This window comes from Rosa chinensis, chromosome 5, assembly GCF_002994745.2.
Source record: "Rosa chinensis cultivar Old Blush chromosome 5, RchiOBHm-V2, whole genome shotgun sequence".
NCBI classification, from domain to species: Eukaryota; Viridiplantae; Streptophyta; class Magnoliopsida; order Rosales; family Rosaceae; genus Rosa; species Rosa chinensis.
The window spans coordinates 84,568,712-84,637,707 of NC_037092.1; the positions used below are offsets into that span (position 1 = coordinate 84,568,712).

A 68,996-nucleotide genomic window follows, 5' to 3' on the forward strand; every position below is an offset into this window, starting at 1 on the left:
TCGAAGCTTTCTCCTCTACCGATGGTGGACGTAGCTTCACTGCCCCGGGCAACCAGAACACCCGCTTCAGTCGGTTGACGGTAGCCGCTGTCATTCTACCTCCCGCCTCGTCAACGGGAGTGCCGTCCTCGAACACCCAGGCAGACTCGGTATCCTCCCCCGTGTTACCTCCCCCGCCAGCGGAACCGCTGGCGGTACTATTACTTTCTAGCCGCTCCTTATGCAAGGTATGCGCAGCGGCAGCCTCCCCCGGCCTAGAACTTTTCGGACGCGACGCACGACCCATATTTACGTCCCACGGAATGGTCTGTAGCGGCTCGACTTCTAGCGGTTCTGGCAGTGAGGTTCCTGCACGGGCAGACGGATGCAACGAGTCAATAAAATTTCTATCCGCCGTGCTGAACGACACTTCAGATCCGGAATCCTCAATGCTCGAGATCTCTATGACGTCAGCCATCCCAAAAAACCCTAAAACCCAAATCAGTTAGCTCACACAGGATCTAACCTATCCCTATAACAGTTAGTGCCCAAGAACATCAATAACACCCAACCCAGAAAATGCCAAAACAAGAACGAACGCAGACTAAAACCCAGATTCGACCATCTAGAAAAGCCCTAACAACCCCAATTGTCAATCACAACCACCCTTCCCCAAAACCACTCACACCCTCACAGTACGTCGACAGGGCATATCACGGAAAAACACAGAAATCCAACAACGCAGACACCCAATCAAACAGGAAAAAGGCCAGATCACCAACCTTGACAGTGGAGCCTCTGACAGCAGTGTGCACACTACACTTCGCAGCCGGAGATCATCTGTTCGTCCACGCGCAAGAACTCGCCGATATCGCCTCGCCTTTCTCCTCCGATTTCAAACACAGAACACTTGAAGATGATGACGGCACAGTTCGAAGTTTAGAGCAGTGCCAAATATGCGACCTTCCCCCCCTTTTATGTCAACGTCAAACAATCCCACACCGTCCGTTTAAAAAAACGACATCTACTGCCAGCCGTACACGTGTCCAACAGCTGCAGTTACTCTCCGGATTAACCGAGGCGTCGCCTCGGTTACGAAATCCATCATTACTCGACATTAATGGTGAGGAGACGACTCGACGAAGGAGACACGCCTCCGCACGCTAACCCTTTGGGGGCTTGCCACGTGTCCACCACCATCAGACGAAGCGTTCGACCGAAGCCACAACTTTTGGTTAGAAGGCTCCAAGTATCGAAGTCCGCTGAGCGAAACCCCACTAGCAGAACTTCTCACTTGTCATCTTCCAAGTATCGAAGTCCGCTGAGCAAAACCCCGCTAGCGGAACTTCTCACTTGTCATCTTCCAAGTATCGAAGTCCGCTGAGCGAAACCCTGCTAGCGGAACTTCTCACTTGTCATCTTCCAAGTATCGAGGTCCGCTGAGTGAAACCCCGCCAGCGGAACTTCTCACTTAACAATTGGCAAGGGGCAGCCTAGGCTATACATGGCACCGCCGGAAGGGCCCTCTCCAATTTGCAAACCCCGTGTATTGCTGAGCGCAGTTCTGCTCAGTAACCACGGCCGAACACGTCTACCCGACGCTGTTTTCCTGCTGCATCCAGCGGGGGGGGGGGGTACCCGCCAACGGCGGATCCTCAGGCTATGCCTCCTTTCTACCAACGACCGCCACGCTGCGTTGCGGTCAGACCGTCCCTACGGGACACGGGGACTTGTTAACAGTCTACGACGACCCTGATCAGGTACGTTGACCCCCGCCACTCGGGTACTAAGATTGGGCTCGCTACCCAACACCTTCTGCTCTTCGCAGCTTCCCCTCATCAAACAATTTGCCGACCATCCGGAGGTCCGTCTTGGCTAGGGAGTGGGGGACTCCCTGGCGGGCCTGGCAGGGGCCCACTCGAAAGGGTATAAAGCGTTTGCTCAGTAAACTCATGGTTGACGACGCACTGACGCTAATTATGCCGTTGCAAGTCTACCGGAAGTAACGCTTCACACCGCCGATCAACTCCCCAACCAAGATTGCCCTCCTTGACTGGGGACTTGGGGGACTTGTACCTACATATGCTAGAACGAGCATAATTAGCTATAATGATCCACGCTCATTGTACCGCCGGAGGTACCGAATCTCACCAAGGGGATGACCTGCGAAGTCACGGCCAGGAGGGCTACCGCTCGAGCCCCGGTCCGCCCCCAGATCACCTCTGACGCGCCGCCACGCGCCGCGTCAAGATAGCATCAGAAGCCCCTGACGCTGGGAATCGAAGCACAGCAGTCCCACATCAGAAACAAGAAGAAGATCAACCCCTCCCTAGGCTATAAAAGGTCCTCACCTCTCTCCTCATTAATTACGCAATTACTACTCATTTATTGTTATGCTGTGCATACAGTGACTGACTTAGGCATCGGAGAAGTGAAGACCGCCCAACGCGGTCTCCCTCTGACACCTTGTCTATCATGTTGCAGTAACAGGAATCACCTAATCCTAGGAGTAGCGGTCCGCCCACCGGACCCGCGTTAAGCAAGGAATCGGCTACTGCCGGACTTGAGCATTAACAATATCAATACCCAATGATATGCAATAGTCATCGAAAATTGTTGATGTAAACTCTCTAGCATTATCAAGTCAAATTTACTGAATGGGATGATCTGGGTAGTGAGCCCGTAGTCATATGTTATGTGCTAGGAGTGTAGTATAAGCAGCATTACGAGTGGATAATGGCACAACACGTGACCAGCGTGTTTGCGTATCAACCAACACCATAAAACATCTATATGGTCCGCAAGTTGGTTGATCAAATCCATAGAATTCCCTTAGATTCTTTGTAAGAATGAAATTATTTCCTCAATCTCCTTTTCATAGGATGGTCTCAATCCTAAATAACAGGCTTTACAGAACGAAACTTGGGCTTTATAATCAACCAATGAAGGTTTTGGTTAAGCCATAATGTCATAATAGACTTGAGAAGTAGAGAGAGGAGTTTATGGCGTCAATGCCATGTATTTGCCGCAGGGGGTAGGCGGTGCCGGCCATGTATAGCCGGTCTTTGCATAATCATGGCGCCATGAGGCGCATGTGCAGCTCCTCGAACCAATTCTTGGTTCTTACTTTTCTTCGTTTTGAAAATGGATGTCCGTGTAAAGTCTTTAATACACGGATCATTATGTCAAAGCCTATATGTGTCAGAATCCTATAAGGCATCTCTCATGACATGGTTGGATTCAATAACTTAAATAGTGGTTGCATACAACCCACTAGAGCGACACATAAGTTTCTCTAATACTCGTTTATGTCCGTAGTCATTAGAGGTGATGCAAAGGAACTATGTCCATTCTCATAATGTGTTTCCACATGAAAACCATTGGCTCTTATATAATAAAGTTCGAATTAAGGTATGTCCAAGACATTAAGTAAAAGAATTGACACTTTATTAATAGCCAATGATTACATCAAAGTTTCAAAAATCTAATCCAAAATAAAATCAAAGTTAGACACATTGCAGTCACTCTATCCTTTTGGTAACTCCAATCAAATATGACCAGGAAAGTAGAGAGGGACATTGGTGGAGCGAGGGTTTCTTAAGTACCAATAATCTCAATGACTTTCCTAGACATCACATTTTATTGGGTTCGCCACATAAGAAAGAGTTAATACAATTGTCATTTATTGACTAAGGAAAATTGCCATTACAAAAGTTCTTGGAACATAAAAGGACTAATCTAATCAAAGTCTGATGCATCCTTGTGCACTTCATCTTCAGCTTTGAAGTCCTCTATGGTGAGATTGACATCTCCACCATCTTCTTCTTCTTCTGTAAGGTACACTTCTTGCTATCTCAGGTCCCTATATGCCTTGTATCTTGAAGCTAGTTCCTCACTTGCCTTGCATTGCTTGAACCAATGCTCAATTGATCCACATCGATGACACTCATCATTGTGGTTGCCTCCCTTTAATTGAGGTGCATATTGTGCACGTTGCGGGCGTTCCCTAGGAGGGTTGGTGCCACCACCACGACCCATTGAGCCACCATTACGGCTAGGGATACCACAACCCCCTCTCCCACGTGTGGCATTACCACCACGTGTATCCACACCAAACTTGCGGTTTCCTTCCTGGTTAGGGCGGTTATATGGGCCCATACGTCCCTCATGTCCCCCATTATTAGGGTACCACTCCTTGAGCCCTCCTTTGGGTGCATTATAATTCGCCTCATGAACGCTCTTAGTTCCAATGGGCTTGAATTATAATTCCTCACGAGTATGTTATCATGTTTCTCAACTACAGATATAACATTGATAAGCTGATGAAACCTTGTGATCCGTCCAGCATTGACTTCAGTACGGTGTTGCTTTGATACCACAATGGCTGAAACGGGGAAGGTGGAGAGAGTTTTCTCAATTAGCTCTTGCTCTGTGACAGGTTGTCCACAAAACCTCAACATGGACTGTATGCGAAGAGCTTCTGAATTATATTCAGCAATAGACTTGAAATCAACAAAGCGCAGGTTTTTCCATTGAACCTTCAAGTCAGGGAGGAGGGAATCTTGGACATTGCCAAAGCGCTCTTCTAGCACTACCCATAGCTCTCTTGCATTCTTGATCGACATATACTCCAACCTGAGTGCCTTGTCCATATGGCGTCGCATCAAGATAACTGCTTAAGCATGCTTTGTAGGTGTTTGCACGAACACAAGATTCGGGTTAGGTGCCTGGATTATGGGTAATATTCCCTTTGAAGTGAGATGGTTCTCAACATCGGTTACCCAACTGTGGTAATCCGAGCCTGTTGAGTCAAGCATGGGAAAGTCGATTCTAGGTTCATTCGACATCCTGAAAATAAGAAGAGAAGATATATTAGTTTCAGAGTTAAACTTCCACGAAAACTAAAAACAATAAGATTTCCGAGCTATGCTACCAAGAAATCAATTTCCAAGAATCTCTTTTGGATTAGACCAAACAATGATGTTTTAATATGGTCACAATTTGATGCTTACGGACGCTCTTAGTCCAAGCATTGTGAACGCTCTTAGTTCACACGAACACTCTTAGTTCGTTTAATTATGAACACTCTTAGTTCGTTAAGCGTGAATCCCCACAATTCCGCTCTGTTAAATATCAAAATCATTTGGCAACATATATTCCAATATTTGCAGAAAATAAAAGGAATTTAAATACAAGAAAGCAGCAACCTTAATTATAAAAACTTACGTGATTGTTCTTAGCTTGAAGACACGCACGTGTTGATGCAGGCATGTAGCTAAATTAAGATCGCCAGAATCTGGTTGGAAATTGGCAGTTGGTGGGCTGCCCTTCTTCCTTCCCTTTTTTTTTTTCTCTCTCTTTCCGGGCCCAGCCCTTCCCCCCTTTTTTTATTCTTCTTTTTTTTCTTCTTCTTCCCGGGCCCAGCTCTTCTATTTTTTTCTTCTTTCTTTCTTTCCTTCGGTCTTCTTCTTCTTTCTTTCTTTCCTTCGGTCTTCTCCCTCTTTCTTTCTCCTGGTTCTTCTCCCTCTTTCTTTCTTTTGGTTCTTCTCCCTGCATCGATCAACTGTTGAGCAGGTGGGGGGAGGCTGCTAGGATCGGAGGTGTTGCGGTGTGCAGAGGGGGCTGGTGAGCGGGCTATGCCGAGGGAGGCTGATCGGAGGTGTTGCAGATCGGAGGCTGGTGCTGCTGCAGTTCGACGTGCTGGTGCAGAGGGGGCTGGTGCGTATTGGTGCTGCTGCAGATCGCGGCCTGGGCTGCTGGCAGCTTAGGCTGTTCGCGGCTTGGGCTGCTAGGGGCATGACACAGGGAGCGGCATAAGGGCTGCAGGGAGGCTGCTGCTGCTGCTGCTGCAGGTGCTTGGGCTCGGGCAGTTGTGCAGCAGGGAGGTGCGGTTGGGTGGCAGGAAACAGCGGGGGCTGCTGTGCAGTGCGGGTTCGCAGGCAAGGGAGGCCGGTGTGCAGAGCAAGGGAGGCCGGTGTTCTGCGGCAGAGAGAAAAGTTTTTTTTTTTTTAAAAGCTAGGGTTTTTTTTTTTTTTCTTTTCTTTTAGGCTAGGGTTAGGGCTCGTGCTGATAACGTGTTGTAGGAGAATAGAATTGCGTGTTTATTATTAATAATAGGAGCCCTTATATAGGGAGTTACAACGTACACAAAAGGTAATAGAATCCGAATACATTGAATACCTAGAACCTTCTCCTATTACAAATCTAAACCCTAGTTTGTAGAGACACACATTATGTCGATATCCTTCAACACATTTTGCATAGTATAGGAAGTTGAGTTTTATTTATTTATTTATTTATTTTTTTGAAGGGGTTTGGAACCCAGCAACGCCGGAAGGCATCCCCAAGCCTGACTTATTAATTAATAATAGAAATATGCATAGAGGGGGACATATAACCTTGACCTCTAGCAATAGTACAAGAATCTTCGTAGAGTACATCCTAAATAATAGTAGGAGACTTATCTAACCATACATCGTCAAGATAATCGAAGAAATTTTAAGAAAGTTTTATGACTGAGATAATTAGACCTCCATGTTTTACTTTGGTTTTATATTAGAAAGATTTCTATCATAACTCTTCTTATCTTTTGAAAGTGCGATAGACTTATGATCGAAGCATGAGCTGTTGATGAATTAGCCATTGGATCAAACAGTTCCAAAAGCTCCGAGACTTTCATGGTGACTTATCCTTGATCTGATGTTCTACAGTTCCGATAGCCAAATGGGGAGAGTGACCAGCTGGACTTCACCTATTTCAGTGACCATGAGCACCAATATATCAAAAGCAATTACTTAATTTCATAAATTTCTAGTTAGTCTTGTTGCTACAGGAACTTGGCATGATAAAAAAAGTCCTAGCCACTAGGTGGTATTATAAACCATCATCTGGTGTATATCTGTATTTACATATGCTCATCAAGTATCAACATATTTTCTTTCGAAAAATGAATCAATAACTTTCAGCTTAGCCATGAACCTAGAAGTTTCCTACTAAACAGCGCCCCATAGTTCCGTACCAATGACTAAATTTGATAAAAGAAATTACTATAGAACTAAATGTAGTTTGACAAGGCACACTAAAAATCAACATTTTTCAACAGTTGCTAGCTTTTCGTTTATAAGAAATGTAGGCATTTATATTCGCAATCACATAGTAATAAACCAAAATGAGCCAAAAGTAAATCTAAAATAAACCAAAACTATTGAATTACAAATATTACTTGGGATTAATTACAAAAAAAAACCCCGAATTATCAATTATGAGGTCATTTTCATTTTCATACCCAACTATCAAATTTTGGCATTTGCATACTACATACTTTAAGTTTCATTCCGTTAGAATTTTGATACTTTAATTAATAACAAAGTTAAATTCAATGGTACTTTTCTCACTTCAATTAATTTTGTCGTTACCTTCATTGTGCCCGTTGTGGCTCGAACCATGAAAATAGGTGGATGACCAAGGCCGTATCTATAGCTAGCAAAGGCTGCTTAAGCTGCAGGCTGCAGCCTAACCCATATATAGCCCAAAATATCTTCAAGTAGGGATATATGTTTAATAGCCTAGTCAAAAAAAAAAAAAAATTAATACAAAATTTAGCTTGGTGACTTGCCACCTGTGCGTACCTTTTTCCTTTTCATTGCAGAGGCACAAGTGATTTATGGTACAAGTTAATTAGGGAGGTAAAATGAAATTTATCCAAAGGTAAATGTGTCAATTGTTATTCTATAGCTAGTGGTTGAGTATGAAATTATCATATATGCAATGTAAGGCTGAATGAATATTGCTCAACTCTGTTGGTCTTATTCTAATAATTACATATGGGTATGAAAATTCATGATGAGTCTTGTATATACAAAGCATATGCATGTGGTCTTAGTTCATTGATAGACACATCGAACCACTATACATGGTACATATATGTTATCACGTACATGATTTGAAAGACTAGGATGTAACATGGAAGATGTTGAATATATGTCCTACCAAATTACATTATATTCATGCTTAATCTTTGTAGTGAACATTGAACAATGACCGGTGAATACAAAAGTGAGATTTGTGCTTTACATTGTTTGTCTCTGAGAGCTATATCACCTAGTCTCTGATTTATTTAAAAAAAAAAAAAAGTCACTGTGTTGTAAAATAGAAAAAATTTTGAGAGAGAGAGAGTTTGGACACAGAGAATCAGATTGTATCCATTCATCTCACCATGAGGGAGTTTATATAGGAGTACATGATGTATACAAATAAGCAACATTTAAAAGCAACGTCAATTACTCCTATTCACAATCCTATCAATCACTAATCTATAGTGAAAGGCATATATATATTAGCCATAATTATTTACAACACTCCCCCTTAGATATTTCATGTCAATAGTGTTGCCTAGGCTGAGCGCTTCTAAGTTGCCTCGTCAAAAACCTTACCAAGTAATAAAAACCGTGTGGGAGAAAAACAACCTTGGTCGAAGGAGAAAAAGAGCACAACGTGCGTGAATGTGGAGTAGTCGTATCACAATAGAGATAGGTGAAGTGTTCTTATCAGCAATATAAGTAGATAGTATGTCTACGAGAGGGATGCATTAGAGTTGCTACACCAAAACCTTGCCCGGTAAACCCAGTGGGAGAAACCCGTGGTCGAAGGGAAAAGATGAGCAAATGCATATATGTCAAATCAAAGCATCTTCAGGATGTACTATAATTGGGGTGACCATGCTAAAAATGTGCCTCGTTAAAACCTTGCCAGGTAACAAAACCCAGTGAGACAAAATAACCCTAGACGAAGGACAAAAAGAGTACACGTGGTCAAGTGGGTATGCTTCAGGATACTCCCCCTGATTTCGACTCCCCTTGAAAATTACAAGTTAGGTAATTCAAATAGTTTGCGTAGACCAATATCTTGAACATGCTTCTGGAATGTATATTTTGGTAGTGACTTGCTGAAGAGGTCTGCATGATTGTCTTTAGATCAAATCTGCTTAACTTCAATCTTCTGATGCTCTTGTTGTTGCTGATTGAAGGAGAACTTCGGTACAATATGTTTGGTGTTGACTCCTTTGATGAAACTCGTCTTTATCTTCTCTATGTAAGTAGTATTATCCTCGTAGATAATGGTTGGTTCATCAGTGGTGGAATGCAGTCCACATGTGCTTCGAACATGCTTTGTAACGACTCTTAGCCCTGTACATTCACATATTGCTTCTTGAAGAGCTAGTATCTCAGCATGATTCGAAGAGGTAGCAACAAGTGTCTATTTCATAGACCTTCAAGAAATTGCAGTATTCCCAATGGTAAAGACATAACCAGTTTAGGAACGTGCCTTGTGCGGGTCTGATAGATAATCTATATCAGCATATCCAACAAGGCGAGCATTATTCTGAGGATCAAGGGGGTTTGATCAATTCCTTGATGCATAGGGATAGAATAAACCCATATCCTCCATACCTCAAGGATAGCGAAAAATGTCTTTTATGCCATTCCAGTGGCAGCGTGTTGGCGCAGAGCTATATCTAGCTAACAAGTTCACATCGAATGAGATGTCCTGTCTAGGGCATTAAGCCAAGTACAATAATGCGCTTATTGCACTTAGATATGGGACTTCTGGCACCAATATCTCTTCGTTATTATCTGCAAGATGATACGGTTCTTTCTAGACTTTAGACGACCATAGGTGTCTTGCTTTTATCCTCATTAAAGCGTCTTAACATCTTCTGGATTGTAATTTGGTTGATGGACCAAATTTTTCATCTGCACTGTGCTCGAGCTCCAAGTCGAGACAATAATCTATTCTCCCAAGGCCTTTCATCTCAAATTCCGACTTCAGGTGCTTTGTGGTTTCCTTGATCTCTTTAGGAATATCAATCAAATTCATGTCTTTGACATAGACCGCTATAATTGCAAACCCAGAACTTGTTTCCGTAATAAACACGCATGGGTATAGTTTATTATTCACACATCCCATCCTGATCAAATATTCACTTAGACGGTTATACCACCTCCGTCTAGATTGTTTCAATCCATAAAATGAACGCCTCAAAACTAATGGAGAGCGTGTTCCGTGGTCTAGAACTATTTGCCTTGGGTATCATAAGTCCTTCAAGAACTTTCATGTATATCTCTGTATCGTGATCACCATAGAGATAAGTTACGACTACATTCATAAGCTGCATATTCAGTTTTTCGAAAACTACCAAACTGGAAAGGTAGTAGAACGTTATGACGTCCATTACGAGAGAATACGTCTCCTCATAATCAATCACAGGGCATTTGAGAAAATCCTTGCGCCACTAGACGAGCCTTGTGTATCACAAACTCGTTTTTCTCATTACGCTTCCTTACACATACCCATTTAAATTCTACGGGTTTAACATGGGGAGGTGTGGGAACAACAGGTCCAAACACCTTTCTCTTTGTCAAGGAATCTAATTCTACTTGGATTGCTTATTTCCCTTTTTAGCCAGTCGTCTCTTCATTGATATTGATCAACAAAGCAAGGTTCAATTTCATTGCTTGTTATAGTTTCGGTGGCCACCGCAAATACAAACACATCATCGATGATGATCTCATTCCAATTCCAAATCTCACTAAATTTACCGAGATTTCTCTATTCTCAGGAGTGGGTTCAAATGTTGGAGTGGGTTCAAATGTTGGAGTGTCCCCCAACATGGTCTCTTCTAGGACATACCCATAATCCGGATTTATCTCGTGAGATGAATCAGTTTGAGATTGCGATGTCAAGAGGATTCGTTTGTGCCAAGTTTACCCTCTTCTAGGGATAAGAATCCTTCGAACCTAATGGTCTACCTCACTTCAGGGCAGGGACATATGACTGGTTAGCCGCCATGGTCGTACCTCATCCATCTGGGACGACACATCCTACAAGGACGTCTATCCTTGCAGGCACATTTGCAGTAGGTATATATGATCTCGTCACTTTAGCTAGATCAGAGAAAGCGTCTGGCATATTTTGGGCTACACTCTGTAGATCTAGAATTCTCCGCACTTCATTATCACATTGTGTGGTTCGGGGATTAAGATGAGACATAGTGGGGACATTCCACATCAATTCATGTCGTTCATCAAGAACGGTAATGTTCTTATCTCCCACTAACGGCGGGAAGACTGTCTCATCAAAGTGACAATCCGCAAATCTAGCGGTAAAGAAATCGCCTGTCAAGGGCTCGGAAGAGCACATAATAGATGGGATTCATAATCGACATGTATGCCCATACTTTGTTGAGGACCTAATTTTGTACGTTGTGACGGCACAATTGGCACGAGGACTGCATACCCAAATGCGCGTAAGTGCGAAACATCAGGTTTGTACCCAGTCACCAGCTGTAACACGGAGTAAGGTTGGTAGCAGTGAGCCTCAACGGGACCAACATACCTGCATGCAAGATTGCATAGCTCCATGCAGAAATTAAAAGCTTGGTGCGCATTACCAAGATTTTATCTGTGAGACCATCTTAGGTGTGAACATAAGGAACTAAATGTTCAGCATCAATCCCAAAGGATATGCAATAATCATCGAAAGACTTCGATGTAAACTCTTTCTGTATTATCAAGTCTTATGGACTTTATGGGATAATCCGAGTGGTGAGCCCTCAATTTCATGATCTGGGCGAGAGTTTAGCAAAAGCAGTATTTTCTTATGGACACTAGTGTAACATGTGATCACTTTGTCTATACATCAACCAAAACCATTAATATTTAACTGGTCCACATGATGGTTGGATATGTCCACAAATTTCCCTTGCATTCTGTGCAGAAAAATGGTGGTGTATGTACTAGTCTTTGCATATGATGGTCTAGTATTAAATATTCTTAACGAGTATGGCATAGCGTGTCATTATATACAAGACCCTTATTCAGAAGGGGATGCACCTGCGATGAATTGAGGATACAATGCATCATACTTTGACCTGGGTGTCCCAAACGGTCATGCCATAGCAAGTAGTTGCTTGAATTAGTTAGCTTCTAGCTAACAGATTTCAATTTCTCCAATGTACGCTTCTGGCCGCACACTCGGAGGTTATGCAAAGATATTCCACGCATTTTTCTCAGTGGTTTCAACGTGGTAACTGTTGGTTCGAATATCCTTAATACTCAATAACGTTCTTCTGGAATGTGGAGAATATAAGGCCTCATTAATGGTGAGTTTAGTACCATTGGACAACATAAAGTAGGCTTTACCATAACCCTCATCAGGTTGGAATGCCCTGATACGATTGTCACAGAGGTATGAATAGACAATAAGTTTGAAAAATATCTCTGATCTGGGAGTATGGTGTGTGTAATAGCACTTTTAACCAGACAACAAACTTCCCCACATAATATGTTTATTCATTTATTTAATTCAATGGATCACATGTATAAACAAGTTTATTGAATTAAATACATTCGAACATAACCACATTTTCATAATCCAAAATGATTGAAAACATAAATCACCAAAATCCAAAGATGTTTCATTCATTAAGATGAAATAGATATGGCACAAGGGGCCAATTATACTCATGTCTTCGAGTTCTAATCCTCGGTATGTTTAGTAACTAGCTGAAAATCCATGATCTCTAGTGTGGAATCGATAGAAAATGACCCTTTAATAAAGTTTGCATTTCGAGTTCCGCGACCGGCGTAATACTCATCTACTGCTTAGGCTATCGCACAACAGGTGCGGGACCAGCAGTCAATTCCTCCACATCGATAATAAAGATCATGCTAATTCTGGTGGCCGCGGGCCGGACTAGTGTTCCTTTCAACTCGGGCTTGCTGAGTTATGGCATCATGGTTCCTACCACGTGGGCCTTGGCCACGTGGAGCCTGATTACATGGCCTAGCCTCTTGGGCTTTGGCCAAGTGGCAGACGGTCATATGGGCTAATTTCGTACTGCCAATCATGTCTTGCTTCAAGCAAGAAAATGGTCATCTGATGGTGAAAGTGCTCTTCCAGAGCAACCCAAAGAGTCTGTATATCCTATTCATCAGATACTCAACTTGGAGTGTTTACACCATATGTTTCCTTTTTGAAAATTTTGGCACTCATATTAAAAGCCTTAATGACGACATTAGCATTGACTGTTGATCTCATTTTCTTTGCAGTCAGATGAATTCTCACACCTTGATTTCACTTTCGATAGTTTCTTCTGGAGACCTCCAAAGAAACAAAGTCAAACATGTTGAGATTTGACATTTCTTACAGGAAATGAACAAATAATATTAGTGCTTTGGGTAATATCATCCATAAGCAAGTAATGAGAACTTCAGGTTCTATAACATGGTATGAAAAATCGGATTAGACATGTAAAATCTACTGGTTTTATCATGTGTGGTGAATTTATGAAGGAAACTTCAAGTTTTTTAAATGGCATTATCGAAACTAAAAGTTCAATTTATGTATGAACTAATGGTTCATCAGATACCTGCATTTTCTACACATATATTCTAATGCGAAAATTTGGCAAGTAACAAAATGATATTGAATAGAGCAAATTGTAATAATATCTCACAAATTGGCTAAATGGAGATCACAAATCAATTGAGATATTAATTGCATGCTAGTAATATAACAGATTAATTATCACACAATTATGTGAATAAATGCTTCACACAATTAATTACACATATTAAATATGGTGAATCTATTTACAATATCAAATCATTTTTTTATATTTGATTATGATGGACCAAAGGAGTGGGCTTGATAGTGAAGCCTATCAGGCTTAGTCTGCGGGCTCGTGACCTAGGCTTTCATGCGCTAGTCAAAGAGTATGTGAGGCCTGCTGGGTTGCTAGGTCCTGCGCAGGGAGAGTGGGCCTGCTGGGCTCAAACTGGTCTGCCAAGGAAAAAGTTATTACTCAACCCTTTTGGTAATTCCAATTAAATACGACCAGGTAAGAGTATGAAGTTTGGGTGGAGCGAGACTCACTTAAGTACACAGCCTCATTGTCTCTAGCCTAGACATCGCATCGAATTGGGTACGCCTACTTGGAAAGATTCATAACCTTCCAATGTTATCGAAACTATGGGTTCGATACGTGTGAATTTCTGGTTCAATATTTATGTGTGAACTTCTAGTCCATTAAGTACTTGCATTGTATTCATATATATTCTAGTGCAAGGAATTTTTTTAAGCCACTAAAATATTCATATAATTAATATGAGCAAATAGATAAGCAAGTAACACCACAAAATCATTATAGTAATAAACGCAAAATACGTTATTAAAATGAAATAATAAAGAATAAATTATTAAATGATTGTGGTAATGAGCATAAATTACTATGGTAATTGCTTTGGATAAAGATCAATCAAAATCAAAACAAGAATTTAATCAATTGATCAATCACCAATTAAATGGAGCTGAATCTGTTTCCAGCAGTATTAATATTAAATGGTGGTGATAATTACCAATTGGCCATGTGGACAACATGCTGGGATGGTACACACTATGGCTGGGTTTGAATCCCAGAAAAAGTAGACTTTATTTTTGCATGATTGATTGATGCTCTCTAGTTGTGAATTGGTGCTACCGGACCAAGTGCTAGAAATAGCTAGCAAACAATCCAAAACATGAACAGGTATATATATATATATATATATATATATATATATAATATAATATAACAATAAGAATTTAGGGTTCATGCATCATGGAGGATTTTTCATGTTCATTCAATAGGCTCAATAAACATGAATATAAAATTGGATTTTGGAAAACATTACTTGATGAAGAGCGGATGTGTTGAATCTTCAGTTTATATGTGCAGAACTGATAAGGTTGTCTTCTCATCAAATCCAAGAGCAATTCGCCTCTTTTGGTAGGAAATCCCGAATCTCAAAGAATTCGATCCAAATCTTAGAGCTAGTCGTGAACACGGAGCAGATTCTCTTCTGAACAGCTCTCACTTCGAATGGTGTACAGGTCTCAAAACGACTCCAATAGGGCTGAAATTTGGAGGTCAGATAGAAGAGGCAGAAACGAACAACTTTGATGAAGGAAAGATTTTGATCTGAGGTCTCGATCAAGAGGTTTCGAGGCGTGCAATAGGCTGCAGCTTGGGTTAGAGCTTCGTGCTGATAATGTGTTGTAAAACAGAAATTTTTTTGAGAGAGAGTGTTTGGACACAGTGAATCAGATTGTATCCATTCATCTCACCATGAGGGGGTTTATATAGGAGTACATGATGTATACAAATAGGCAACGTTTAATAGCAACGTCAATTACTCCTATTCACAATCCTATCAATCACTAATCTACAGTGAAAGACATATATGACTCTCTATCTATTTACATAATATTAGCCATAATTATTTACAACACACTGGTGAATATTTAAAATTTTACGTACCCATCTGTAAAGTTGAGAAAACAGATGGTAATGGTATAATAGGGTGAAATTATACAATATATAAAAGATGACTTCACTGTTCATTCCGCGTTACTGTTCATTCGGAGGAGAAAAGACTATTATGCCCTCAGTTGGATTTTTTTTACGCCTCTGCCACTGGCCTATTTTTTGCTCTCTCTTCCTCGAATTTTACGTATATCTACTTGATCCCAAAAATTAAAAATCCTACTGTTGCATCCCACTTTCGGCCTATAGCATTATGCAATGTGCTTTACCGAATTAGTTCCAAGGGCATTGCTAACAGGTTGAAAAAATGGCTTCCGGACATCATTTCTCCCCTCCAGAGTGCTTATGTTCTTGGCAGACTCACATCTCCGATAATACTCTGGTTGCAACTGAGGTAGCACATTTCATGCATAAACTTACATCACAAGAGGAAGGTTTCTTCTCACTCAAACTGGACATCAGTAAGGCCTATGATAGATTGGAATGGCCTTTTCTACATGCCATGTTAGTGAAACTGGGTTTTTTAGCTCAATGGATATCTATGGTAATGAGTTGTGTCACTTCAGTCAGTTATGCCATTCTTGTACAGGGTGAGCCATCTAACACTATACACCCTACCCGAGGTATCCGGCAAGGTGATCCCTTATCTCCCTACTTATTTACCCTATGTGCTGAGGGTTTATCAGCACTCATATCTCAGGCAGTTGACTCTGGGGAAATCAAGGGCCTTAAAATGTGTCCTCAGGCTCCAATATTGCATCATTTATTCTTTGCGGATGATAGTCTCTTATTTGGAGCAGCTACCTTGGAAGAATGTCACACTTTTCGACATATTTTAAACACATATGAAAGAGCTTTTGGACAGAAAATAAATTTCCAGAAAAGCAGTGTGGTTTTCAGTAGGAATGTTCATGCTGATATTCAAGCACAAGTTTCTGCTATTTTGGAGGTCAAGTGCATAACAGAACATGACAGATATCTGGGCCTCCCATTGCGAGTGGGTAAATCAGAACATGACAGATATCTGGGCCTCCCATTGCTAGTGGGTAAATCTAAAACTCAAATTTTTCAGTATATCAAGGATAAAGTGTCAAAGAAGCTGGAGAATTGGAAAGCTAAAATCCTCAGTTGTGCTGGCAAGGAGATTTTGATTAAGGCTGTTGCTCAAACTATGCCTTTATATGCTATGAACTGTTACTTATTGTCGAAGGGATTGTGTGATGATGTTCACAAGTTATGTGCCTCTTTCTTTTGGGGTGATACAGAGGACAAAAAGAAGATTCATTGGAGAAGTTGGGAACGTTTGTGTCTTACAAAACAAGAGGGATGTATGGGTTTCAAAAATTTATATACGTATAACCTTGCCATGTTAGCCAAACAAGGCTGGAGAATTGTCACAAACCTTTCATCGCTTATTGCCAAGTTGTACAAGGCTAGGTATTTTCCAAACTGTGATTTTTGGCAAGCAGAGTTAGGTGATGCACCTTCTTTTTTGTGGAGAAGTATTCTTGCAGGTAGACCTGTGCTCAAGGCTGGTACTAGATGGCGCATCGGGGATGGTACACAGATTAATATATGGAATGAGTCTTGGATACTAAACTGCTCACCGTGCCTTGTTCAGAGACCAACTCACTCTCCGGTTGAGATGGTGTCTGATCTTATTGATGCGTCTACTAAACAATGGATTCCTCCCATTATTCACGGGATTTTTCAACCTTCAGTGGCAGCCAAAATTCTTAGTATTCCTCTAGCACATTGGAACGGAATTGATAAGCACTATTGGTATCCGATCGTCGGGGTTGGTACACAATCAAGAGTGCTTACTGGCTTGCTCGGCAATAGGTTCTTGGCAATGCCCTAGCCTCATCATCTAATGGAGATCCATTCAAGGAGCTATGGAGAAAACTTTAGAAGGCACGGGTGCCTGGGAAAGTGTAGATTTGTGCATGGAGGGCTTGCTGCAATTTACTTCCTACTCATGAACGACTTACAACTAAAGGGTATGAGGGTGATCTACACTGTCTTCTGTGCCATTATGATGTTGAAGACTCTTCTCATCTCTTTTGTACATGTCCTACGGCTACCATGCTGCTATCCCAAGCTCCCTTCCATCTGCAAAACTCATTGTTGCCTAATATCAACTTTAAAGAATGGTTGTTGGAAAGGGCGATGCGTCTCAAGATGGAGGTGTTTGAGAAGCTTTTGATGCTTATATGGGGTTTGTGGACAAATCGAAACTCAAAATTATGGGAAAATAAGGCCAGTTCGGCCTCTGACATCTTTCTCAGGTGTATGACTTGGTTGGATGAGTTTCACCAAGCTAGAAAGTCTGATGCTGCACCCCAAGTGCCGGTCAGTAAAAGGTGGTATCCGACAAGCACAGCTACGCTTACTTTGAATGTGGATGGGGCATTTCTTCCTCTGTTCACAAAAGGTGGGCTAGGTGGTGTTCTGCGAAATGCTAGAGGAGAGGTTCAGGCTGCTTTTCAAGCTGCAGTTCCGTTTGTCAGCTCTCCAATACATGTTTAACTTCTTGTAATTCAGTCGGGTTTGCAACTTGTCATATTGCATAAATTCCAATCAGTTTGCATTGTGTCGGACTGCTTATTGGCTGTGCAGGACATCAACGGTAGGTCTCCTATTCTATCGGAGTATGGACCATTAATTGAGGACATCCAACTCATGATCGATACAGCAGCTACATCCCATTTAGGTTTCTTATGCACCTCGTGCTTGTAATAGATTAGCTCACAGACTGTCTAATTTAGCATATGAGTCAGAGCAAAGTGTTTGCTGGTTACATACAACCCCAGATTGTATCAGGGACATTGTACGAGAGGAGCTTCCTCCTCCCACTTAACTCAATGAAATCCTAGTCTATTTTACCTCAAAAAAAAAAAAAAAAAAAACAGAGGACATAATTGTAATAAACAAAATAGCATAAAAAAATTCAATTTATTTTCCCTGAAACCTCTCTCTATAACTTCCCACTTCCTCAGCAAAGGAGGAAAAAAAATAAAAAAAACAACCTTCCAAACTCCTGACATTTTCTCCAATGATTATTTTGTTTTTATTCTTTAAAATTAAACCCACACACAGAGTGTGTGTTTTGGGCCTAGTGTTTTGTAATAGCAAGATAGGAATAACCCATGGTGGACTATAAGTTTTTCACTCTCTCCTTCATAGTAACAGTTACGAGTTTGTTATCAACAATGACCTCTATGAGCTAAGTGGGCCTAACCCCTAATCAATCTAATCACCCATTTCCTCAGGCAACACATAACGATATCAATCCTGAGAGTCAAGATAAATTCTCACCACAAACACCAGGAGCAACCATGTCATCCTCTTAAATAAAAAGATTAATTTTTTTTTAGAATGAAAAAAAAAAGATTAATTTATCTCCGACTCAATTGCGAGATAATTTTCTTCCCATCCAAAAAATAATAATAATTACTTGTGCGGTCCACTTTAATGAACTATATGTCTATATCTCACCTTGTGTCGCATTTGATTTGTGACAAAATCACATCATAATGAAATGATCTGATAACTTGAATATTGTGTTACATGAGATGAGATGTCATATAAAGATGGGATTTAAGTGTTTCACCTAATATTACTTATTAAATTTTAGATTCTCGTCAAAACCGTGCATTCTCTATATTTGATATGAGTCGATTTATTACAATAACGTCTCATTGACTTATGTGGTAACTAGAATGACTAAATTTTCTCCTAGTTATAAAGAAAAAAAGCTCTCGAGAACTCTAAGGCTTGCGGCGGCGAAGGCATCTCCAACCCTCGTCCGGTGGCTCTCCGGCGTCTCTCTGACGTCGTGGGGATGCTGCCGGACGGGCGACACATGGTCTAAGCCCTATGGGATCTTTGCTTGTGGTTTTGATGGTGGTAGTTGTACCTATTAGGATCGAGGCAGCTTGGGGCTGGAGGCTCATGACGAGGAGGCGGCTGGGTTTCTCTCCTGACAGTGATGGCAATGGCTTGGTTTTTGCTCCAGACAACGGCAATTGTGTGGCCTGTGTCGAGTTCGGGCGGATTCGAACGGTGGTGCAGATCGTACCTCTTTTCTGGGCTGGACGTGTGAACAGAGGTGATGGCGTCAGGCGACGATGGCGAGGAAGTCAGGCGATTTTTCACTTTGGGCGGCGTGGGCGTTGTGGAGCTCGAAGGCTCTGCGCTGTGGAGAGATGATAGGTTGGGTTTCACTGTTGGGCCGTGGCTGCATATCCCTCTTGGGCTTTCAGGCATTCTATTTTGGACTGGGGTGTTTTGCCCTAGGCCCATCCCTATGTTTTTAGTTTATCTATTTACAATAATTTCCTTGTATTAGGAAGCTAAGCATTTATGTGCACCAATGTCTCTCTAGCGTCTCTGGAGTAGTACCGAAGGAGGATATTCACTAGTTCTACGTATTGAATGTATAATGAGTAGGACTATATGTACGTACCACTTGTGGGTACTACCACTAGCTTCTTGTCTGTCTATGTCCTTAAATGACAGAGGAAGGGTATGTAACGGCCTATTTTGGCTTGTGATGAATATATTATTTCGCCCCCGTGGCATTATTAAAAAAAAAGACTTACGTGGTAACTGAATAGCGAAACAAAATAGCTAAATATTTCTCTTCGATTTAGGTCGAAAGACCCCTCTTTGATTTGGAAGGAAAGTACCATAACCTCAATTCTCCACCTTTTCAAACCTAGTGCTGCAACTGCATTGAAACTCCGCCCCGGTCCCAAGAGAGGGAGATTGGGGCGACGGCAAAACAGTGAAAACCAAAAGAAGATGTCACACTTGGACAGAAAAGGCAGATTTAAAAGACATGCATTACTAACTTTGTTAATGCCATTTCTCTGTTTTACACAACATGAAACCCTTCGTTTATTATAGGGAGCTGAGGCTAATGAAAACTTGCGGCTATGCGTTTTCTAAACACACCGTAATGACCTTATTATTCCTAATGAAATCATAATGATCTCTTATGAAAGTACACATTACACAAGCATGAAAAGGAAAAACAAGATAATCAAACACAACAAGCTAGCTCGAGTTGGCTGCAAATCTTTGACTGCTACACAAGGCAAACAGGTTTCAGCTTGTTCTTGATGAATATGGGGATGGACATGGTGGAACATGTACTTCCACTACTCCTTCAAGCATCTGCACAACCTTTCTCATCGTGGGTCGAAGAAATGGGTCTTCTTGGATACACCAAAGAGCAATCATCACAGTCTTTTCCAGCTCTGTCTTGTCATCCAAGGCATTGACTTGGTGATTTAGAACCACATCTAAAAGTCCGTCTTGGTAACAATTATAAACCCAGTCGGTTAAAATTGCTTTCTCTTCGCTGGTATTATCCATATCAACACTTTTCCTGCAGCAAATGATCTCCAGCAGCACAACACCAAAGCTATAGACATCAACTTTGGTAGTGATAGCCATGTTCCTAAACCACTCGGGTGCAACATACCCTTTAGTTCCTCTAATGGCAGTATATGTCTGGCTCTGATTCATCATCAGAAGTTTCGACAAGCCAAAATCAGAGATCCGAGCATTGTAATGATCATCCAGAAGTATGTTCTGAGGCTTTATATCACAGTGGATGATTTGGGTGGTACACTCTTCATGCAAATACAGAAGCCCTTTCGCAACACCATAAGCAATTTCCATACGTACGTTGCCTCCAACTGGGTTTCTCATCACCAAACAGGAAGCTTGCTAATGTGCCATTGCTCAAGAATTCATACACTAGTAATCGCTCTTGTCCCTCATCACAATATCCAACCAGGTGAACTAGATTCTTGTGATGTGTCTGTCCAATAATTTTCAGTTCTGTCTTGAATTCTTTCTCACCTTCTTGTATCACAGAGTCTTGCATCACACTGTTGAGCTTCTTAACTGCGACTTGGACATCTGAACCAATTTTTATTATCCCTTTGTAAACAACTCCAAAAGCACCCTTTCCTAGTTCTTCATGGAATCCATTTGTAGCTTCTTCAAGCTCCTTCTGACTAAAGAAACGCAATTTTGTGTCCAAATCATTTTGCGCAAACGACCTTACATGTTTCTTCCGGAAAGTGAAAAAAATTCCCAGAAAAATAACTGCAGCAGCTAATATAAAATTACCAAAGACAGAGGTGCTCAGAAGAACTGACAACAAACGTACCCTAGTGGTCTGGCTCTTCTTCTTATCATCCGGAACTTGTAGAGCTGAAGTATCATTCCTGAATTTGATGAAGGTCTTTGCATTAAGGGTGGTGTCTTCTCTTCCATATGAGAGTGGAAACTTCTTTTTCCAACAGGTTTCATTGCCGTAAACAGCAACAGCACACAAACAATCTTCCAAGCAAGATTGACTGTGTACATACCTCCAACAATATGGAGTATTTACTACATCACCAAGCATAAGTAACACCTACTTTGGGACATCCACAAGACATGGCAAGGCCCAACCGAGACATGCATCGTGTAGCCCTATGTTCAGGCTACGCGGCGGTATCCGGAAGTCGCAAATCCGCCACCGGGAAGCCACCTTTCCGCCCTTGCCAAGATGCCCCCATAACATAGCTTTCTACATGTTAAATAGACTAGAATAGTAACTTTGCTTGTCCCACATCGAAGAACAAGTAAATGAGAAGCATTCCTTCATCTATAAAAGGAATGCCTCCTCCCACAACTCAATTGATTCATTACATCTCTTGTAATCTTGTTAGGCCGCAAGGCTCGACACACTAGTATAGCTTTCAAGTGGACGTAGTCTCCCGCTCATGCGGAGGCGAACCACTATACATCTTGTGTCAATCTCTCTCTCTCTCTCTATCTCTTACTTATCGTTAATTAGATCCCCACGGATCCAAACGTTAACAGACTGCATGTGTCAGCAGTAGAAGCATTTAACTGCACATAACTGGAGGTAAGAGCCAATCAGTATTTGCTCGCACCTTGACATCATATAGATCTTTTGTATAACTAAGCTCATCTTCACAGCCTTGTTTGGAATCTGGATAACAGTTCCCGTATGCATCTGCTGGATCAAGTAAAGAGTATCCTGTTAGGCATTCACAGGATGGCCTCTTATCTTTGAGAGTGCAGATACTGTTGTAACCACAAATACCAGGACCCGAATTCATCTTAATTTTTTGGCAAATATTAGGCGGCTCTGACCAAAGAGCAGCCCAGCTTTCATTGCCAATGGAAGTCTTTGGGAGGAAATATTGAGCCAAAACCCCATCAAAGCTGAGAGTTGTACGGAGATAGTAGTCCCTTGCTGAACGTTCCTCCCCTGAGAAAGTGAAAAGTCCATGATTTACTCGCAGAATATAGAACTTGCCCGACTCATTGAAAACCAGTTGTAGACCTTCACTACCTGGAACAGTCCCAGTGGTAGTTGCAGTTGAATGAAAAGGTTTCTTAGCAGTGAACACAAGATTCCCATCTGGTTGAAAATCTAGCTGGAAGCGCCCTCCGGAATAGTCAGTCTCTGAATTTCGAGAAGACAGTTTCCCTCCTCTTTCCATTATTTGCCCGGGCAACATTGTATCACTAGGATTCTTGAACGTCTCCCATAACTTTGCTGACTTCGCATTTTCCAGAACAAAGTTACCGGCATCATTCATGACCCCATGAGCAACGACACCAGCAATAATGTTAGTGTCATTGGATGTCCATAGCTTCTCACCTTGAGGACTTGTAAGGACTAATCCACTGTTGGCAGTCAAGTTCACTGTTGATCCCTTAGGTGCAGGCGTATCCCCATTTGCGTACCAAACTATAGTTTTGTCTGGTATCTTGGCAAACCATATGGAAAGCAAGAAAAGTCCATTGTTTTCAAGTTGCCGAAATCCAAAAGCAAAGTCACCAGATGGAGAAATCCATGAGGAGTTACCTGCTGCAGAGAGAGAAGCACCGACTGCTACGCTACCATTAGTTTGTGCAAGCACATAAATTGGTAGCAGAAGCATAAGCAGCCATAGAGTAAAAAGCATTGCCATTTGCCAGAACCAATGTGGTTGAGCAATATAGTTTAAAGTTTAAACAAGAAACAAAATTAGAATGCTGAAATTAAACTTGGGTTACTTACAGATACCTGGAACCTTTTATGGAAGTGGATATGCGTTCTCTAGGCAGAAGAATTGACTTGTCTTCCGAGTCTTCACATATATATACTTTGTCGGCTCTATTTCTAAACCATATATATACTTTGTCGGCTCCAACTAAATTTACTGCATGCATTAATCCAGCAATTCTTACCCTGCATCAATCAAGGTAATTCTTTGTTCAGCAATTCTTCCAACACCTACAACTTAAAAGGCTCAAAACATGAAAATATCTCTTTTCGGCAATGCTTACTGTTGAAGAAAAATTTAGAAAACTTCATGGTCGAGGTTGCATTTTTCTTAAAAATGATGGGGATAGAAGAAAAGGTTATTGGGGTCAATTGACATCATCAATGGGTACGCCCTTAAAAAAACAAAATATGGTAGAAATCATATGTCTACTTCAGATAGAAGGTAAAAAATATATTTGACCAGTTTCCATTTTAATTTCAAAACATTCATTGCTGATCTGATTTAGGATACAAGGTAGGTCAATCTTTCTCTTTTATTGCTCCTCCTTCGAAGTACTGCATAGGTTCCTAGCCCGAAGGTGAACAGAACCAATGTTGTTAATCAGTTACAGTTTTAACAAGAAACAGATTCAAAATGGTGGAAAACTCAGAGTCCTAACAGATTGATTAAGTAATGAGATTATATGAACAAGATGATAAATCGGCCTTAAAATATTGTCCAACTGGTAACTTGGGAGTGGTTTGCAAGTGAACTTGATCTGGTCACTCATTATTAGCAACTAATAAAAGTAGAGAGTTTCTATTGGGACCTCCAAATCTGTTCACTTGACCTCACTCTATTATGAATTATTAAATGACATATATAACCTATTATAAAATGACTATTAAGGACAATTATTATACCAAAAAAATATTATATTTATTTTATGGAGACTTTCCAATTCAATAATATTAGATTGTATTCCATATTATTTTCCTTATCTATTTTCATTTTCCAATTTCACTACATACTCATTAAAGCATTCATATATATTTTTAAAGCATTCATGTATATTTAATAAGAATTAAAAATATGATTAAGATCATATGACATAAAAATGTATGATATATATGTTGAATGCATATTGGTGAGGGAAAACAAAATAAAAATAAATCCTTTTATGATTTATGACCTAAATCTAAGTCAATCCATTATATTTGCAAAAAAAAAAAAAAAAATCTAAAAATATTTAAATAATTAATCATGTAGTACAAAAAATACAGAAAAAAAAATTAAAAAACGAAATTTTTTTTAAAGAATAAAAACAATTGATTTCTTCATTTTTTTTTTGCACAGCTAAAATAGAAAAAAAAATTTTAAAAAACATAATAGTTCATGACATTTTCTTATTGATTAGACATTAATTTTTGAAACTCAAATTCGATTAAGAAATGTATATTTAGTTAAGATTTATAGAGTGATTAAATCATTGAAATGACTACATTTTTTATTTTTAAAATAATAATTTGTTTGCAAATTATATGAGTGAGATTATTTGAGGAAGTTTAGTGAGGTTTAGTGAGTAAATTTAGTATTTAAAAATTTGATAAGAGGTGTGAAAAACATAGAGGTCAAGTGAGTAAATTTGGAGGTTCAAATAGAAAAACTCTAAAAGTAAGATACCAAGCAAACCGAGTCCTGATGATATTGACAAAAGTGGACAATCTTACCTTCGAAAACTTGTATCGTCCACAAAAGAAACTCCAAGATAAGATGAGATGAAATATGAATGTTGCTGGACAATCCAAGACTAGGAGCTAAATAAGGTATCCCACAAACAAGGCCTATTTGACAGGCTGGTCCCAAATTTAAATAAATCCAATAGAGACCAGCAATTTAGGTATCAGAGAATTGACAAGCCAAACTTAATCTGTACATTTTTCGACCAAAACAAAGAAAAGGAAATACATAATCCGTAGATCAAAATTATTAATATAAAAGTACAGTTTTTGTAGCAGCAATCTCTAAAGACCTGAAATTAGGTACATAAAGAGCCTGAAAATGGGAAATACTACTTTTAATCTTATGAACAGAAATAAGTACCGGTAGAACCAATACTGGACATGTTGAAAGTGGGAAATATAAAAATATTAGTACGTTTTACATTTTGAAATTTGAACCAATCCTCCGAAGGACCTGCTTTTATAGTTCAACAATTTAAATGCCAAAACTGATAGAGCCTTTTAATCTTATGAACAGAAACAAGAACTGGTCCAAGAATCTTTTCGACTAACTGATCGAGCACGCAAGATACATTTACAGACAGAATACGTGGAAATTTAGAGTCAATTTAGAAAAACAGGACATTGCAATAATATTAACAGCAATGAACGTAATTTTTTTTTTTTTTGGGTGGGGGTCACATCTTCACTCGTGGAGTGTAGTTCCCTAGTCCTTAGTCCTCTTCACTTTAGGTCAAAATACCAAAGGACCATAAACGTCAATAGCTGGATGATCGGTTTGGTGACTTGAATGAGTTGTGTCCATATTCGACAAACAGGACATTGCAATAATATCAACAGCAATGAACCATAATTGCTGGGACACGCCAATAGCTGGATGACAAACTGATGTGGACAGTATAGTTTCTGGGAAAATAATAAATGGTATCCCTAGCTGGAAGTTTCACAAAATTGAAAGGTCATGACTAGCATTTTTCTATCACATTTTCACAGACGAGACCAAGAGGCTGGTCCCAACTCCAGAAGCATTGTCCGACTTTCTACATCTCTATTTCATAATACTGATAATAAAAAAGTTTCAATTGTTGAAGAATGTCGATATAATATGTGTCTCTACAAATTAGGGTTTAGAGTTGTAATAGGAATGTGTTCTAGGTATTCAATTGTAATCGGATTCTATTATATTTTTGGTACCTTGTAACTCCCTATTTAAAGGGCTCCTATTATTAATAATATAATTCTATTATCCTACAACACGTTATCAGCACGAGCCCTAACCCTAGCCTAAAAGAAAAGAAAAACCAAAAACCCTAGCTTTGAAAAAAAAAACTTATCTCTCACAAAATCTGCCCTGCATGCTTCCCTCCCCCACCCCCCCCCCCCCCCGCGCATCCTGCAGCCTCCAGCCACCTCCCTGCAGCCCGCGCTGCACACCAGCCCACTGCCCTACACGCTTCCTCCAGCCACCTCCGCACCAGCCCACATTGCACATCGCTCCTGCACACATCCTGCAGCCCTACGCACCAGCTCGCCTGCAGCCTTGCGCTCTAGCCCGTAGACTAGAGTCCCTGCCTGCTGCGCCACTGCACCAGCGTTCCCCCCCCCCCCCCCCCGAAGCTGCTGCCTGCCTTTCTGCCCCGCCACCTGCAGATTAGGAGGAGGAAGAACAGAGGAAAGAAAGAAGAAGAAGACCAAAGGAAAAGAAAGAAGAAAAAAAAAAGAGAAGGGACCCGGCCCAAGAAAAAACCCGGCCGGCCCAGAAAAAAAAAAAAAAAAAAAAAAAAAAAAAAAAAAAAGAGAGGAAAGCCCAAAGAATAACAGCCTAGAGAACAAAAAAAAAAAAACACGCTTGCTCCAACTCGCGCGTGTCCTCAAGCCAAGAACAATCACGTAAGTTTTTATAATTAAGGTTACTGCTTTCTTGTATTTAAATTCCTTTTATTTTCTGCAAATATTGGAATATATGTTGCCAAATGATTTTGATATTTAACAAAGCGGAATTGTGGGGATTCACGCTTAACGAACTAAGAGTGTTCGTGTGAACTAAGAGCGTTCACAATACTTGGACTAAGAGCGTCCGTAAGCATCAAATTGTGACCATATTAAAATATTATTGTTTGGTCTAATCCAAAAGAGATTCTTGGAAATTGATTTCTTGGTAGCATAGCTCGGAAATCTTAGGGCTTGTCCGGTCTATTTGTCGTTTTCCTGTTTTACGAGTAAAATAAAAAATTATTTTCAAAAATTATTTTCTGCATTTTTTGAAAACAGACCAACGAACGTATTTTCAAGCCATTTTCATTTTATAAAATGAAAAAGATGACTTGAAAACGTTACCGAACGCCACCTTATTGTTTTAGTTTTTGTGGAAGTTTAACTCCGAAACTAATATATCTTCTCTTCTTATTTTCAGGATGTTGAATGAACCTAGACTCGACTTTCCCATGCTTGACTCAACAGGTTCTGATTACCACAGTTGGGTAACCGATGTTGAGAACCATCTCACTTCAAAGGGAATATTAACCATAATCCAGGCACCTAACCCGAATCTTGTGTTCATGCGAACACCTACAAAGCATGCTCAAGCAGTTATCTTGATGCGACGCCATATGGACAAGGCACTCAGATTGGAGTATATGTCGATCAAGGATGCAAGAGAGCTATGGGTAGCGCTAGAAGAGCGTTTTGGCAATGTCCAAGATTCCCTCCTCCCTGACTTGAAGGTTAAATGGAACAATCTGCGCTTTGCTGATTTCAAGTCTGTTGTTGAATATAATTCAGAGGCTCTTCGCTTACAATCCATGTTGAGATTTTGTGGATAACCTGTCACAGAGCAAGAGCTAATTAAGAAAACTCTCTCCACCTTCCCCGTTTCAGCCATGTGGTATCAAAAAAATACCGTACTGAAGTCAATGCTGGACGGATCACGAGGTTTCATCAGCTTATTAATGTTATATCTGTAGCTGAGAAACATGATAACATACTAGTGAGGAATTATAATTCAAGGCCCATTGGAACTAAAAGCGTTTATGAGGCGAATTATAATGAACCCAAAGAAGGGCGCAAGGAGCGGTACCCTAAGAATGGGGGGCATGAGGGACGTATGGGCCCATATAACCGCCCTAACCAGGAAGGAAACTGCAAGTTTGGTGTGGATACACGTGGTGGTAATGCCACACGTGGGAGAGGGGGTCATGGTATCCCTAGCTGTAATGGTGGCGCCATGGGTCGTGGTGGTGGCACCAACCCTCCTAGGGAACGCCCGCAACGTGCACAACGTGCACCTCAATTAAAGGGAGGAAACCACAATGATGAGTGTCATCGATGTACGTGGATCAATTGAGCACTGGTTTAAGCAATGCAAGGCAAGCGAGCAACTAGCTGCAAGATACAGGGCATACAGGGACCTGAGAGAGCAAGAAGTGTACCTTGCAGAAGAAGAAGAAGATGGTGGAGATGTCAATCTCACCATAGAGGACTTCAAAGCTGAAGATGAAATGCACAAGGATGCAACAGACTTTGATTAGATTAGTCCTTTTATTTTTCCAAGAACTTTTATAATGGCAATATGCCTTAGTCAATAAATGACAATTGTATTAACTCTTTCTTATGTGGCGGACCTAATAAAATGTGATGTCTAGGAAAGTCATTGAGATTATTGGTACTTAAGAGAGTCTCGCTCCACCAACGTCTCTTTCTACTTTCCTGGTCATATTTGATTAGAGTTACCAAATGGATAGAGTGACTACAATGTGTCTTACTTTGATTTTATTTTGGATTAGATTTTGGAAACTTTGATGTAATCGTTGGCTATTAATAAAGTGTCAATTCTTTTACTTAATATCTTGGACATACCTTAATTCGAACTTTAATATATAAGAGCCAATGGTTTTCATGTGGAAACACATTATGAGAATGGACAGAGTTCCTTTGCACCACCTATAATGACTACGGACATAAACGAGTATTAGAGAAACTTATGTGTCGCTCTAGTGAGTTGTATGCAACCACTGTTTGAGTTATTGAATCCAACCATGTCATGAGACACGACTTATGGGATTTTGACACATATAGGCTTTGACATGATGATCCGTGTATTAAAGACTTTACACAGACATCCATTTTCAGAACGAAGAAAAGTAAGAACCAAGAATTGGTTCGAGGAGCTGCACATGCACCTCATGGCGCCATGATTGTGCAAAGACCGGCCATACATGGCCGGCGCCACCTACCCCCTACGGCAAATACATGGCATTGACGCCATAAACTCCTCTCTCTTCTTCTCAAGTCTATTGTGACATTATGGCTTAACCAAAACCTTCATTGGTTGATTATAAAGCCCATGTTTCATTCTATAAAGCCTGTTATTTAGGATTGAGACCATCCTATGCAAAGGAGATTGAGGAAATAATTCCATTCTTATAAAGAATCTAAGGGAATTCTATGGATTTGATCAACCAACTTGCGGACCGTATAGATGTTTTATGGTGTTGGTTGATACGCAAACACGCTGGTCACGTGTTGTGCCATTATTCACTTGTAATGCTGCTTATACTACACTCCTAGCACATAACATATGGCTACTGGCTCACTACCCAGATCATCCCATTCAGTCAATTTGACTTGATAATGCTAGAGAGTTTACATCAACAATTTTTGATGACTATTGCATATCATTGGGTATTGATATCAAGTATCATATTCCCATGTTCACACCCAATTGGTCTCGCGGAAAAGCTACCATTAAACGACTACGATGGTAGCCCGGACATTGGTAATGCGCACCAATATTTCCGCTTGGGTTATGCAATATCGCATGCAGCTATGCCAATTCATCTACAACTCATAGCAGCCACTCAACTTTTATTTGCGTTACAGCTAGTGACTGGGTTTGAGTCTAATATCTCGTATTTATGCAAATTTGAGTGTGCAGTTCATGTGCCAATTGCACGCCACATCGCATCAACATGAGTCATTGCAATGAATGCATATATATATTTGTTGGACATGAGTCTCCAACTATAAGTCCGCTATGTAGAACTCTTGACAGGCGATCTCTATTTCGCTAGATTTCTGAATTGTCACTTTGATGAGACAGTCTTCCCGTCGTTAGGGGGACCTTAGAACTCCAATGTTCAACGGGAACGACAGGAATTGTCCTAGACTGTCCCCACTATGTCTCATCTTGATCCCCTAAAAGTGACGAGATCACATATACCTGCTGCAAACTTGCCTGCAAGGATTGATGTCCCCACAAGAGGACATGGTGCCATCCAGAGAAGATGGGTACTGCACCACTACCATGGATGGTGGTATGGTGACGCCACAAAGGTGGCATAATGGCGTCATAGGCCATGGGTTCCGCTAGAGAAGAGTAGGAGACCCATAGGTTCGATGGATTCTCGCCCTAAGAAGAGAGCAAGTTTGGCACAACTTGATCCATTGATCATTGATACTCAAAATCTGTCTCATGAGAATATTTTGAATTGTGGTTATGTCCAAGAGACATCGTTAGGGGACGCCTCAATGTTAGAACCAATTCCTGAGAATATAGAGATCTCTATGAACTACACTAGTGTACATGAGGACGTGGAATTATTGAGACCAATGACATCGAACCTTACTCCGTTGAAGAATGCCAACGTAGAGAAAATTGGCTTAAATGGAAAGATGAGATCCAGGTTGAATTGGATTCACTAACGAAGAGGAAGGATTTCGGGCCTGAGATGCCAACACCTCCTAACATAAAACCTATTGACATTAATAGGTCTTCGTTAGATAACGTGATGACAAAAAGATATGGTAATCTCGCCTTATGGCGCAAGGTTTCTCACAACGCCCTGGAATCGACTACGAGAAGACATATTGTGATGCCCCGGAAATTCATATTTATTTTCCGATGATTTTCTCGAAATCTAAATTATGGTTATTGGACGGTTTCGTGGCTCATGGATGGAGCGGAAGTGTTTCGGACGAATTTCTATTCGGAAAGTATGACTTTAGGGGGGGCTCAAGGTTGGATTTTTATACGTTGGGATTCTCCAAAAACTTCCTTCACGAAAGTTGTAGAGCGCGTCGATACGAGTTAGTGGATATATGGAATGCGGAAATCGGAGTTCATATGAGAAAGTTATGAGCAATTGAAAATTGGGAAAATTCTATAAATATGAGAAAAGTCCGAAAATTGCAGAGAAGGACAGAATTTTCAGAAAACCGAAACCGGGCCCTTTTCTCTCCCGAGCCCAGATTTCGCCCTCTCCAGTTTTTCAGCCATATCTTCCTCATCCGGCAATTGATTGATGTGAAACAAAGTGGGTTTTTCTCGTCTAGACCCCCTTTACGAGTTTGTAGAAGAAATCAAAGTGAAATACGAGTTGTAGGAGGCGCTACAAGGCCGAGAAGAGAACCTCGTCGGGGACGAAATCCCCTCCGTCGGTTCTTCTTTTTCCGGCCACCTTTGCCTGTGATTCTTGAGGGCTTTTGAAGCCCATAAGACATTGATGCTTCTCCCAAAATGGCTTGGGACGATTTCACTTGTGGATGACAAATCGAAGCTTTGAAATTCTAGGGTTCATCGAATTTCAGATATTGCGAGGTAAATTCCAGCCAAACGGCTATGATTTAGACTTTGTATTAGTTTTGAAAATTTAAATTGGAGTTGAGATGAAGAACTTTGGTGTTGGGAGTTTTGTCAAATTTTGACTTTGGTCCTGCGGCGGTGCCGCCACTGTGGTGGTGTTTTTCGGTGGTTTCCGGCCACCTCAGGGATAGTTTCTGTTCTTGAGTTCAATCTACTCGTTGATACGAGCATTTTGATATATTGTTTGTAATTTTTGTTTGGAGATCGTATGAGTATGTTAGGGTTTTTACGGTTTCGGACCGTTCGATATTTCGATCTGTGAGGATCCGAGCGTTCGATCGAGTTGTGGTTTCGGAATATCGATCATAGTAGTATTCCGGAGACATTGGGTGGTCTCGGATGTGGTTTCGCCTTGATTGGCGTCACTTTGGGGATTTTAGTTCAAAACAGGGGTTTCGGACTTAAATCATTTGTGGATTGTTGCTAAGTTGAAACCGTATATGATTAGGTACTTGACGAGGTATCCTTGGACGGTTCTTTTGTGGTGTGGCTGCCTTGTTCTGTATTGAAGACGCAACGGGAGTTTCGAGGTGAGTAATCTCACGATGTTCATTCACGAACGGGTTCACCATATTGTTTTGAGAGTTATTTAGTTAACTGCAAACTATAGTTGATATTAATAGGCATTCCTAAACCGATGACTACGTCTATATATATATTTACTTGAAATATATATGTTTTGGTGGTTTGTGGATTTTAAAACAATATGCATGAAATGATGCTTTTTATTGTTTTGGGTTGTGGCTTTTGGAAAACAAATGATTGTGGAAATGTTGATTTCGATTTGTTTTGAAAAGCGTTGGGATTTGTGTATTTGTGGAACATTTTAGTTCGTGGGTGGTTTATTTAAATGTGGGTCTTGTACTGGGAGTAATTGATAGGGATCAATTACGGGGAATCTTTCATTTTAGATTCGTGTAACATTTTGGGTCCATTGTGACTCCTTTAATGTTTTGGTATTTATACCGCGGGTCCAAAGACTTACGAGTTGCGGATCGTGGGTCACGAAATGTGATCGTGGGTGGGAAAATCGGGACTTCACGCCTTTGGCTGGGTTTGTGGATACGATCAGTTAGAGCTCTAGTATGTCCGCCGTGTTTTGTTTGTTGATTGAAACGTGAATCGTGTGAGTTTATCTCGTGATTTGTGTGGGTTTTTCCCGTGTTTTGTTTCTTGATTGAAACGTGAATCGTGTGAGTTTATCTTGTGATTTGTGTGGGTTTATCCCGTGCTTTGTTTCTTGATTGAAACGTGATTTGTTTATTGATTTAAATGTGTGAGTTTATCTCGTGATTTGTGTGGGTTTATCCCGTGCTTTGTTTCTGAATTGAAACGTGATTTGTTTAGTGATTTAAACGTGTGAGTTCATCTCGTGATTTATGTGAGTTTATCTCGTGATTCGTGTGAGTTATTCTCGTGATTGGAGTAAGTTGTGTGTGGTTTGAGTTACTCATACGGGCTTGCAAAAGCTTACCGGGTTTGTTGTGTGGCAACCTGGTGCACCATTCAAACGGTGTAGGGGTTAATCCTACAGGTCAGGGTAATCGTGGCTAAAACTGAGGCAACGAGTTAGCAGCTTTACGGTAGGAAGCCAATTTTGTGACTTTACCGTTGTTAAGACTTCCGCTTGTAGTAAGCTCTAAGGAGCATTTACGTTTTATCTTGTTGTTGACAATTTAATTCGTAAGCTTGTGTAATATATAACTCCATGGAGCGAGTGTATATTAACTTTGAGGGTTCAGGGCATCAGTATGTACGTAGTTTAAAGGGAAAAGATTTCAGGTATTTTGTATTGATGACTGAACGTTTCACGCATGTATAATTATGGGATTATATATATATATATATATATCAATTTTTATTTGTGTGAAAATCAGGGGCGTGACAGATTGGTATCAGAGCGTAAGGTGCATATTTGGTAACAATCAATACTCCTCGAGTGATGGCCCGTCTGCAGCGGATCCCCATCTGATGCTCTTCGGTATTGATATAGTCATTGGGTATGCAATGAGCGTTGGAATGTGAGTCTTCAGGGTAGCGTTGGCTCAGTGGACAAAGTGTAGGAGCTTAAGGTAGCTTCTAGGAGTTATAGTCTTTTGAGGAATGAGGACCTTTAGATTTAACTCAGGATTGACGTAGAGGGGTGGAAATTGTATCCTTTGACGTCGTGTTGTGGTTGCTTTAATGATAGCATTGACTTGTGCTTGTGTTGAGAGTTATATAGGTGTTAACCACGTGTTGCTATGCTCTTTAGGTGATGGATTCACAAGGAGGGAGAGCAAGGGGTCGAGGTAGACCTAGGGGCAGGGGTAGAGCCCGAGGTAGGGGCAGGATTCCTCCACCTGTTGAGGAGATGTTTGAGAATGATATTGAGGCATCGGATGTTGAGCTGCCTGTTCCACCTGTTGTGGAGGTTGTGAATGCTGTTTATCCCACTCGTTTGTCAAAGTTGGCAAAGGAGATTTCGAGAATGGGAGGAGTTCCATTTCAGGGAGGTACGGATCATATGTTGGCAGATCAATGGATCGAGAACATGAAGACCTACTTCGAGATGGTCGTCTTTGACGACATTGAGAAGAGAAAGATTGCGGCGTTTATGCTCTTAGGCGATGCAAGGGAATGGTGGAGCGGTACAAAGAGAGTTATGGATGTGTCCACCATGACCTGGGATGGTTTTGTTGAACTGTTCAGGAAAAAGTACTTTCCGCCTTCAGTGAGGGAGCAATTGGAAAAGGAATTAGTCTCGTTAGTCCAAGGGACTAAAAGTGTGAGGGAGTATGAGGCTGAGTTCTCAAGGTTGTATCACTTTGTGAGGCAGATGGATGCTGAGAGCTTAGCTACGAAGTTTCAGTGGGGACTGAATGCTTCGATCCGACGAGATGTCGTTGTTCTGGAATTGAAGATGGTGGAGCTCATTTTCGCTAAGGCTATGACCATTGAGCAGGAGAACCTGATTTTCTAGGAGCATGAGTCGGCTGAGAGGGACTCCCGAAGGAAAGGAAAGGCAATGAGATAGGCCATGTAATTAGATTTTGCACGAAGCTGAGGAATTTGTCATGTTACAAATGTGGTCAGATAGGGCATTTCTCCAGAGATTGTACCCAGGCACAAGGCAAGGGACAAGGGAACCAGCAGAGATAGCTACCGCAGGGAAATGCGAGGGTGTTTGTTGTGGTTCAGCGAGGTGCTAAGGAGGAAGGTACTTTATCTAATTTTGCTTACCTTGCTAGTATTGTGTGAGGTGATAGAGTACTTCATTCCGTGGTGTTGTTTTGTTTTGTGATGTGTTGTGTTGTGTTGTGCTGAGTTTTGCTTGATGTTTCCAGTTAGACTTTGGCATATGACTTCCTTTTTGGGCGAGGGTAGTATGTGCGTGATGCATCTTTCTTAATTATGGCTCGATTGTGCGACAATGCCATGTGAGGAGTTATGTATGGCTGATCAAGGCTAGACCTTATCATGATTTTGTGTTCTAAGATGGTAGGACGAGTATTGAGCTGTGATGCAGATGCTGTTGTGATACTAGGTGAGGTACCTGTATCCATTATTGATCGAGGTAAGTTGTACTTTGAGATGAGGGCATTCTTGCTTAGAATGAAAAAATTGGATTTGAGCTTGGTTTATGCGTACTTGTGGCAATGGTACGTGTAAATTTCGGGACGAAATTTCTTTAAGGGGGGTAGAATGTGATGCCCCGGAAATTCGTATTTATTTTCTGATGATTTTCCCGAAATCTAAATTATGGTTATTGGACGGTTTCGTGGCTCGTGGATGGAGCGGAAGTGTTTCGAACGAATTTCTATTCTGAAAGTATGACTTTATGGGGGGGCTCAAGGTTGACTTTTTATACGTTAGGATTCTCTGAAAACTTCATTCACAAAAGTTGTAGAGCGCGACGATACGAGTTCGTGGATATGTGGAATGCGGAAATCGGAGTTCGTATGAGAAAGTTATGAACGATTGAAAATTGGGAAAATTCTATAAATATGAGAAAAGTCCGAAAATTGCAGAGAAGGACAGAATTTTCAGAAAACCGAAACCGAGCCCTTTTCTCTCCCGAGCCCAGATTTCGCCCTCTCTAGTTTTTCAGCCATATCTTCCTCATCCGGCAATTGATTGACGTGAAACAAAGTGAGTTTTTCTCATCTAGACCCCCTTTACGAGTTTGTAGAAGAAATCGAAGTGAAATACGAGTTGTAGGAGGTGCTACAAGGCCGAGAAGAGAACCTTGTCGGGGACGAAATCCCCTCCGTCGGTTCTTCTTTTTCCGGCCACCTTTGCTCGTGATTCTTGACGGCTTTTGAAACCCATAAGACGTTGATGCTTCTCCCAAAATGGCTTGGGACGATTTCACTTGTGGATGACGAATCGAAGCTTTGAAATTTTAGGGTTCATCTAATTTCATATATTCTGAGGTAAATTCCGGCCAAACGGCTATGATTTAGACTTTTTGTTAGTTATGAAAGTTTAAATTGGAGTTGAGATGAAGAACTTTGGTGTTGGGAGTTTTGTCAAATTTTGACTTTGGTCCGGCGGCTATGCCGCCACTGTGGTGGTAATTTCCGGCGGTTTCCGGCCAGCTTAGGGATAGTTTCTGTTCTTGAGTTCGATCTACTCGTCGATACGTTGATTTCGATATATTGTTTATAATTTTTGGAGATCGTATGAGTATGTTAGGGTTTTTACAGTTTTGGACAGTTCGATGTTTCGATCTGTTAGGGTTTTATCTCGTGATTTGTGTTGGTTTATCCCGTGTTTTGTTTCTTGATTGAAACGTGAATCGTGTGAGTTTATCTCGTGATTTGTGTGGGTTTATCCCGTGCTTTTTTTCTTGATTGAAACTTGATTTGTTTATTGATTTAAACGTGTGAGTTTATCTCATGACGTGATTTGTTTATTGATTTAAACGTGTGAGTTTATCTCGTGATTTGTGTGGGTTTATCCCGTGCTTTGTTTCTTGATTGGAACGTGATTTGTTTATTGATTTAAACGTGTGAGTTTATCTCGTGATTTGTGTGGGTTTATCCCATGCTTTGTTTCTTGATTGAAACGTAATTTGGTTAGTGATTTAAACGTGTGAGTTTATCTCTGATTTGTGTGAGTTTATCTCGTGATTCGTGTGAGTTATTCTCGTGATTGGCGTGAGTTGTGTGGGCTTGCAAAACCTTACCAGGTTTGTTGTGTGACAACCCGGTGCACCATTCAAAAGGTGTAGGGGTTAATCCTACAGGTCAGGGTAATCGTTGCTAAAACTGAGGCAGCGAGCTAGCAACTTTACGTAGGAAGCCAATTTTGTGACTTTACCGTTATTAAGACTTCCGCTTGTAGTAAGCTCTGAGGAGCATTTATGTTTTATCTTGTTGTTGACAATTTAATTGGTAAGCTTGTGTAATATATAACTCTATGGAGCGAGTGTATATTAACTTTGAGGGTTCAGGGCATCAGTATGTACGTGGTTTAAAGGGAAAAGATTCCAGGTATTTTGTATTGATGACTGAACGTTTCACGCATGTATAATTATGGGATTATATATATCGATTTTTATTTGTGTAAAAATCAGGAGCGTGACACATATTCTCTCGTAATGGATGTCATTGCACTCCACTAACTTATCAGTTTGGTAGTTTCCAAATAACTGAGCATGCAGCTTACGAATGTGGTCACTACGTATCTCTATGGGGATCTAGATACGGAATATAATGAAGGTTCTTGTGGACTTTATTTACCCAAGTAAAGTGGTTCTAGACCACGGAGCGTATTTGCAACGAGGTTGAAATGCTCACTAAAATGACTACTTGATTGGGAAGGGATATGATGAACTATGCCCACTCGTTTCCATGACAAGTTTCGGATTTTCAATTGTCGCGGTTTATGTTGATAAACATAATTGAAACCCTTGAGAGTTAAGGGAAACCGCTGAACACCTGAAATCCGAGTTTGAGAGGAAGGACCTTGGGAGAACACGGTTTTGTCCAAATTCAGAACTTGTATACCGTGTCAATAGACATTTTTGATAAAGTCAAAGATGCACCATGGTCGTTCGTAGTCTTGGCCCTAAAAGGGATCCGTTTCGTCCCAGGGATGATGACGAAGACGTGTTAATAGCAGAAGTGCTTACGTATGTACAATAGGCGCATTATTGTACTTAGCACAATACAAGACCGGACACTTCAATTATTATGAACTTTTTGGCTAGATATAGCCCCGCGCCAACGCAACGCCATTAGATTGGTATAAAGACAGTCTTTCGATATTTGAGAGGTACGATTGATATGAACTTGTTCTATCCCTACAGAGAGAAAAGAAATGACGGAAGTATGGGATCGGACCCCACAAGGTAAAATGCCACCTTCCGTGCTCCTCCTCCCCTCCATTAAAATGACAACAAGCACTTCTAAATATTGAAGTGAACCAAATCCGATAAGAGGATAATGTAGCGGACTTATTTACTAAGTCGTTACCAAAATCCACCTTTGAGAAACATGTGAAGAGCATCGGATTGAGAAAGTTATCCGAACTCCCATGATTGTAGCTATCAGGGGGAGATATTGACATCAGGGGGAGGCAAAATGTCTACATGTTCGATCTCGAAGAGTGAAGGACGTGTTGTGCTATTTTTGTCCTTCGACCGGGGTTATTTTTGTCCCACAGGGTTTTTGTTACCTGGCAAGATTTTTAACAAGACAACAATCAAAGTGTCATCACCAAGTTTGAGCGGCACAAGGGGGAGTGTTGAAGGATGTCAACATAATGTGTGCCTCTACAAACTAGGGTTTAGAGTTGTAATAGGAATGTGTTCTAGGTATTCAATTGTAATCAGATTCTACTACCTTTTTGGTACCTTGTAACTCCCTATTTAAAGGGCTCCTATTATCAATAATATAATTCTATTCTCCTATAACACCAACTTTCTACAATCTAATCCACAAGAATACTTACAGGTAGTTTTAACTTTTAACACATACAAACCTGATACTTGAGACATGCTCTTTGTAAACCTGTTCCACATACTTGTACTGCACTCTGAAGCCCACATAGGCTTTAAGGACCATGAATCAGAGCGAAATGCACCTCCACTTAACTCATGAATCAAGACTGAAGTTGAAAGCATTTGATAAGCACGAAACACTCCTAATTTGGAAATTTCCCAAATAATTCATCACCATGAATATAACAACATGTTGCATTTTTCTTTAGAAACTTAGAAAATGTAAGTATATGATGCTAAAAGCCTAAAACAGAATCCAGTGGAGCGTAAAAGTCTTCTAGACTCAACAAAGCCAGGCTCCAAAGAAAATAGACTCAGCTGTATTATATTGAACTGGGACTATTCGACATCAGGAGCTAGGAATATATGATTGTGTGAGGAAACCGCGTAAAGACAACATATTTGAATAGAATTAAATTAATAAGAGAATTTAGCAATTTGGATCTTTTTTCTGTCTCTATATTTGAAAAACAATGAAACACTCTCCTTGAGATATTAGGAGAGTGTTTCACATGATATATGAATATTTGTGGATTATTCGACATCAGGAGCTAGGAATATACGACTATGATAGGCCAAACTCACTTTGTAAAGATTTTTAACACAAAATTATAGTTTACGCAGCATCAATCCCTAAAGAACCTGAAAATGGGAAATGCTACTATAGGAGATGATTACATATTTAACCAATCCTCTGAAGTGAGCATTTTTAGTTACATGCTAGTAAAACTGATAACAGCAATAGGTAAGAATATACATGCATGCACTATACTTTTCAACTAACCAAGCACAAATGCATGTCTACTTTTACAGACAAACTGAGTGGAAATTTAGTGTCAATTTAAAAAAACAGAACACATGCAATGTCAAATGCTATGAATCTGAATGGGGAGGCACATAATCTTAAGAGCACAGGTGGGGAGTGAAGGTCCCTAATCCATAGTCCTCTTCACTTGGTTTATGTGTTTAGGTCAAGATGGCATAAGACTATAAACCCCAATAACTGGTTGGCTGGTTCAGTGACTTGAGTCCACAATCGACGTAGCTATATGGATTGCAAAGTTGCCGGGTAGTAAATGGTATGTGTAGGTGGGAAGTTTCACAAAAGTGAATGGTAATGACTAGCATTTCTCTGTCACTTTTTCACAGACAAGACCAGCTAAAGAGGCTGGTCCCAAGTCCAAACTCCATAAACTAAGTCCAAAGGCACAAATAAACGCATCAACAGTTCAACACCTCTCATTTTAGAAGCAGATTACTGAACTTGTGCATATCGGTTAATTCCAACAAAGTAACCATTCATAGCAAGAAAACTCAGTACCCAATGAACAAGAAGCTCTAAAGTTCTCATCATTCTTTTGTTTAAGAAATCTATTTGAAAGTGTCCAAGACACAATTAAACCCAAAAATTTTACTCTGATTTCAGGAGCAAATCACTTAGCTTGAACATTCTGTTAATACAAAAATTATACTAATTTAGGTAGGTCAGCAATCCCTTAAGAGCCTAAAGTCGCACAGATTTCAGTGTAACCATTCCTAGCAAGAAAATTCAGCACCCAATAAACCAGAAGCACTTGAGTTGTTATCGTTCTTTAGTTAAGTATTTGTTGTGTCCTCAAGTTATATATTCCTAAAGGAATCAAAAGCAAGAAACTGAAGTTGAGAGTGAAAAAGAACAAGTAAAAACAAGAACAGATGAAAATAATTACAGTAAAGTTGATAGCTGACCGGAGTGGATTGCTATGGTGACTGGAAACAAAGAGACCTTTTCTTCTATCGAGTAGTCTTCTCAGCTTAGTGACACTATCGAATTTTCCCTTTCTCGACTTTTATGTACATTTAATGTCCTCATTAAGGTAAGATTGTAATCATAGGCAAATTCTGCAAAAGCATAGCATTGATGCTCTTTGAAATGTCAATCAATATTAGATTCAAACAGTTGAAAAAATATAATCAATTAACCATTGAATTTCACATGAGGGAGGTGAGCATTTAAAGCACCTAGACCTATGAATGGAACGGATTTTGAGCATATCAACTTAATTTCAGATATGCATAGTAACAAATAAAGTTCAACTGGACCTAATTTGATAATCAAGTAAATCATTGAAATCCAAATTTGTATCCGCTGGAATAACGGTATTTGGTGCACTAATTTGTTACTACATGTTTCCAAGGGCATTTTGGTCCTTTCAGTTCATTTTCTCTCCAAAATAATGGATAACTGTAAAAGTAAAATGAGAATTGGAATTGGTCTACTCATTTCATTTCATAGTCCCTTTATATAGGGATAGAATTACAACGGAAATATCGATTACATTAATAATACTAAATGCTAATTGATCCGTAATTGCGCTGATTGATGGTAATCACTGATTCCTTGATTCCCTCTCCGTCAGTTTCTTTGACGAAGGCACACAATATGTTTTTCCTTTAACACTCCCCCTTGTACCAAGTCAAATACGAAATGGTGCATGAGTTGTTGCCTCACTAAAAACTTTGTCAAGTAACAATAAAAACCCTGTGGGACAAAAAATACACATTGGTCAAAGGAAAAGAGCACAATGCACCTTTTACATTTGAGGATGACATGTGTGTGTTAGACTCCCCTTGACGTCTACACCCCCCCTGATCTTTACATTAATCAAGGGAGCTTGGAAAGTCTTCGCATTGCTATGCTTTTCACATGTTTCTCAAATGTGACCTTAGGCAGTGATTTGGTGAACAAATCTGCCACATTCTCCTCATACCTTACTTGATTCACTTGAATCTTGAGGAGAGCTTGTTGTTGCTGATTGTAGAACAACTTTGGCGATATGTGTTTTGTGTTATCACCCTTAATATAACCTAGCTTCATCTATTCGATGCAAGCTGCATTGTGTTCATTAATGCAAGTAGACTCTTCAGTGGTAGAACTCAATCCACTAGTCCCTCGAATATGTGTAATGATAGCTCTTAACCATACACACTCACGAACTGCCTCATGTAGAGCAATGAGCTCTGAGTGGTTCGAGGAGGTAGCCACAAGGGTTTGCTTGGTTGATCTCCAAGATATCACTGTGTTCCCATTGGTAAATACATAACCAGTTTGGGAACGATCTTTATGTAGGTCAGAGACGTATCCAGTATCAGCAAAACCGACCAAAACGTCATTTGGTGTTTTAGTGTAGTGAGTGGCATTTTCGCCATCAACATTTCCTTTAGGGATTGCAGTTCCATCTGCGGTCCCTCTTGTCTCTCTGTAGGGAAAGAACAGTCCCAAGTCAACGGTTCCTTTTAGGTATCGCAAAATGTTCTTGATACCATTCCAGTGACAATGTGTTGGCGCTGAGCTAAATCTAGCTAACAAGTTCACTGAGGCTGCAATGTTTGGTAGAGTACATTGGGCTAAGTACAATAATGCGCCTATTGCACTTAGATAGGGAATTTCAGCTCGCAACACCTCTTCGTCATCTTCCTTTGGACGAAATGGATCTTTCTTTGCATCCAATCTTCGATCGATCATGGGAGTGCTAGCAGGATGTGCTTTGTCCATGTTATATCACCTGACTTTTGGACATACGCAGACTGGTGGATTAGTATTCCACAAACTCGGTGTTCTAGTTTAAGGCCTAGATTGAATTGAGTTTTCCCAAGATCCTTCATCTCAAATTTGGATTTCAAGTAGCTCGCGGTTTCTCTTATTTCATCAAGAGTACCTATTATGTTCATATCATCGACATATACAGTTACAATCGCAAATCCGGAACTTGTTTTCTTTATGAATACGCAGAGGCATACTTCATCGTTCTTATATCCCTTCCCAATCAAGTAGTCAATTAGATGGGTATACCACATCCGCCCAGATTGTTTCAATCTGTAAAGTGAGCGTTTCACCCTAATTGCAAATGCACTCCGTGGTTTAGAGTCACTTGACTTGGGAAATGTAAGGCCATCAGGCACTTTCATATATATATATATATATATATATATATCTCTCTCTCTCTCTCTGAATGTAGATCCCCATAGAGATATGTAGTAACCACATCCATGAGCTGCATTTCCAGTCATTCGGAAACTACCAAGCTAACTACCTAGCGGAACGTTATAACGTCTATTACGGGAGAGCATGTCTCCTCGTAGTCAATTCCAAGGCGTTGTGAGAAACTTGACGCCACAAGGCGAGCCTTGTACCTCAGGACTTCATTCTTCTCATTACGCTTTTTGACAAAGGCCCGTTTATGTCCTACAGGCTTTACACTTGGTGGGGTTAGCACTACCGGACCAAAATACCTGTCTCTTTGTCAGAGAATCTAATTTTGCCTGGATTGCTTCTTTCCATTTAGGCCAATCTGCTCTATGTTGACATTTTACAACAGAGCGTGGTTCGATATCATCGTGCTCTATGATTCCTTGAGCAACAGTATATATCATCAATGTGTATGGAAGATCTTTCTATCAACTCATACGCACTCTCATAATCCTTTGAGATTTCTTTGTTCTCTGGAATCATTTCAAACATCGAAGCATCCTCTAGTATTGATTCAGGGACATAACTATAATCAGAGACAATCTCATAAGAGGGATTCTATACATTGATGATTGGTTTGTGCCTTACTCGCCTTCTTTTTCCTTGGGTGAGTGTCAATCGAACCAAGTGGCCTCCCCCTTTTCCTTTGGGGAGCCACAGCCTCAACCACACCTCCACTAAGTGTGGTTGCAGTGCCTCTATCTGCGGCACCGTACCCCTTGTTGGGGACTTCTAACCTTGCAGGCATATTTGCAGCTAGTATATGTGATCTCGTCACTTTTGCTATATCAGTAAACGCATCAGGCATCGAATCTGCTACGTTCTGAAGATCGATTATTCTTTTCACTTCATTTTCACTTTGTGAAGTGTGGGGATCAAAATGAGACAGAGTGGGGACAAACCACGACAATTCCTGTCGTTCCCTTGGAAAATCCTTTTTCCTATCTCCCCCTAACGACGGGAAGACTGTCTCATCAAAGTGACAATCCGCATATCTAGCGGTAAAGAGATCGTCTGTCAAGGGTTTCAAATAGCGGATAATTGTTGGGAATTCGTATCCAACATAAATATTTAATAATCTCTAGGGACCCATTTTGGTGCGCTGTGGGGGCGTAACAGGCACATATATTGCGCAACCAAATATGCGTAAGTGTGAAATGTTAGGCTCATATCCAGTTACCAACTGGTACACAGAAAATGGTTGGCTAGCAGTGGGTTTGAAAAGAATGAGTAAAGCTGCGTGTAATATTGCATAACCCCATGCAGAGATAGGTAGGTTGGTACATATAACCAATGCCCTAACCACCATTTGTAGCCTTTTGATGGTGGCTTGTGCGAGACCATTTTGTGTATGTACATGGGGTACAGGATGCTCTACATCGATCCCGATTGACATGCAATAATCATCAAATGCTTTTGATGTAAACTCTCCAGCGTTATCAAGCTTTATAGACTTGATAGGGTGATCAGGGTGGTGAGCCCTTAAACTTATAATCTGTGCTAGGAGTTTTGCAAATGCAGCATTTCTTGTGGACAATAAAACGACATGTGACCAGCATGTCGAAGCATCCACCAGAACTATAAAGTACTTGAATGGTCCGCATTCTGGATAGATAGGTCCACAGATATCTCCTTGTATTCTTTGTAAGAATGGAATGTTTTATTTTGTATCTTTAGCATAAGAAGGTCTCAATCCTATTTTTGCTAAAGAACAGGCTTTGCGAAACGAGTGATGTGCCTTTGAAATAGTCTATGAGGCATAATGGAAGGGAGGTAGTGCTTCAGGTACTTCAGAATGCAATGGCTGCATTTGAGCAGTAGTAGGACCGACACTTTGCAGTGTGGCGGACTTTTCTCCCATTTTATTTTTCACTCGAAAGAAGGGATGTCCATATGAGTTCTTTAAAATACGGATCATCATGTCACGACCGGGGTGCCCTAGGCGGTCATGCGAAAGCCTGTATGAGTCAGTATCCCACATTTCATTGTTGGTGACAGCATAGGATTCAATTATCCTAATCGTAGTGAGGTACAGTCCACTAGATTAACTCATAAGTTTCTCTAAAATGCGTTTCCTTCCACATTCATTAGAGTTAATATCAAGGTATTTAGTTCCATTCTCACAGTGTGTTTTTACTGGATAACCGTTGGCACAAATAGCTTTGAAACTTAACAACGTTCGATTAGCTCTTAGTGCATATAGAGCTTCCGTGACTTGAAATGTTGTGCCATTAGGCAGCAAAAATTTGGCAGTTCCTCGCCCTTTTATTACTTGTGATGATCCAATCATCGTAGTCACAGAGGAATTATAGGCTATTGATTCAATGAATAATTGCCTATTTCTTAATATTGAGTGGGTAGTCCCACTATCAATTATGCACTCAAGTTCTCCTCCATTCATTCCTACAAATAAATGGAAGGTATTTAGAAAATATAGCTCATATTCTTTAGAGTATTACTATTTGCGTAGAATGGTATTCTTTTCATTCTAATAAGTTTTCTCTAGATGTATTGCTTTACATCTTTATAGTGCTATGTCGAATCATGTAAATATGTGTAGTAAATAAATTTGAATAAATTCAGTGCTTCAGAATTTATTAATAAGCCAACGATAATCAAATTAAGGTCTTTGTTTAGAAATCTAATTCATCAAACCATTCTTTAAGACCAAATAATAATCTAATTAAAAATGAGGCATTATGCCTTCACAACTGTCTGTGGAAAATAAAATGAATAAAGCAGATCAATCAAGAGTGAGAGCATCCATTGACTTAGCAAGTTCCTCTTTGCCATTGAAGTCTGCAGTTGTAAGGTTGACGTCTAGGTCATAACCTCCTTCTTCCATATAGTGAGCCTCTTGTTCTTTAGACTCTCTATACCTCTTGTTCTTTAGACTCTCTATACCTCTTGTAATTGGCTGCTACTCTATAGTTTGCTTGGCAGTTCTTGTACCAATGCCCAATGAATCCACACCTATAGCAGGGTTCATTGTCAACTCTTTCCTTTTGCATTTTTTTCCATGATCCCTATATCCCTTTCCACATGGTGCATTGTTACCACGTGGGTAGGGATCAGCACGTCTAAACCCCCTTGCATTAGAGTTCTTTCCACCTTTCATTTTACGATAATTAGCCTTGGGAATTTTCTTTGTCCTAGTGGGCCTGACATTGTTGTTTAAGAGAACCTCATTATGTCTCTCAGCCACTTGCAGTAGGCTTATTAACTTATTGAAGGTTATGGTTCTTTTGTTGTCATACTCCAACTTATACTGGTTCACTAGTATAAATGCTGAAGTAGGAAAGGTGGTAAGAGTCTTGTAGATCATATCATCTTCTGTGATTTCCCTTCCACAGAAATTGAGACGTGCCTTAAGGAGCAACATGTCATTGTTGAAGTCATTGACCCTTTTGTAGTCAAGCAAGCGGATTCCATTCCACTGAACAGCCAGTTCTGGGAGCAAAATATCATGAATGTTCCCAAAAAGTCCCTTAAGGGCATCCCACAGTTCTTTGGGTGTCTTCAACTAAAGGTACTCCCAGCGTAGGCTAGGTTCAATATGTTGCCTCAAAAACATTAAGGCATTTGCTTTCACCTTATTAGACAGTTCATCATCTTTGGGGTCGGTAATGGTGGCAGTGTAGTCTTTTGCCACAAAAGGCAGTTTCCACATCGGAAATCCAACGATGGTACTCAAGTCCTTCTGAGTCCAAGATGTCAAATTCAGGTCAAGTTGGACTAGCCATCTACATAAACAAGAGAGAAGATATAAATTACACAGTCATAAAGACATCCACGTAAATTATTTTCCAAAAATGTGAATTAGATTTTAAGACCAAGATTCGTAATGGTCACAATTTTTCGATGCTATGTGAAAAAACTTTATCACTGTAAGTGTGTGTGTGTATAATGCGCATGAATTTTCATTATCATGGCAAAACGAAATTTATATATTGTATTCTAACAATAACAATAGCACATTTAATAATAAATAAAACATAGCATATAAAAATAAACTACATGGCATGCTCAAATTTCACAAATATACAACAAATTATATACTACACATAATAATAGCAAGAATATATCATGCATAAAATAAAATGTAAACAATAGCATAATACAAAGCATGCGTAGGCATAATTTATATAAGCGTAAAAAGAAAAACATGCTCAAAATTTCATAATAAACCATAAACAATAAAATAGAAAGCATGTTTAAACATAAGGGGCTGTGACCACTTACCCAATTTTAACCTAAAAAATGCCCACTTGCTCCACTAAGAGTTTTTTGACCCCATTTACCCAATTTAATCGCAAATGACATTTTCACCCCCAATCAAATTATTAAACTACAAAATTCTCTCTCTCCTCCTACCGGACTCTATCTCAGACTCTCTCTCTCTCTCTCTCTCTCTCTCTCTCTCTCTCTCTCTCTCTCTCTCACCTCCTCCTCCTCGTTGGAGCGTCGGAGCCCAAGAATCCCATCCAGGGCGGTGAAGACTTCACTGCAGAAGTCGTCGCCCGGTAAGCCGATGACGGTGATGAAACCTTTCCGGCGGATTTTGGGACAACTCGGATCTGTTTCTCGATCCGAATCTTGGCCGGGTCTTCCTTGGGGAACCCGACGGCGACAAAGACTCAAGGTGGTTGAGGTTGAGGTCGGCGGTGGTGCGGTGGAGGAAGAAGCCGCGGGAGACGAGCTCGTCGGCCCAAAGCTTGAAGACCTACCTGTCCGACATCGAGTTCAAGATCTACCGGTCTGATTCGTCCCCAATCATTCTGATCTGGTGCCTAGAGCAATTTCTGGGTGCCCAGATCAATTTTTTATTTTTTATTTTTTATTTTACAGTGTGAACTCCGAGAATGGTGAAGGAAAAAAAAGTTAACGTGTACAATTGAACATATAAATGGATCAATTGTGTTTTTAGTGTATTCATTTTGGTTCACTTGAGGGCAATAATATGATTACTAGGAGGCAATACTATGCGTATTGGGGGGCAATAATATGATCAATTGTGTCTGTAGTATATTCATTTTGGTTTTGGGAGTTTATACAATTCACTGGACGGAAATAATATGACTATTGGAGGCAATAATATGATTACTAGGAGGCAATACTATGCATATTGGGGGGCAATAATATGATCAATTGTGTCTGTAATGTATTCATTTTGGTTTTGAGAGTTTATACAATTCACTGGACGGAAATAATATGATTATTAGAGGCAACAATATGATTTTTGGGAGGCAATAATATGAGTATTGGGGGGCAATAATAACATTATTGGGGGGCAATAATATGATTACTAGGGGCAATAATATGGTTACTGGATATTATTAGGGACCGGTCGTCTGATTCCGGTCATGGTCACCGGATTCTGGTTACCGTTCGCCGGATTCAGGTCACCGGTCGCCGGATTCTGGTCACCGGTCGCAGGATTCCGGCGCCCTGCCACTGGTCACCGGAGGCCGGCAAGGTGGAGGATGACTTCTCCCTCTAAGTGAAAAAGAAGGAGAGGGCAAAAAAGTCTCAAAAAAAATAAAAAAGAATTAATTGGGTAAAGGGGAAATAATCTCTTAGAGTGTTTTGGGTAAATGGGGTTAAAAAACAATTGGTGGAGCACGTGGGCAATTTTAGCCTAAAATCGGGTAAATGATCATTTTCCCTAAGCATAATTATATAAATAACAAGACATGCTTAAAATGATCAAAATTATCTTAACTAAACATGCTTAATAACAAAATATAATAAAAGCATGAATAATGAAGTATAAAGCATGCTTAAAAATAGAAAACATAAATAAAATTCACATGCTTGATTAAAATCATAAAAACAAAATAAAGAAAACATACTTGATTGCGAGAAAACAAAACGATCCTAGCGCCACGCGCGTGTTGATGGAGGCATGCGTAGTGATGTTTTTTTTTTCAGCAGTGGGCCAGAGTTTTTTTTTCTTTCTTGCTCGGCTGAGTCACCAGTGAGGCCTGCTTTTGTTTTTTTGTTTTTTTTTTGGTCTGGGCTGGGTCTGCTCTTTGGTCTGGCCCCTTTACTTTGGGCCGAGTTTCTTTTTTTTTTTCCTGGGACTTTTGTTCTTTGGGCCTTTTGTTTTTTTTTCCTTTTCTTTCTTTATTTTTCTTTTTCTCTTCTCTGTAAAAGTAAAATGCAATTGGAATTGGTCTACTCATTTCATTTCATAACCCTTTTATATAGGGAGAGAATTACAATGGAAAGAACAATTACAATGATGACATTAACTACTGATTGGTTCGTAATCCATGCTGATTGATGTTAATCGGTAATTGCTTGATTCCCTCTCCGTCAATCACTTTGACGAAGGCACACAATATGTTTTTCCTTTAACACTCCCCCTTGTGCCAAGTCAAAGACGAAATGGTGCATGAGTTGTTGCCTCACTAAAAACCTTGCCAAGTAACAATAAAAACCCTGTGGGACAAAAATACACCTTGGTCGAAGGAAAAGAGCACAACGCACCTTTTACATTTGAGTATGACATGTGTGTGTTAGACTCCCCCTGACGTCTACACCTCCCCCTGATACTTACATTAATCTAGGGAGCTTGGAAAGTCTTCGCATTCCTATGCTTTTCACATGTTTCTCAAATGTGTCCTTAGGCAATGATTTGGTGAACAAATCTGTCACATTCTCCTCAGACCTTACTTGATTCATTTGAATCTTGAGGAGTGTCTGTTGTTGCTGATTGTAGGACAACTTTGGCGATATGTGTTTTGTGTTATCACCCTTAATATAACCTAGCTTCATCTGTTCGATGCAAGCTGCATTGTGTTCGTAAATGCAAGTGGGCTCTTCAGTGGTAGAACTCAAACCACTAGTCCCTCGAATATGTGCAATGATAGTTCTTAACCATACACACTCAAGAACCGCCTCATGTAGAACAATGATCTCTGAGTGGTTCGAGGAGGTAGCCACAAAGGTTTGCTTGGTTGATCTCCAAGATATCGCTGTGTTCCCATTGGTAAATACATAACCAATTTCGGAATGATATGTGGGTCAGATACTTATCCAGCATCAGCAAAACCGACCAAAAGGTCATTTGGCGTTTTAGTGTAGTGAGTGGCGTTTTCGCCATCAACATTTCCTTTAGGGATTGCAGTTCCATCTGCGATCCCTTTTGTCTCTCTGTAGGGAAAGAACAGTCCCAAGTCAATGGTTCCTTTTAGGTATCGAAAATGTTCTTGATACCATTCCAGTGACGCTGCGTTGGCGCTGAGCTAAATCTAGCTAACAAGTTCACTAAGAATGCAATGTCTGATCGAGTAAATTGGACTAAGTACAATAATGCGCCTATTGCACTTAGATAGGGAATTTCAGCTCCCGACACTTGTTCGTCACCTTCCTTTGGACGAAATGGATCTTTCCTTACATCCAAACTTCGACCGATCATGAGAGTGCTAGCAGGATGTGCGTTGTCCAAGTTATATCGCCTGACTTTTGGACATATGCAGAATGGTGGATTAATATTCCACAAACTCTGTGTTCTAGTTCAAGGCCAAGATAGAATAGAGTTTTCCCAAGATCCTTTATCTCAAATTCGGATTTCAAGTAGCTCGCGGTTTCTCTTATTTCATCAAGAGTACCAGTTATGACATATACTACTACAATTTGCAAATCCAGAACTTGTTTTCTTTATGAATACGCAGGGGCATAATTCATCGTTCTTGTATCCCTTCCCAATCAAGTAGTCACTTAGATGGGTATACCACATCCGTCTGGATTGTTTCAATCCATAAAGTGAGAGTTTCAACTTAATTGCAAACGCACTCTGTGGTTTAGAGTCACTTGACTTGGGTAATGTAAGGCCATTAGGCACTTTTCAAATATATCTCTGAATCTAGATCCCCATAGAGATATGCAGTAACCACATCCATGAGCTGCATTTCCAGTCCTTCGGAAATTACTAAGCTAACTAAGTAGCGGAATGTTATAACGTCCATTACGGGAGAGTATGTCTCCTCGTAGTCAATTCCAGGGCGTTGTGAGAAACCTTGCGCCACAAGGCGAGCCTTGTACCTCAGGACTTCATTCTTCTCATTACGCTTTCTGACAAAGACTCATTTATGTCCTACAGGCTTTACACTTGGTGGGGTTAGCACTACCTGACCAAATACCTGTCTCTTTGTCAGAGAATCTAATTCTACCTAGATTGATTCTTTCCATTTAGGCCAATCTACTCTTTGCTGACATTTTTCAACAGAGCGTGGTTCGATATCATCATGCTCTATAATTCCTTGAGCAACAGTATATATCATCAATATGTATGGAAGATCTTTCTATCAACTCATACGTACTCTCGTAATCCTTTGAGATTTCTTTGTTCTCTGGAATCATTTCAAACATCGGAGCGTCCTCCAGTATTGATTCATGGACATAACTATAATCAGAGATAATCTCATGAGAGAGATTCTATACATTGATTATTGGTTTGTGCCTTACTCACCCTCTTCTTCCTTGGGTGAGTGTCAATCGAACCAAGTGACCTCCCCCTCTTCCTTGGTGAGCCACGGCCTCAACCACACCTCCACTAAGTGCGGTTGCAGTGCCTCTATCTGCGGCACCATGCCCTTTGTTGGGGACTTCTAACCTTGCAGGCATATTTGCAGCTGGTATATGTGATCTCGTCACTTTTACGATATCAGGAAACGTATCAGGCATCGAATCTGCTACGTTCTGAAGATTGATTATTCTTTTCACTTCACTTTCACTTTGTGAAGTGCAGGGATCAAAATGAGACAGAGTGGGGACAAACCATGACAATTCCTGTCGTTCCCTTGGAAAATCCTTTTTCCTATCTCCCCCTAACGACGGGAAGACTGTCTCATCAAAGTGACAATCCGTAAATCTAGCGGTAGAGAGATCGCCTGTCAAGGGTTCCAAATAGCGGATAATTGTTGGGGATTCGTATCCAACATAAATACTTAATCGTCTCTGAGGACCCAGTGTAGTGTGCTGTGGGGGCGCAATAGGCACATATACGACGCAACCAGATATGCATAAGTGTGAAATGTCAGGCTCATATCCAGTTACCAACTGGTACGTAGATAATGGTTGGCTAGCAATGGGTCTGAAACGAATAAGTAAAGCTACGTGCACTATTGCATAACCCTATGCAGATATAGGCAGGTTGTTGCGCATAACCAATGCCCTAGCCACCATCTGTAGCCTTTTGATGGTGGCTTGTGCGAGACCATTTTGTGTATGCACATGGGGTACAGGATGCTCTACATCGATCCAAATAGATATACAATAATCATCAAATGCTTTTGATGTAAACTCTCCAGCATTATCAAGCCTTATAGACTTGATAGGGTGATCAGGGTGGTGAGCCCTTAAACGTATAATCTGTGCTAGGAGTATTGCAGCATTTCTTGTGGACAATAAAACGACATGTGACCAGATTGTCGAAGCATCCACCAAAACCATAAAGTACTTGAATGGTCCGCATTCTGGATAAATAGGTCCACAGACATCTCTTTGTATCCTTTGTAAGAATGGAATGTTTTGTTTTGTATCTTTAGCATAGGAAGGTCTCGATCCTGTTTTTGCTAAAGAGCAGGCTTTGCAAAACGAGTGATGTGCCTTTGAAATAGTCAATGAGGCATAATGGGAGGGAGGTAGTGCTTCTGGTACTTCAGAAAGCAATGACTGCATTTGAGCAATCCTAGAACTGACACCTTGTAGTGTGGCGGATTTTTCTCCCATTTTTCACTTGAAAGAAGGGATGTCCGTGTGAGTTCTTCAAAAATACGGATCATCATGTCATGACCTCGGTGCCATAGGCGGTCCAGCAAAAGCCTGTATGAGTCAGTGTCCCACATTTCATTGTTGGTGACATTATAGGATTTAATGATCCGAATCGTAGTGAGGTACAGTCTACTAAATTGACTCATAAGTTTCTCTAAGATGTGTTTCCTTCCACAGTCATTAGATGTAATATCAAGGTATTCAGTTCCATTCTCACGGTGTGTTTTTACATGATAACCGTTGGCACAAATTGCTTTGTAACATTAACAAGGTTCGATTAGCTCTTGGTGCATATAGAGCGTCTTTGACTTTAAATATATCTCAGATTCTTTAGAGTAATTCTATTTTAGTAGAATGATAATCTTTTCATTCTAATAATAATTTTTTCTCTAGATGTATTGCTTTACATCTTTATATTGCAATTTCGAACCATGTAAATATGTGTAGTAAATAAATTTGAATAAATTCAGTGCTTAAGAATAAAATTCAAAATTTATTAATGTGTCAACAATAATCAAATCAAGGTCATGTTCAGAAATCTTATTCATCAATCCATGATTGAAAATAAACTTTAAGACCAAACAATAGTCTAATTAAAAAGGAAGCGTTATTCCTTCACAACTGTCTTTGGAAAATAAAATGAATAAAGTAGATCAGTCAATATTGAGAGCATCCATTGACTTAGCAAGTTCCTCTTTGCCATTGGAGTTTGCAACTGTAAGGTTGACATCTAGGTCATGACCTCCTTCTTCCATATAGTGAGCCACTTGTTCTTTAGACTCTCTATACCTCTTGTAATTGGCTGCTACTCTGTTGTTTGCTTGGCAGTTCTTGTACCAATGACCAATGAATCCACACCTATAGCATGGTGCATTGTCAACTCTTTCCTTTGGCATCTTGTTTCCATGATCCCCATGTCCCTTTCCACGTGGTGCATTGTTGCCACGTGGGTAGGGATTAGCACGTCTAAACCCCCTTGCATTGGAGTTATTTCCACCTTTCATTTTTCCATAATTAGCCTCGGGAACTTTCTTTGTCCCAATAGGCCTGGCATTGTTATTCAAGAGAATCTTATTTTGTCTTTCAGCCACCTGCAGGCAGTAGGCTTATCAACTTATTGAAGGTTGTGATTCTTTTGTTGTCATAATCCAACTGATACTGGTTCGCTAGTATAAAAGCTGAATTAGGAAAGGTGGTAAGAGTCTTGTAGATCATATCATCTTCTGTGATTTCCCTTCCACAGAAATTGAGACGTGCCTTTAAGCGCAACATGTCCTTGTTGAAGTCATTGACCTTTTTATAGTCAAGCAAGCGGATTCCATTCCACTGAACAGCCAGTCATGGGAGCAAAGTATCGTGAATGTTCCCAAAACGTCCTTTAAGGGCATCCCATAGTGCTTTGGGTGTCTTCAACTGAAGGTACTCCCAGCGTATGCTAGGATCAATATGTCACCTCAGAAAAATTAAGGCATCTGCTTTCACCTTATTAGATAGTTCATCATCTTTGGGATCAATAATGGTGGTAGTGTAGACTTTTGCCACAAAGGCAGTTTCCATATCGGAAACCCAACAATGGTACTCAAGTCCTTCTGAGTCCAAGATGTCATACTCAGGTCGAGTTGGATCAGCCATCTACATAAAACAAGAGAGAAGATATAAATTACGCAGTCATAACGACATCCACGTAAATTATTTTCCAAATATATGAATTAGATTTCAAGACCAAGATTCGTAATGGTCACATTTTTTCGATGCTATGTGAAAATACTTTATCACAGTAAGTGTGTGTATAATGCGCATGAATTTTCATTATCATGGCAAAATGAAATTTTATATGTCGTATTACAAAAATAACTATAACACATTTAATAATAAATAAGACATAGCATATATAAAAATAAACTACATGACATGCTCAAATTGCACAAATATACAACAAAATATATGCTACATATAATAATAGCAATAATATATCATGCGTAAAATAAAATATAAACAATAGCATAATATAAAGACATGCTTAGGAATAATTATATAAGAGTAAATAAAATTCACAAAACGTGCTCACAATTGCATAATAAAAACATAAGCAATAAAATATAAAGCATGCTTAAACATAATTATAAATCACGCTTAAATATAATGATATAAAACATAAATAATAAGGCATGCTTAAAACAATCAAAATTATCTAATTAAACATACTTAATAACAAAATATAATAAAAGCATAAACAATAAAGTATTAAGCATGCTTTGTTAAAATCATAAAATAAAATAAAAACATACTTGATTTCGAGAAAATAAAACAATCCTAGCGCACGCGCGTGTTGATGCAGGCGTGCGTAGTGATTTTTTTTTTTTTCGAGTTCTGTTGGGCTGAGAATTGGCACTTTTTTCTTCTTTTTCTTCTGGGCTGCAGGGCCTATTTTGGTTCAATGTTTTTTCTTTTTTGGGCCGGACCAGCCTTTTTATTTTATGGGCTCGCCCTTTTTCTTTTCTGGGCCTGCCTTTTTTTTTTTTTTTTTTTGCTGGGTCGGGTCAACCTGCCCTCTTTTTTTTTCTTCTCTACTTCCTCTCTTTTTCTCTCTTCCTCCTCTTCTTTGTTCTGGTTTTCTGGTGTGGAGGCAGCGGTGCGCTGGGCTGGACGCGGCTGTGCGGGCGGTAGCGCGGATATCGGGGTGGGGGCTCCGGGACACAGGTCGGTGGGATGCGAGGTCGGGCGCGCTGTTGCTGGGATCTGCTGGGATCAGTGGTGCAGGCGCAGAGGTTGCAGGTGTCTTGGGCTACACAGGCTGGTTGTAAAGCCGGCTTGCAGGGGTCGTGCGTGCTCCGACGTGCTTGGAGAAGGCTGGGTGCTACTGTGTGGGGGCAGGGAGGCGGGATATGCGCGCAGAGAGTAGGCGCGGATGGGCACGGCGTTGGGTTGTGGTGGATGTGCGCTGCTGCTGCAGGCGGGTGGGGATCGCTGGCTGTGAGGCAGGTCGGTTGTGGGAGGCTACAAGGCGCACTGCAGGTGATGGGCTGTTGTGTGTCGGCGCAGCAGCAGGTGGGAGGTGGCAGCGAGGATAGGGCCGGTCTTGGCCGGGCTGAATTTTTTTTTTTTTTTTTAGTTGGTGGCGGCAGGAAAGAGGAAGAAAAAGATTTTTGTCTTCTAGGGTTTTGGTTTCTTTTCGATAGAAAGAAAACTAGAAAATTAGGATTTTTTTTCGATTGGCTATTTGCTCTGAGCGTGCTGATAACGTGTAAAAGTAAAATGCAATTGGAATTGGTCTACTCATTTCATTTCATAACCCTTTTATATAGGGAGAGAATGACAATGGAAAGAACAATTACAATGATGACATTAACTACTGATTGGTTCGTAATCCATGCTGATTGATGTTAATCGGTAATTGCTTGATTCCCTCTCCGTCAATCACTTTGACGAAGGCACACAATATGTTTTTCCTTTAACATTCTCTGTTTTTTTTTTCTTTTTCTTTTTCTCTCTTCTTCCTCCTTCATGTCTTCTTCTTTCTAGTTCTATGTTCTTCCTTGGCAAGGGTGGTGCTGGGTCGTCCACCGCTTGCAGTTGCTAGGAGTGTGGTGGACTAGAGGCTTGGGCTCTGCAAGGCGGGCTGGAGGCAGGCTGATGCAGATCGGGTTGCTGGCTTGCTGCTCGGAGGCTGCAGGCGGGATCTGCAGGTGTCGGGGCTGCTGCTGGCTCGGTGGTACGTTCAAGGCAGAGGTGCTGCTTGGTGAGAGCGGTTGGGATATAGTGCTGTTGGGATAGAGGCCAATCGACTGCAAGGGAGGTCGATCTGCTTCTGGAGAGAGACGGTCCGACAGGTTTGGGTGACTTACAACTGGTCTAGCCTGTGACGTGGACGAGGAAGAAGAACTGGGCGCTGGTGTAAGGCAGATTGAGGCTGGTGGCCCGCTAGGATAGGCTGTTGTGTGTCGGTGCTCGGCGCAGCTGCAGGTAGGTTGGGATCGGGCTGCAATAGGTGCTGCTGCAAGGCTCGGATCTGTAGGTGGGAGGCGGCAGCGGGGATGGGGCCGGTCTGGGCCGATCTGAAATTTTTTTTAATTTTTTTTAGTTGGTGACGGCAGGAAAAAGGAAGAAAAGTTTTTTTTTTCTTCTAAGGTTTTAGTTTTTTCGACGGGAAGAAGAAAGAAACTAGAAAACTAGGTTTTTTTTTTTCTTAGTTATTGGCTCTGAGCATGCTGATAACGTGTAAAAGTAAAATGAGAATTGGAATTGGTCTACTCATTTCATTTCATAGTCCCTTTATATAGGGATAGAATTACAACGGAAATATCGATTACAATAATGATACTAAATGCTGATTGATTCGAAATTGCGCTGATTGATGGTAATCACTGATTTCTTGATTCCCTCTCCGTAAGTTGTTTTGACGAAGACACACAATATGTTTTTCCTTTAACAATAACAGAGTTATTTAACAGGAAGCTATGAAATTGTTAACGGCACGGAACTTAAGGATGCAAACATAAAAATTTGATGTTGGGTATGAAATTGAAATTGGCAAATAGATCAGTGGGAATAATTAATTTATAGTTCCGGACTACAGCGTGGCAAGCTTTGAGCATTCTTCTTTTTCATTCTTTTTTTATTCTTTTTCATTTTTGGTAAAATACACTAGACAGACTTCATGGGATTCAAATTTGCTCACCACCAATACTTTGGTGGTGATACCATCACTCAATATAAAACTGTCATGTGTTATAAAACATAATTATAGTTAATCATGACTTCATGTATGAGTTGATTTTTTTAAAAAATTAAATTAAAAGATAAAGGTGAAGATGTTCAGAAAAATGGAACTGATCGAAGAACGCTCAAAGCTTGCAACTTTTGGTTCAAAGCTAGCAACTTTTGTTAAGTTGGCAAAGCTTTCTCGAGCATATCAGTTTTATTCTCTACAACAATCATCGGTTTGAGTCTGGGAAATGCTCAAAATGATGCGCAAATCAGTTCGGGGTTTCTCTTCTTGTTATTCTCATTGCAACACAAGAGGTATGTCTTCCCTTCACTCTACTCCTCTTGTTGTTCCCCCCAGTAGTTACATGGCATCGTTTCATTCTCAACCCTCAAATCCGACCAAAACTACTGAAACCCAGCTTGTGAGTAATGTCGAGCATACCTTAAATGTGTTCCATGAAATGCTTCACATGCGTCCTCTGCCTTCTGTTGTCTACTTCAATCAAATATGTTAGTGTGAGTCAATGTATCCTATTTAGAATATTCTTATTCTATTAGGAATGTACTTATTGTATGCAATTAGGAATGTAATTATCCCTTTAATTATAGTTAGCACTTACCTAGTTAGTATATGTAACCTTAGTATATAAATACCTCCTTGTGAGAAGAATAAAATTATCTCATCATTCTCTCGAATACATTCTTATTCTCAAGTTGGTATCAGAGCAAAAATCCGTATTGGACTTTGTCTCTTTGTTCTCTTATTGCTCTGAATTCTCTCAATTTAATTTCTCTTAAATTTTCTTCTATCCAATAATCGGCATTTGTTTGTCTGTGTTCTTGTGATTGAGAGTATTCAAACCTTTAAACCTAGAATTTGGGTTTTAGGGTCTTTTTTTCTTCAAGCCTCTACTGTTCATTTTTTCAGCCTACCCAATTTCATCTTTTTCTTCCGCTGTGCTATGTTACTGCAATGGGAGGACAAGGGTCAGGCAAGGATGATGATGTCGCTGTTCAAAAGGTGGAGGTATCTCTGAATCAAGACTCCTCTAGGGGTTTTGGTGGTGCTAAGTTGAATGGCACCAATTATCGTACTTGGAGGAAGATGATGACTGCCCATCTGTGTGGGCTTGACAAGATGGGATATTTGAATGGCACAATTGAAGTACCAGATAAGAAGGACCTAGGGTTCGGAAAGTGGGAGAACTCAAATGGGTCTGTGATGTCCATCCTCTACAAATCAATGACCGATGAGGTAGTTCAATTGATCATTGGATGTGAGACAGCTGCTGAGATATGGAAGACTTTGAAAGAGTTGTATCTCAATGATTCTGACTTTGCTTAGATTCATGAACTCCACACCAAGGCATTCAAGATTACTCAGAATGGACAACGTGTATCCCTTTATTTTGCTGCTTTGAAGAACATCTGGTTGGAGATTGATCAGAGGAGCCCCAATAAGATGAAGAATGCTGATGATATCAAGCTGCACAATGAGGAGAAAGATTTGTCGCTAGTGCATATATTTCTGAATGGACTTGATTCCAAGCATGCTAGTGCCAAAGGTGAGTTGTTAAGGCTTGCTACTCCTCCTTCCCTTGATGGAGCCTTTGCTTATATTCGCAAGGATGAGGCTCAACTAGAGAGTGCTAAGGCAATTCATTCTGAATTGTCTAGTCTCACAGTTCAGTCTAATCCTACACCACCTAAATATGTGCCACCACATACTCAACAGTTGCATCCTCAGTCTAGCTTTACATTGCCTACTGGCAATCGTCCTTTCTGTAACTACTGCAAACAGTTAGGGCACATTAAAGCTAAATGTCACAAGCTAAATGGATATCCTGCATCTTGGGGAAAACCAGCACCTAATCAACAAGGACGTGCTCATTTAGTCCAAAATCCTGATTACTATGGTGTGGAGGGGCGAGATCACACAACTGCTGCTGGTAATCCTTCTGTATCCATGGTTGGACGTGGTAAGATTTGTGTTGCTTTACATATTTCTTATTTTGTTGGGGAAGATACCTGGATCATTGATTCTGGGGCAGCGGACCATATGACTTATGATAAATCCTATTTTACCCACTTGTCACCACCACCTGTGTCTAAAGTTACCAATGCAAATGGTGAAGCCTTTCCTGTGTTAGGAACTAGTTCAGTTAGACTTACACTTACATTAGAGCTCCATAATGTCTTATATGTTCTTGCTTTATCTCACCACTTGATATCTGTATCACAATTAAATGCTGAAGCTAAGTGTTCTGTGACCTTTTTTCCTATGTATGTTGTGTTTCAGGATCTTCTTACCAGGGGGACTATTGGTCGGGGAGATCGATCTGATGGGGAGGTTGTTCCATCTAGACCAGATGTATGTAGGGGAGAAACTAGGGAAGATGGCCCCAGTCGCTTTGATTTCGAGTTCTGAGCAGTTGAGTGAGCTGTGGTTATGGCATCGTCGCTTAGGACATCCTTCATTTAGTAACATGAAAAAGTCTATGCCTTCTTTGTTTTTGGGCATTAATGATTCTTCTCTTAGATGTGAAACTTGTGTCTTGGCCAAGAGCCATCGTGTCAGTTATCCTTTAAGTATTTCCAATAAAAGTACTATCCCTTTTGAGTTGATTCATTCAGATGTTTGGGGACCTTCCCGTGATCTTACTCCTACTGGCATGTGTTGGTTTGTTTTATTTATTGATGATTGTACTCGAGTTTCCTGGGTGGTTTTACTTAAGTCTAAATCTGCTGTCTTCTCAGCTTTCCAAGCCTTTCAAGCCATGATTCAAACTCAATATAATGGTCAAATTAAGGTCTTTCGTTCAGATAATTGGGGGCAGTACATGAGTCATGAGTTTCAAGATTATCTTCAGGCACAAGGCATTGTCCACCAAACAACTTGCCCACAAACACCTGAGCAAAATGGCGTGTCTAAGCGTAAAAACCGTTATCTCCTGGATGTTGCCCGCTCCATCCTCTTTAGTGCCCATATGCCCAAGTACTTGTGGGGACAAGCTGTCCTAACTGCTTCTCATCTTATCAATCGTATGCCTTCTAGTGTCCTTCAGGGCCAAATCCCATTTGAGGTACTCTCCACACATGTCTCCCTTCCTTCTTTTCATAATCTACCTGCTAGAGTCTTTGGGTGTGTAGCCTTTGTTCATGTTCCCAAGAACCAACGATCTAAGTTGGAGGCTCGTGCCTTAAAATGTGTCTTTGTCGGGTATGGGACTCATCAGAAAGGGTATAAGTGTTTTCATCCTCCCACAAAAAAGTTTTATGTTACTATGGATGTTACTTTCTTCGAGGATGTCTGCTATTTTTCTTCCACCGACACTTCTCTTCAGGGGGAGAAGTTTAGCTATTTTGAAGATATGGTCAGTGGAAGCCAAGATGATGAAAAAGATGAAGAACGGGATGAAAAAGTTGAAAAAGATGAAGAACGGGATGAAAAAATTGAAGAACGATCGGTCGTTCCAATTGTTTCTGAAGAACGGTCGGTCATTCCTGAAGAACAGTTAAGCATTCCTCTCATTCTTGAAGAACGTTCGACCTTTCGGTCTAGCATTCCTGAAGAACGTTCGATCGTTCCTATCATTCCTGAAGAACAGTCGAGCGTTCCTCTCGTTCCTGAAGTTGTTCCTATACCTCCTGAAGAACGGTCAAGCGTTCCTGTCGTTCCTGAAGAACGAGTTAACGTTCCTTTCGTTCCTTTTGATCAATCGAATGAAGAGGTTTCTACAGCAACTCCCCTTCCTCCATTACCCCACTCCGACCAAGGTTCCCAAGGTTTTGAAGATCATTCTGAGGTAAATCCTGAACATGTGTCTAATCCTCTTAATGTTGTTAATCAAGATGAAGAGTCTGAACCTACCAAATACACTTTGCCTAATCGAGTCAATCGTGGTAAACCTTCAAAAAATATGAACCTACCATTAGTGCCAAATCAAAGTATCCCGTTGCCAACTATGTGTTAACCCATAGGTTATCTAAGTCATATGAATCTTTTGTGCACCAGATATCTTTTGTATCTGTTTCTAACAAAGTGCAGGATGCTTTGAGAGATCCCAGTGGTCTCAGGCAATGGAGGAAAAGATGGAAGCATTGCAGAAGAATAATACATGGGAGTTAGTACCACTTCCAAGTGGAAAGAAGACTGTGGGGTGTAGATGGATTTATACAGTGAAACACAATGCAGATGGTTCAATTAATAGATACAAGGCAAGATTTGTGGCCAAGGGGTTCACACAGACTTATGGTGTGGACTATGATGAGACGTTTGCCCCTGTAGCAAAGATCAATACCATCAGGGTGCTATTGTCTTTGGCTGCAAACCTAGATTGGCCACTTCGGCAGTTTGATGTGAAGAATGCATTCCTTCATGGGGATTTAGCTGAAGAAGTTTACATGAGCCTTCCTCCTGGATATGAAACTATTGCAAATATTGATGTGGTTTGCAGATTGAAAAAGTCCTTGTATGGTTTGAAGCAATCACCTCGTGCATGGTTTGGGAGGTTTACTCAATCAATGCGCCGCTTTGGTTATAAACAAAGCAACTCAAATCACACTCTTTTTCTCAAGCGTCAGAAGGGTAAGATAATTGTGTTGATAATCTATGTGGATGATATGGTGATTACAGGTGATGATAGTGATGAGATTGGAAGACTGCAACACCAATTGGCTTCTGAGTTTGAGATGAAAGATCTTGGAGACCTAAAGTATTTTCTGGGCATTGAGGTAGCAAGGGGGAGAAGTGGAATCTTCTTATGCCAACGGAAGTATGTTCTGGACCTTCTGACTGAAACAAGTTTGTTAGATTGCAGACCGATTAACACACCTATTGAGCAAAATCACAAGTTGGTAGAGTATCCTGATCAAGTTTATACAGATAGGGCTAGATATCAAAGATTGGTTGGAAGATTAATTTACTTGTCTCATATCAGACCAGATGTAGCATATGCAGTCAGTGTAGTGAGTCAGTTCATGCATAATCCAAGTGAGGCTTATATGGATGTCGTTGTGAGAATTTTAACATACTTAAAGACTGCACCAGGGAAAGGTCTGATGTTTTCTAAACATAATCACCTGGAGGTGAGTGGCTTTACTGATGCAGATTGGGCTAGTTGTATTACTGACCGGAGATCTACTTCAGGGTACTTTACATTTGTAGGAGGAAACTTGGTTACTTGGAGAAGTAAGAAGCAAAAGGTGGTGGCAAGGTCTAGTGCTGAAGCAGAGTATAGAGGGATAGCTCATGGAGTTTGTGAGCTACTATGGCTGCGTAATTTATTGCGTGACTTAGGGTTCAAACCTAAGCAAGCCATGAAGTTATACTGTGACAATAAGGCAGCAATCGATATATCACAGAATCCGGTACAACATGATCGTACCAAGCATGTGGAAGTTGGTAGACACTTTATTAAGGAGAAGCTAGACGCGAAGTTGATTGACTTTCCATTTGTTCCAACTGAAGAGCAATTAGCAGATGTGTTGACTAAAGGAGTTTCCACCAAGGTGTTCCATGACTCAATTGACAAGTTGGGCATCCGTGACTTGTATGCTCCAACTTGAGGGGGAATGTTAGCGTGAGTCAATGTATCCTATTTAGAATATTCTTATTCTATTAGGAATGTACTTATTGTATGCAATTAGGAATGTAATTATCCCTTTAATTGTAGTTAGCACTTACCTAGTTAGTATATGTAACCTTAGTATATAAATACCTCCTTATGAGAAGAATAAAATTATCTCATCATTCTCTCAAATATATTCTTATTCTCAAGTAAATATTGACTCAAATGACCAAACTGAAACACTATGGGGTAGTCATTCCTCTATTTAAGCAAATGGGTCTCATCGGAATCGCTTACGATGCTTGTACTCTCAGTATTATCACATATTGCTACTGTCGATCATTTGAAACAAGCCGGGTTGAGTTTATCTGTCTTGGCACAGTTCTTCAAACTGGGTCATCAACCAGATATCACCACTTTCGCCACTGTAATCAACGCCATTCTTCTCCAAACTAGCTCAAACCCGAATGTGAGTAATGTTGAGGATGTCTTGAAGTTGTTCCATGAAATGCTTCACTCCCGTCCTCTGCCTTCTGTTGTCCCTTTCAATCAAATCTTGACTCAACTTGTCAGACTGAAACACTACTCCACAGTCGTCTATTTGAATAGACAGATGGTTCTGACCGGAATTGCTCCTGATGTTTGTACTCTAAACATTATCATTAATTGCTTTTGCCATTTAAATCTAATTGGATTTAGCTCATCTCTCTTGGGACAATTCTTCAAACGGGGTCTTCAACCGGACGTCTGCACCTTCAACACTCTAATCAACGGCTTTGTTCTTGAAAATAGAGTGGTTGAGGCATTACTACTTTTCACAAAAATGGTGGAGGCAGGTCATTTTAAGCCCATTGTGGTTACTTTCTCCACACTAATAAAGGGCTTTTGCATGATGGGAAACAACACTGCGGCTATGCAATTACTTACAAAGATGGAAGAAAGAGGATGCCAGCCTGAGCCTAACGTAGTGGCCTACAGCACCATCATTCACAGTCTTTTGAAGGATACACTTTATGTTGATGCAATGAAACTTTTCTTAGAAATGATTAGTAGAGGTATTGTTGCAGACGTTGTTACTTACAACTCTTTGATTCACGGAGTTTGCAATGTAGGCCAGTGGAAAGAAGCTACAATGCTGTTGAACGAAATGCTAAGTAAAGGTATCTTCCCCGATGTACCCACCTTCAATGTCTTGGTTGATAATCTTTGTAAAGAAGGGATGGTTGTGGAAGCCAAAAGTGTGGTTGAGATAATGATTCAAAGAGGTGCTGAGCCTAATTGGATTACATATATGTTAACGTTAGTGATCCGTGGGATCTCTAGTTAACTTTAGAGAGAGAGAGAGAGAGAGAGAGAGAGAGAGAGAGAGAGAGAGAGAGTGACACGAGATGTATAGTGGTTCGTCTCCCGCCTTAGCAAGAAACTACGTCCACTTGAATGTTATACTAGTGTGTTGATCCTTGCGGCCCAAGGGGATTACAAAAGATGTAATGGGATCATGTTGAAGTGGGAGTAGGCATTCCTTTTATAGGTGAAAGAAGCCATCTCTTTTACATTTTCTTAGATGTGGGACTCAAAATTACTATTCTAGTCTAGAAAAGCATATTGTGGAGGCAACTTGGCAAGGCCGGAAAGGTGACTTCCCGGCGACGGATTTGTGACTTCCGGATACTGTAGCATAGCTTGAACATAGGGCTACAAGATGCAAGTAGCGGTTGGGCCTCACCATGGCTTGTGGGTGTCCCAAAGAGCGTGTTACTTATGCTTGGTGAGATAGCAAACTAGTCTTGGTAGTAGAGGTATCTACAAGTCCCCGAAGTCCCCAAGTAAGAGGAGCTTCTTGGTTGGGGAGTTATAATCATGAAGTCATCAAGCATAAGTAACTGGGCGGCACGGAGCCCCTACAAGTCCCCGAACTCCGTAAGCAAGAAGGGACTCGTTAACCTGCAAAACAAAGACAAAAAACAGGCATATGTAGGATGCTCGTTGCATTGGGCAACAAATGTGAGTTGCACCGATATGCATTGGCATATATGAACGTACGGGGTGCATGATACATGTTGATGTATACAAGTGAATGGCGCCGAGTACGATCGCTTATGACGTACAAATTCGAGAGCGCGTATGGTCGTGTGAGCATATGGATTGCATATGATAAATGTAAGTTATATGAGCGCTACGAAGGTAAGCGTTTGTAATTCGTGAACAATGACCGCGTGTACGGTTGTGTTTGTTTGGTTGTCGCTCGTATTAATGGAACGCGAAAAGAATTCAATTTGTCTCAAGCGACAAATGGTAGAAGAATTCAATGTTCCATTAACGTGTGGTGTGTCGAGTAGACATAAGTGTAGAGCTCGAGGATTGCCGGGCAGGCATGAGCAGAAAACTCGGGGTTGCTGGTAAGGCAGGAGCGGGAAGCTCGTGGGTTGCCGGGAAGGCATGAGCGGGAAGCTCGTGGGTTGCCCGGAAGGCATGAGCGGAAAACTCGGGGGTTGCCGGGAAGGCATGAGCGAGAAGCTCGGGGGTGCCGGGAAGGCATGAGCGGAAGCTCGTGGGCGCTCGTGGGTTGTCGGAAAGGCATGAGCGGAAGCTCGGGGGTTGCCGGGAAGGCATGAGCGGAAGCTCGGGGGTTGCCGGGAAGGCATGAGCGGAAGCTCGAGGGTTGCCGGGAAGGCATGAGAGGAAGCTCGGGGGTTGCCGAGAAGGCATGAGCGGAAGCTCGGGGGTTGCCGGGAAGGCATGAGCGGGAAGCTCGGGGGTGCCGGGAAGGCATGAGCGGAAGCTCGTGGGTGCCGGGAAGGCATGAGCGGGAAGCTCGGGGGTGCCGGGAAGGCATGAGCGGAAGCTCGGGGGTGCCCGGAAGGCATGAGCGGTAAGCTCGGGGGTGCCGGGAAGGCATGAGCGGTAAGCTCCGGGGTGCCGGGAGGCATGAGCGGAAGCTAGGGGTTGCCGGGAAGGCATGAGCGAAAGCTCGTGGGTTGCCGAGAAGGCATGAGCGAAAGCTCGTGGGTTGCCGGGAAGGCATGAGCGGAAAGCTCGTGAGCAGAAGCCCGTGGGTGCCGCAAAGGCGTGAGCGGAAGCTCAAAGGTGCCGCAAAGGCGTGAGCAGAAAGCTCATGAGCGGTAAGCTCGTGAGCGGAAGCTCAAGGGTGCCGCGAAGGCGTGAGCGGTAAGCTCGTGAGCGGAAGCTCGGGGGTGCCGCGAAGGTGTGAGCGGTAAGCTCGTGAGCGGAAGCTCGGGGGTGCCGCGAAGGCTTGAGCGGTAAGCTCGTGAGCGGAAAGCTCGTGAGCGGAAGCTCGGGGGTGCCGCGAAGGCGTGAGCGGAAAACTCATGAGTGGTAAGCTCGTGAGCGGAAGCTCGAGGGTCCCGCGAAGGCGTGAGCGTTAAGCTCGTGAGCGGAAGCTCGGGGGTTCCGCGAAGGCATGAGCGGAAAGCTCATGAGTGGTAAGCTCGTGAGCGGAAGCTCGAGGGTGCCGCGAAGGCGTGATCAGTAAGCTCATGAGAGGAAGCTCGTGGGTGCCGCTAAGCCGAGAGCACGACAGCTCGGCGGTGCCGCTGCGGCGAGAGCGTGAGAGCTCGTGGATGCCGCTGAGGCTTTAACGGGTAGCTCGAAGGTGATGCCCTGAGTCATGAGCGTTATCGTTGCTAATTATGTTGTGCTGTATGTACAAGTCCCCGAAGTCCCCAGTCAAGGAGGGTGTTCTTACGGGTTGATACCAAAGCGTAGCTTTGTGCCGTATATCAAGCATAATTAGTGCGAGTGCGTCGTCCATCTAGAATTGGTCGGAGCGAACGCTTTTCCCTTTCGGGTGGGCCCCTGCTAGGCCCGCCAGGGAGTCCCCCACTCCGCATCCACGACGGACCTCTGGATGGTCGGTAAATTGTTTGTTGAGGGGGAGCTGCACAGAGCAGAGGGTGTTGGGTAGCGAGCCCAATCTTTGGTACCCAAGCGTCGGGGTTAACTGCCGGATCAATGGCTGCCGTTGGCTGTGTTAACTAGTCCCTTTACTATTTCTCGGAGGAGAAACTTGACTGCAATGCCGCGTAGCGGTCATTGTCATTATGAGTCGCTACCCTACCGCTTGGCGGTGACCATAGACTCGTAAAGTTTGTACTTGTATGAAACATGACAAACAAATAAAGCAAGTAACAAAATTTTGTTTGAGTGACCCATATTTATTTAATTTTGCAATTAAATAGAAGTATGGCATGTGCGGCATGTACTTGTAGTAAAGTTGCTAATAACATTATGTATTATTGTAAACTTGCTTAGAGATCGTTTGAGATCGATATACGAAGCATGGCATATCTAGCATGTGAGGTCTAGAAAGTGTTGCCAAATCTACGAAATGTTGTAGGCATGCTTAAAAGTTTATGGAAGCATGTAAAGATCTATCAAGTGTGATATTCTATAAGCATGCTTAAAGTGGTAAAAGCATGTGATTAGCATGGCACTAGCTGAATTTGAAAGAGCGTAAGAGATAAGATAGAGTTACTTATCTTATGCCGATTTGGAGGCTAGCGGAGTTGGCCGAGCACTGCGGTCCATTACTTGTGGCGGATAAAGTACTCCGATAATGTCCGTCAACTCGTAGTTGAGGTTGAATGCTTGATAGCAATAGTTGAATTTCCCTAAGCCAAAATAGATGATTAATATGTGGATTTGTAAAATCAACATAAATAATTTGCATATGTACTTTGATAAAATTTTCAGCAAAGTGTATAAATAATGTAGTGGTTGACACCAAATGACAAATTTGATTGTGTGCCGCTAATGTGAGATTTAATGTTGGCCATGAAATATAGAGAAGAAATTTCGATGTATTTTCCATATATGATTCGTTAGCTAATTGACATAACAAATGTGCATGCATGTCATGGACATGAACCAAGCATTTTTGGTGGCTATATATGTACCACGAATGTCAAATACTGGCAAATGGGCTAGTCAAACCATTTAAGCATGGGACCTAAATATTCATGAGAACTTTGACTTATTCTTACTGGAAGAATAAGCAGCATGGATACATAGTATATATGGATCATGGGCCTTAGAAATATATGATCTTAGAAATACATATCAATGTCAAATTTTGCATGCCAGTATGCATGCTGCATTTTGGAAGCTATTATATGTGTAAGAGAGAAGCTGGCACCATTTGATTGCTTGTACATGTACAACTAGTTTATAGAAAGTAGGGACTATCATGCTTATATGAAGTCGTTGGGGTCACAAGAACCACAAACATATAGACAAGCCTGTATGGTTTTGAACTTTTGATGGGTGGTTTGAATGACGCATGTAGCATGACTATATCAATATGCAATTAACAAGCATGCAAAGCATGTGGCCGACTGTGTGCTGCAGGTATGCTATTGTTCATGTATATAGAACACATAAATCAACGACATGTGAGCTGTAGCAAGCAGACTATGCTACATGGTGTCACTAATTGAAAGCAGATCACGTGTATTGAACATAAGCGGCGTGGGTTCATATAGTCCACATGATTCTATAAGACAAACCAGAGAGTAAGTTATTGGTGTGAAAAACTTAGCTTATTGGTGACAGTCGCGTCGAGAAGAGTTCTCGGCTCTGAGATTCAAATTTTGGATCCTGCTTCGGATTCGTCGGCGAATTGCAGTGGGTGAGTGTGATGCTCGCAGTGGATGAGTGTGAGTCCAGATCAATTGCAAGCTTGCTGCCCTGCTTGGCAGTGAAGATTGGCAAGCGGTGGCGCTCAGCGGAGCCGGTGGTGGCAGCTTGTCGTGATGCTGGTGGAAACTAGCTTTGCAGCTGGTGGTAGCCTGCTGGCGGAAGACTCACCGGAGCTGGGCTGAGCGGAGCCACTAGTGGTAGCTAGCGGAGGAGAGCGGAGAGTTGCTGGTAGACTAGCGGACTGGGGGGCTAGCGGAGGAGAGCCTGGCTAGCTAGCGGAGGGTTTGCCTAGCGGTCGCAGGGCCTGGGTACCCATCAGAGTTGGAGCTCGGGGATAGTCGGAGCTGGTTTTGGTCAGCGAAGGTGGAGCGTTGGGCCCGCGGGAGTGGAGTACAGCGCTGCCAAGCATCGGAGGCTCGAAGCTAGGCAGAGGCCTGGTTCAACGGAGGTGGGAAGCACAGGTTCAGCTGTTGGCTGCCAGCGGTGGTGC

The 68,996-nt window shown here is 41.1% G+C and overlaps 2 protein-coding genes and 1 pseudogene across 2 annotated transcripts in view; 1 reads left to right on the forward strand and 2 right to left on the reverse strand.

The window, feature by feature from the left end:
• LOC112164320 (uncharacterized abhydrolase domain-containing protein DDB_G0269086-like) overlaps positions 1–286 on the reverse strand; it is a 2,425-nt gene extending 2,139 nt beyond the window's left edge. Inside the window, exon 1 of the mRNA XM_024300535.1 lies at positions 169–286. Coding sequence (XP_024156303.1) covers positions 169–286 — 118 coding nt within the window. The remainder of the gene's footprint in view (positions 1–168) is intronic.
• A 15,364-nt stretch (positions 287–15,650) lies between these two features.
• Positions 15,651–17,204, forward strand: LOC112164321. Its single transcript, XM_024300536.1, has one exon. The coding sequence runs from the start codon at positions 15,651–15,653 to the stop codon at positions 17,202–17,204; it is 1,554 nt and encodes a 517-aa protein (XP_024156304.1).
• Positions 17,205–20,176: 2,972 nt separating this feature from the next.
• LOC112164322 lies at positions 20,177–23,476 on the reverse strand (annotated as a pseudogene).
• Between the last annotated feature and the right edge of the window lie 45,520 nt (positions 23,477–68,996).

Excerpts from the sequence above, each read along its gene's own strand:
- LOC112164321 (XM_024300536.1), top strand. The coding sequence starts at position 15,651 with ATGGCTTCCGGACATCATTTCTCCCCTCCAGAGTGCTTATGTTCTTGG.